Consider the following 71,006-nt stretch of genomic DNA (forward strand, 5'->3'; position numbering starts at 1 on the left):
TACAAATATCGCTCTATTTCTGTGCAAGGCATCGAAATATCTTTAAAAGAAAATAATTAATGGAAACTGCTTTAATGGAATAATTAATGGAAACGAGGTACAGCCCATTTTCTTCGGTTTGGCTTTTCGTGGCTGGGATACTCTTCCCAATTTCTCTGGATTTTGTTTCAAAAGGAAAGGAATTACATTGTTCCCCCCAGCTCTAGATATTTTTCAAATGGATTTTTTTTAAAAAAAGGGGCATTTGCTGAGTTGTGATCATCCTGCAGAAAATAATTTTGCCAAACTGCAGCCGAAATTCTTTGCACTTTTGGAAAAAGAAAAAAAAACCCCGGGGACGAGGTCAGTGACCTTTTCCTAGTATAAATGATTCAAATGCTTCTCTATTAAAATAATAATAAAAAAACAAGGACTTCCCCAACTTAAAAGCAACATTCACACACACAAAAAATATCTCACAAGGAGTGGTAAAAACATTGTTTTAACTTCCTACGCGGTGGAGTTTCCTCATTCGAAAACCAAGTGGCATTTTATTTTATTTTTTTGTGTGTGTGTCTTGCAAACAATTGGCTGCGTTGGCCTCCTTTCAAACAGGATACTTCAGGGGGTCTCCATCTGCAGACACCCACCCACCCCCATCAGTACTCCTGATCTACAATCAGGGCAGCACCAGGAACGTAAAGTAACTAACACCATGACATATTGGGAGTTATAGTTTTACCAACTTGACTGCCACTGTCAAGAGCCAACTCAAGAGAGATCTCTCTCTCTCTCTTTCTCTGGTGGGTTGTTTATTTTTTATTTAAAAAAAAAAACACAGAATCTGCCTTTGCAGAAAAACCGAAGTTTGGAATTCGTGCCCTTGCGCCACCTAGTTGCTTCCGTCCCGCATGACAAAGCTGTGACTTAAGAGCGCATCGGAGCAGAGCTGCTGTTGTCCATAAGTTGGCCACCTGGATCTCAAGAAGAGAAGATTGATGGAAACACCTTTGCTTTGAGAGGCGTGGAGAAAGAGGCACCCTTGAAAAGAACATGGAAAATCAGAAGCTGGCGGGGGACCGTCCTCACCCAGAACTAGAAACTTGAGACTGTCAACCTCCAGATTTGGTCTGTCTTTCTTCCTCCAGCTTTTTTTTTTCCTTTTTCTTTTGCAGGATGTTCTCATTTCAGCTCCATCAGGGAATAGGTCGACTCGTGCCAGCTCCAATAAGGGAGAATGGGAAGGTCGGAGAAAGCCGGGAGGGGAGCAGAGGGCTGGAGAAGCAGCGGCTGCGGGGGAGTTACCCCGCCGGGGATCCACAGGCGGGGAGAGGGCTCGTAGACGCCTAAGGGGACGATCCCCGGCGGGCGGTGGGCGATCGGATGCGAGGGGGGCTGCCCCGCCGCCGGGGGCACCCAGAGGCATCTATCCGGGCAGCAGGATGGCTGGACGGGCGTCTCCACGCGAGGCGGCGGGGAATTCGGTTTGGATCTGCGGGCGCGCCTCCGCCGCAGGTACTTGCCCGGCTCGAACATGCCTCGGCAAGCCGGGTCCAGCGTCCAGTCGCAGCCCTTGCGCGGGGCGCCCGGGCGGGGCAGCTTGACGAAGCACTCGTGGAGGCTCAGGTTGTGGCGCACGCTGTTCTGCCAACTGCGCTGGCCCAGCCGGTAGTAGGGAAAACGGCCGGCGATGTACTGGTAGATGGCGCGCAACGGTAGGCGGCCGCCCGGGCTGGCTTCGATGGCCATGGCGATCAGGGCCACGTAGGAGTAAGGGGGCTTCGGGCCGCTCGCAGCCTCCTCCAGGGCATCCTCCCCGGGCCGTTCCCCCTGGCCCGAGCCGGCCAGCTCCGGGGCGCAGCGCTTGGAGAGCCTCTCCAAAGCGCGCGTTTGGAGAGGCAGCGCGCACGCCCCTCCTTGCCCTCCTCTGGTTTTCGGGGGGTCGGAGGACCCGGCCGGGCAAGGGCGCGGGGAGCCCCCGGAGGATTGAAGGGGATCCAGCTTTGGGGGCGATTTCCTGGGCTCCTCTTTTGGGGGGAGGGGGCGATCGCGGGTGAGCAAGCTGTGCGCCCAGCTCCTCGGCAGCCTGGTGCGCTTCTGCGCCCCGGAGCTGACCTCCCCGGTTCAGAGACGGGTCAGCGGGAGAATGTAACTCTCCGGAGCGATGTAACAAACTGTAGCCACCCTTTTGAGAGGGGGGTAGGTGGGATATTATATATATATTCGAATTCTATTCCTATTCTATTTAATTCTATTTTCTATTCTATTCTTCATTCCATTGCATTCCATATTTTCTATTATATTCTATTTTCTATATTCTATTCTATTCTATTCTATTTTCTATTCTATTCTTCATTCCATTGCATTCCATATTTTCTATTCTATTCTATTCTCTATATTCTATTCTATCCCATCCTACATTCTATTTTCTATTCTATTCTTCATTCCATTGCATTCCATATTTTCTATTCTATTCTATTCTTCATTCCATATTTTCTATTCTATTCTATTTTCTATATTCTATCCTATTTTCTATTCTATTCTTCATTCCATTGCATTCCATATTTTCTATTCTATTCTCTATATTCTATTCTATCCTATCCTACATTCTATTTTCTATATTCTATTTTATCCTATCCTACATTCTATTTTCTATTCTACTCTATTCTTCATTCCATATTTTCTATTCTATTTTCTATTTTATTCTATTCTTCATTCCATTTCATTCCATATTTTCTATTCTATTCTATTCTAATTCCATTCTATTCTATTCTTCCCTCCCCGTGGATTGCAATTTGACTTTTCCTTCCGCTATTCATGGCTAGGGGTTTTTAGAGCTGCATATGCTGTTTTTAATATTTTCAATATTTATGATTGTCTCGAGCCTTGGTGAGATGCCCTATAATATAAACTGGATGAGTAAAATAAAGGACTTTTTCTCCCCCCCCCCTCCAATATCCCGGGCCAGATCCAATTCCTTCCGTTATTCTCTGTTGTTGTTCTTCCTGGCTTCTATATTCCATCTCCTCTTTACTGCTCTGTTCCTCTTCTGGGCCTACTCTTTGTTTACAATTCGTCTCCAAAACTGTGACCGTTTTTTTTTGGAAAGGAAGAGAAATGCCAGCCTGGGACTCTCTTTATGTGTGTAACTTTACAAAGCTCTGCCTGGCGTGTTTTAACAGATTAACAGAGTTGGAAGGGACCTTGTAGGTCATCTAGTCCAACCCCATCCAAGCAGAAGACGACCCTGCTTTCCCCCAAGATTGGAATAATTTCCTTTGCATGTTGCATTGCGGAGCCTCTCCTTCGGCTCCACCAGTATTTCCAATAATTCAGAATAAAGCACCCTGATCTCACACCAGCCGCTGCCAATCTTGGTCACTTCTGTTCCAAGTTACCTTGATTTGCTCAACTTTTGATACTCTTTTAACTGGATGCATTTTGACCAAGATACTTTGCAATTTGTTTAACTGCCTGATAACTCTTAAACGCTACTCCTTCGTGGTCTCCTAACCTCCATTAAACTTCCAGGAAAGGTTATGGGATGGGCAATCCATTGGAGACTTTTCTTGCTTTTTTAAAAAGACTCAATTTTATGATGGGAACGCATTAAAAACACCTATCCATCTGTATTATATTATCTTTAGATTACAGGGGCATCCCGAATTTCTTAAGTTTAGTAATTTTAAGGGGAGGGGAAAGTTGGTTAAAAATAACCCACAATCCAAAACAAGGATTACAAGGGCCTGAGCTTGTCAATTGGCAGTTCGAATCCCACACGCCACGTAACTGAGTGAGTTCCCGTGACTTGTCCCAGCTTCTGCCAACCTAGCAGTTCGAAAGCATGTAAAAAATGCAAGTAGAAAAATAGGGACCACTTTGGTGGGAAGGGAACAGCGTTCCGTGCGCCTTCGGCGTTGAGTCATGCCAGCCACATGACCACGGAGACGTCTCCGGACAGCGCTGGCTCTTCGGCTTTGAAACTGAGATGAGCACCGCCCCCTAGAGTCGGGAACGACTAGCACATGTGCGAGGGGAAACTTTACATTTACAAGGATTAAAGATCACAAATTTAAAATTGCATCTTCAAAATCTGTGGTCAGAAAGCCTGCCCTCTTGTGGATACCTTTGGTCATATCCTTCCCCCAGAAAAAGTTTTTAAAATTGAATTTAATGTCAAAACGGTGTCTTTAGAGGGAGATACGCCCAGAAAAAAATACTTAATATTGCCCACAAAAGACCAGTTGTTACTGGTAACAGACCTCGTCGTTATTGCTTTGCAATATTGTTTGGGAAACACAATTTTAAATTAAATGGAACACAAAACACAAATATGTTGCTTTTCTTTGTGGGCTGCAATGGCACACTCTATCCACCAGAGGGAACCTCCCTAAGGCATTATCTTCAATTCCTTTTTCAATGTTTAATATAGTCCTCGCTTTACAATAGTTCATTTAGTGACCGTTCAAAGTTACAACGGCACTGAGGAGTGACTTATGACCATTTTTCACACTTATGACCGTTGTAGCATCCCCATGGTTATGTGATCAAAATTCAGGTGCTTGGCAATGGATTCATATTTACGACGGTCACGGTGCCACGGGGTCATGCGATCCACTTTTGCGACCGCCTGACAAGCGAAGTCAATGGGGAAGCCAGATTCCCGGGTGACTAATTTAACAACCGCAGTGATTCACTTAACGAACGCGGTAAGAAAAGTCGTAACACGGGGCAAACAAAACTCCCTTAACCAATTTCTCACTTTGCAAGCTACATTTTGGAGCTCGATTGTGGTCGTAAATTGGATCTTATCTGGATTAAAAAAATTTTTTCCCAAGTGTGATTTTGTACATCAGGGCCGAAGCAACTTTGAAAGTTTAAAACTTCCCTCTACTTTTATACAGAAATAAGGACCTGGGAATTCTTAAAGGGACAGTCTTAAGATACTCTTTCATGTAAATTTTGGGTCAGGTTTGCACTGGGATAAAAATGCAGATTTTATTTGGGCTCTTTCCCCTTGGCGACACCTCCCCTGGGGTGGGTGCTACATTTCATCCCACATGTTGGGTTTGGTAGGGGGCACCAGCTTGCAAAAGGTCAATTCTGTTTAGCAAACAATTTGCTTTCTAAACCTCGCTTCCCTCTATGATACAAGAACAAGACCTGGGCTTCCCCAGCAGCGCGAAGCCGAGTCCCCGTCCCGATAAAAACCTTTTATTTAATTTACAGTGAATTTCTCTCCAGCCAAGTCTTTCCTCTCCCGCAGTCTTTCAAGATAGTTCACAACTACCGACCGTTATCAGGCTTGGAGAGTGGCCAGGCCAATATCATTCAGACTCCGCCGCAATACTTTGCAAGAATGCAGGAATGAATGAATGGCCTCCTGCAAACTCCACTCCCCTGTCGCTCCTCTTTTATTCCCTCTGGGAGGGGCCATTCACCGTCCACCTGTGGCCTTACTCCCAAGTTGCCCCTTGTTCCTTAGCTGCCCTTTGTCTGGCAACTCTGTGCATGCAGAGTACAGGCTCCAGCTGTTCTTCTGCCCCACTGATCTCCGACTCTGAAGGCAGCTGATAACTGGCATTCGGCTCTGGTCCCATCTCTGCCTCCGACACAGAGCCTTCCCCAGACTCCAGGACTGGCCCATCTTCCTCCCCAACCTCCTCACTGTCCGAATCTACTGCTGCTGGGGGCCCAAAACAGACTTGAAACTCAAGATGCAATGTCACCTTTATTCTTAACCATTTTATAAAGAAAAATAACCTTTCAAATGCAGAACATAAAACATCTCAAGAGGGGAAACGTAACAGAGGGGACAACGCCCTCTCCTTCGACACGAAATCTGAAACACCCCCCGAAAGGCGGATTCGTCTCCGGCCTCCTTAAGTATAAAATGAAATAAAAGATCCCGTCGTTTCTTCCCATTTGTGGTGAAATTCAAGCCTCGCAGGACACAGTGTATATTCGATCGTTCTTGTGCATTCAGCAAGTAGCTAGTCCTCAGGGAGTTACCACGGCAGTTGTGCGTAACAAAAGATGCAAAGATCTAGGGGGGGAGCGGGACTGCTTCTACAGAAATACGGTGAACTGGAAAACAAACTCCTGGATTTGAAAAATAAACTTTTCCGTTGCCAAACGTTAAGACCTTATTCCCCAGGAGGAAAGGAAAAAAAACCAGAGACGGACATGGGTAAAACCATACGGACATGAAATATACATTTAAAAAACCGTGTGTGTGTGTGTGTGTGTGATTCCCCCCCCCCCTTACCCACCTAAAGTTTAAGAAAAAAAGTTTGAAAAGGGGTAACCCTTAAGACACACTTTAACACTGTGATCAAAGGAACACCAGTGTGACTTTTTAACACACTGTTTCCTAGCACCAAAAATGCACGCCTCTTTTTTTAAGCTATCGTGTCGTCGCTGTGCATATTTTGCTGATTTTCTTTTTAAGCTGCTTTCTTGCAACCCGCATATGGCGAGAACCCCCCTTTGGACAAATTTGCCCTATGAAGTAAAATTAAACGAGACGGATAAGGTCGTTTCAAAAAAAGCCTCTTTTAACACGACATTTGAAATTTCTGGAAAAAAAAAAATACTTTTGAGAAGTTTCATGGCAGCTGGGTTGCTGTGAGGGGGGAAGAGACCCAGGATTGGGAAAAATTGGAAACTTTTTCAACCAGAGGGACAGCTCTGAGAAAGTTAAACTGGCTATCCTGCACCGTCCCTGAGCCCTTTGGCAATAAGACATTAAACGTCCCGCTTTCCAAGCCAGGATCATCGATGGATAAAGTAGTTGGGTCTTAATCTTGGCTAAAAAAATGAATAAATTAGAATTCCTTGGTTGCTAAAGAGGCAGGGGGGAAAAAAGCAGCTTTGAAGAGGTCTCTTTTTGTCATGCCCTTAAAAAAACAAGCAAAACCAGCCTTCTAATAACCCATGTTGCACAGCCGGCTAAGGCAGAAGAAGCATTCTTATCATTTTAGCCAGCCAGCGTGAGCCAAACAAGGAAAGTTGAAACTTGGGTGTTTAATGCAGGAAGTTACTTCCGGAGCCGAGTTTAAATTTTCTAAATTTCTAGCACACCCACCAGCTTCTCTGGCTGGAAAAGGAAAGGAAAAAAAGCCACCTGGTTTCATCTTTCTCCCTGATCTGCTAGTTTTCTACATGCAGGGGATTTTCTCCCGCAGCTGAAGTAAAAAAAACCCATCCAAATGCAAAAGAGAGTCAAAAGCCCAATTGAAGGAACAGGTTTCTGGTTTGGGGAAAAAGCAGGATGTCATTAGGGGCCATTTAAGCATGGGGAAAAAAAGAACAAAAAATTCACTTTAATTTGCACAGGGTTTCTTCTCGAGGCTAATAAAGATGTCTTCGATGCAGCTCACCGACGCATTTTGCCCTGCATGAAACTTCTCAAAAACTGTCTTCCTGGCCTTGAAAATTAATAAATTAAGAACAAACATAGACACAAGTAACAGAGACTTTCTCCAAACGTCCCACATACATTTGACTTAAAAAGCAGTGAAACTGACCGGATCCTGAAAAGTAGTGAAACTGACCGGATCCTGGAAGTCAGCAACACAAAGGGACTGTTGTTTTTTTTTGCCCCCCTCGGCCACAGAGAGATTAGGAAAAGAGAGGCCGGGCCTTGGAAGACCAAAGAGGATGGAGAGAAGGACTCTTCCCAAAGTTCTTAAGTTCTCTCCGTGAGCCAGCATTTAACCACCATTCGAGGTTTGTGGCTGAAGGGCAGAACGCAACCGCCGCGCACTTCCAAACTCCATCTCTTCATCCCACATTCTGTACAAATTGGGGAAAACCAGGGCAACAAAAAAAAAGTCAAGAGCGCTTCTGGATCCACCCAGGCTATTCTGAGATGATGGAGAAGCAAACAAGAAACATCAGGGTAGCCACAGCGATCAGGAGAAACAGACTGGATCCCGCTGCCTGTGCGGGACGCGGCCATGCGACGGAGAAGGTCCTTGTGATGTCCGAGTCTCTTTTCTGTAAGCTCGCGATCTCCAGGATGAAGGGAGATCTTTTTGGGGGGTGGGGTGGGGTGGAGTGGGGGCTGAGGCTCATCGCAACGTTTGGTAGAGGTAAGCCGAGGTGAAGATGGCATTGACCGTCAGGCTGACGGCCAGGAGACCTCGGAGAAGTAACTTCCCAAAGCAGCCTAAGAAAGAAGGGAACCGCGAGAGAGGAAAAGCGTTCGAGTTACCCTTTTAGGTTTTCAAAAAGCAACGTTTTAGGAAATGCTGTCTCTCCTTACAGAATAACAGAGCTGGAAGGGACCTTGGAGGTCATCTAGTCCAACCCTCCCACCCACCCCCCGCCCAAGCAGGAGACCCTACACCATTTCTGACAGATGGCAGTCCCGTCTCTTCTTGAAAGCCTCCAGGGATCAAGCCCCCACAACTTCCGAAGGCAACTTCTGTTCCATGGGTGGATTGTTCTCAATCAGGGACCTTGTAGGTCATCTAGTCTGACCCCCCTGCTCAAGCAGGAGAGCCTATTTCGTTTCTGACAAACGATGGACAATCAGAACAGAATAACAGAGTTGAAAGGGACCCTGGAGGTCTTCTAGTCTGACCCCCCCCCCTACTCAAGCAGGAGAAGATATCTGCTGAATAAAACTCCGCATCGGTGACAGGAAGGGCATCTGGCCAGTAAGAAACAATGCTGGCTCCGTTCAGTTGCTCGGACTCCACCCCGCAAGGGATTTGGGGGGGAGGGTCATTAAAAGAAGATGATGATTGTGGTCTTAAGTTGAGGACTATACCTGTATTCTAATTTCTGATTTGCCATCTTTGCCGTGGGGCGGGAGGGGGAAAAGGGCGGAGCTTAAGATAACGATCAACTCACCCTTCCAGCCCGAAGGTTCTTCTTTTGTTGTGGTGTCAACAACACAATTGGATGAGTGGGACGAACCCTCCGCCTTTTTCCCTGAATCCTCGGTGGAGACGCTGCTGGCCGCGGTCACATCTGTGGGGAAAGTCACAAGCTGAAGTGTCCATGGGCCAAAACTTTTATAGAAAGCTGATGAATATCTTGGAATAAGTAAACCAGAATTTAAATGAAGGCTAGAAGAGGTCCTTGGATTAAGATTTGCTGAATATTTGATAATTATACAGTAAAGATAAAGGTTCCTCTCGCACATGCTACTCGTTCCCGACACTAGGGGGCGCTGCTCATCTCCGTTTCAAAGCCAAAGAGCCAGCGCTGTCCAGAGACCTCTCCGTGGTCATGTGGCCGGCATGACTCAACGCTGAAGGCGCACGGAACGCTGCTCCCTCCCACCAAAGGTGGCGCCTATTTTTCTACTTGCATTTTTTAAAGTGCTTTCGAACTGCTACGTTGGCAGAAGCTGGGATAAGTAACGGGAGCTCACTCCGTTACACAGCGCTAGGGATTCGAACTGCCAAACTGCTGACTTTCCTGATCGACAAGCTCAGTATCTTTTTTTTAAAAAAAATAGTTTTTATTAAACACAACAGAAAAAAGAAAAAACAAGAAATCCATAATATAAAATAATTATACAGTGTCTTAGCCACTGAGCCACCCTTCAAACCAAGTTATCCATCCATAATTTTACCCAAATCTGGTTCGGGGGGGGGGGGGGTGTCAATTGATTTTGAGCGCCCTCCAAAAGACGAGATGTGTTTGAAATGCGACTGCTCCAAGCGCTAACCAGTACGGCCAATAAATGCACCTGCGCCTTACAGAATGACAGAGTTGGAAGGGACCTTGGAGGACTTCTAGTCTGACCCCTGCTCAATCAGGAGACAGAAAGTCTGTAGAGATTCTCGGTCACCCAGATCAGGGTTGTCCCAGAGGTGCTTTTTTAGGAGGCCACTGGACTTTCTTGCTTTTTTTTTTTTTCCTTTCGAAGAAGTTTCGCTTCTCATCCAGGAAACGTCTTCAGTTCTGAAGAGTCGAAATTGAGAAGTGGAATTTTAGCTACACAATTTGGGATGAGGACCCTTGGAACGGTGTGGGAGTAGGAAGGGATTTCCAGAGGGGAAAAAAAATTGCAGCCTACAGGAACCACTTGCACCACTCGGAGTCTCCGAGAGTCACCAACCAATGGCCTCCTGCAAACTCCACTCCCCTTTCGCTCCTCTTTTATTTCCTCTGGGAGGGGCCATTCATCGCCCACCTGTGGCCTTCCTCCCAAGTCGACCCTTGTTCTTTAGCTGCTCCCTTCGTCTGGCAGCTCTGCGCATGCGCACACTGGGAACAGGCTCCAGCTGCTCTTCTGCCTCACTGATGTTTGACTCTGAAGGCAGCTGATAACTGGCATATGGCCCTGGCCCCCTCTCTGCTTCCGACATAGAGCCCTCCTCAGAGCCTTCCCCAGACTCCAGGACTGGCCCATCTTCCTCCCCAACCTCCTCACTGTCCGTATCTGTTGCCAGCTCCCACAACAACTACAGCTTTGCCAGACCCACGGGACTGCCCTTGGAGACTGTCCGGTATCTACATCTGGCTCTTCCCGTGTCTACCTGGTGGACCATGCTCTCCGAAGTGCGTTTTTGGAAAGACGGACCGCTCCGGAGCGAACAGGCTGTTTTCCGAAGAGGCGAAATCTTCCCCATAGTGTTCGCTTTGTCCCCGGAAGAGTCGTAACTGCTGCCCCTTCAGGTTCAGCCGAGCAGGGCTGATCAGAGGCCGGCGGAAACGCAAGGAACTGGAACTGGAGGCCATGGAGCCGGCTATCGAGGGTGCCGGCGAGGGCATGCAGCTTCCGGAAAGGACTGAGAAATATTCTAGAAGGTCGGAAGGAAGCCGAGAAAAACGAGGTTAGAATCAGCCCCATCCCGATTCCGCGCAAAATGGATATTCAATATTTTGACAAATTTGTGGGCTCAGGAGTTTCAGAGGGAGGGGGGAGCAGGGGAGAAGCCCCCCCCCAAATCCAGCTGTGTTCTTGGTCATCACCCCACACCAAAGGGGGGTGGCTCCATTTTGGCTGGTGGAGGGCAGACCTTCCTGGCCTCCATCAGGTGTGGCAAGAGGGGAAAAAAGGGAAGCCCATCCAAACGGGGGAGGTGGAAGAAGGGAGGGGGACCCACGCCTTCCGCTCACCTGATGCTGCCCAGTCCTTGGGGCAGGAGGCCTGCGAGGGCGGCCGACTTCCGCTGAACAGGTAGCCCGAATCTCAACGCAGGAAACAAAAGACAATTTTTAATCGGGATGGGCTGTAGGGGTAGGGTAACTGCGGCAAAGTTATTGTATGCACAAAGGGGGCAAAAAAGACACAAGGAGAGGGGACGATCAAGATGGCGGAATCCAAAGAGGTGGCGCAGTGGTTAGAGTGCGGTACTGCAGGCTCCTTCTGCTGACTGCCGGCTGCCTGCAATTTTGCAGTTCGAATGTTACGAGGCTCCAGGTTGACTCAGCCTTCCGTCCTTCCGCGGTGGGTCAAATGAAGACCCGGATTGTTGGGGGCAAGAGGCTGACTCTGTAAACTGCTTAGAGAGGGGAGTGGTGCAGTGGCCTGGGGGTGGAGCTCTTGCCTCACAATCAGAAGGCTGCATGTTCAATCCTGGGTAGAGGCTGATATTTCTCTCTCTGGGCACAATGAGAAGGTATCTGCTGAACCAAACTCCGCCCTGGTGACAGGAAGGGCATCCGGCCATTAAACACTCTGCTCCATTCGGACTCCACCCCGCAAGGGATGATGGCGTCATTAAAAGAAGATGATGATTGTGGTCTTAACTTGAGGACTATACCTGTAGTTAATTTTTAGTTTCCCATCTTTGTCGTGGGTTGCGGGGGGAGCTTAAGATAACGCTGAACTCACTCGACTATTTAACCAACTTTACACTAGTGAAGTAAATATCGGATTAAAAAAGCAGGAAAGCCGGCTGTTCTGTCTTCAGCGAGGCCAAACACACAAAGGACTAGAAACTTGGAAAAGCCACCATCACCAACAACAAAACTATACCAGCCAAAGTAAGGAAAGAAAACAAGCTTACCGGTCCTGGCCAGGGAAGGAATTGTGCCGAGCGAAAGAGCCCGATTCAGCCGTCCGGGGAGAGAAGAAGAGGACGTCCGACGTGGGGAGCAGAAAAGCCGCTGGTTCAACTGGAGGATACTGGGAGGACTGGGGATGAAAGGGAGGGGAGGAGAGGGGTAGGCGAAGCTGAACTTGGCACTGCTGGGGAAGACGGCCACTTGGTCTCCTGAAGAAAACCTGCCAAGGAGACACACGCACACATACACAACGTCGCAAGGGGGGGGGACGGGGGCTTGCAATCGTGCGCCCCCCCCATACCTTGCACAAAAAGCTATCGATCTTTTCCCCTTTCCCACCTTTGCTCAATAAACCAAAATCAAGCTTGTTTCCAGCAAACGGGGGACTTCGCAGAGGGTTTCTGCTCCAAGGGGTTTTATGGCGTTCCGGAAGCCCTCGTCTCTCTTTTACTATCTCTCTTTTATTTATACAATCTCCGTAACAGTCATTCGCTCTTGTAGCTTGTGGTTCTGCTTACATTTTAATAACGACAACGTTTTTAAAAATAATTTTGTTGTTTTAATTCAGTGCTATATGCCTCCCGGCATCATTTTTTCTGAGACGGGTGTGTGTGTGTTGTATAAGGGGGCTATATACCCTTTGCCGACAGAAATTGGGAAGTTGGGGGAATCCCCTTAAAGGTAAAGGTTCCCCTTGCACATATGTGCTACTCATTCCCGACTCTAGGGGGCGGTGCTCATCTCCGTTTCAAAGCCGAAGAACCAGCGCTGCCCGATGACGTCTCCGTGGTCACGTGGCCGGCATGACTCAACGTCCGAAGGCGCACGGAACGCTGTTCCCTTCCCACCAAAGGTGGCTCCTATTTTTCTACTCGCATTTTTTACGTGCTTTTGAGCTGCTAGGTTGGCAGAATCTGGGACAAGTAACCGGAGCTCACTCCGTTACGCAGCGCTAGGGATTCGAACCGTCGAACTGCCGACCTTTCTGATCGACAAGCTGAGCATCTTAGCCACCGAGTCCCTCTTGAAAATTTGATAAATAAATAAATACAATTGCAAATTAGTCTTCCTCTTTCTGTAAGGTTCTGTAGAATCCTGAAACGATGGAGTAGGAGATGCATTTTGTTTTAGAGGTGCATTTCTCAACCGAACAATTTTAAGGTGTCTGGACTTCAACTCCCAGGATTCCTCAGTGGCTGAGGGAATTCTGGGAATTGAAGTCCACGGATTTTAAAATCGAGAAAAAGGATCTAAAGCATCGAGAACCAGCTACATTCTGCCCAAATCTTACAAGCACCGAATTACAATTAGCTGAATTATTTGATTTATGCCTTCTGCCTGCGAGGAAACGTTCAGTTTCCTTCCCACAAAGAGGTATGAATTTCCAGGCAGTTCATCCATCCGCGGTGAGAAAAATATACCAGAGCATTTATCGGAGTTAGTGCCAGAGAATTTGAATTTGAAAACGACCCTTTTTTGGCTAATCGATACGGATCTTATTCAAAAAGCAGGAATAGAAATGTGTGCATTTTTTGTTCTTGTCCAAATACCACATGCCTTGTTTGGGAATAGGAAAAGAAAAAAGAAAACAGCTGATGTTTCTCCGATAAGAGTATCGCATGAGTGTAAGAACAAAAGACAGACAAAGGTGTGGCTGAAATGGCAATGTGAATTGGGGAAGGGGTTTGGAAGAGAGAGGGAGGGAAAGAGAAAGGGGAAAAAAGAAGAAGGAAAGATTGAGAAAGAGAAAGAAAGAGAGAGAGAGAAAAAGGGAAAATAGGGAGGGAGAGAGAAAGATAAATTAAGAGAAAGGAAAAGAGAAAGGGAAGGATATAGACAGAGGGAAAGAGAGAAAAAAAGGTAGGGAAAGGGAAAGGGAAAGAAAGATTGAGAAAAAGAGAGAGAATGAGAAAGGAGAAAGAGAAAAAAGGGAGGGAGAAAGGAAGGGTGGAAGAGAGAGAGATTGAGAAAGAGAAAGGGAAGGATATAGAGAAAGAGGGAGAGAGAAAAGAAAGGTAGGGAAATAGAAAAGAAAGATTGAAAAAGAAAGAAAAAGAGAAAGAAAGGAGAGAGAGAGAGAAAGAGAAAAGGAAAGAAAGAGAAAGAGAAAAAGAGAGAAAGAGAAAGGCAAGGAGAGGGAGAACGAGAGAAAGAAAGGTAGGGAGAAAGAAAGAGAAAAAGAGAAAAAGGATAGAGAGGAAGAGAGGGAGAGAAAGAAAGGGAGGGAAAGAAAGGTAAAGAGATTGAGAAAGAGAAAGAAAGAAAAGGGAGGAGAGAGGGAGAGAGAGAAAGAGGGAGGAAGAGAGAAAGGGAAAGAAAGAAAAAGAAAGGGAAGAAAGGGAGGGAGAGAAAGGGAGAGAGAGAAAGAGACGGTGAGAGGGAAGGAAAGAGAGAAAGGAAGAGAAGAAAAACTCACAAAAGGTTGTGTCGAACCTGTGCCATTTTGTAAAAAAAAAAAAGCTTTGCAAAAATAAAGGTGCTTTTTTCCGCCTGTATTTTAAATAAGACGCCGAGAGATTTGGTTTAAATGATGCTCCAGTGGATGGGAAGCATTTTTTTTAAAAAAAGGGGGAATGGGGGGGTTGGTTTAAGAAGGTGCCTGAACACAATGGGAAGAAAAACACGCCAGACAAAAACAACACGCAGAGATAACCCCTCCTCCCCTCCGAGACAAAGAAACAGGCTTTAATCTGCATCCAGCATCTCCTTCAAGGAATTAAAAAACGAAATAAACTAGACAAAATCCCCTTTGCCGGCTCTCGCACGAATGGCTTTGTCTCTCCATCCGGGCACTACCCATTGGTCTGAGGGCTGGGCACATTTACATGGCTCCCTGCCATTGGCTAAGCCCAGCCGGTGTTTGGGGAGGGGGCGGTTCACAGCTCCCGCGAGCAAGGGGAGGGGGGAGTTGCCACGGCGGCTCGGGTACCAGCCAATCCCTGGACAGAGGCGGCTGATGTGGGGCATCAATTGAAGCTTGCTGGGTGGCACGCGGGAGGAAGAGGAAGGCAGAAGAGGCTGAGAAAGGAAGGAGCAGGCTGGCACCCTCTATGAACCATCTTAAGGAGGAAGCAACGGGGTGGGAGATCTTGGAGTTTGACCAGCCGTCGGCAAGGAGTATCCATCCTTCCCTTGCCCACCATCCAGTCAGAGCTGAAGAAGCTTCTTGGAGGAGAAGCGAAACGTCTTCAAAGAAAAACTACAAGTCCTGGGGAAAAAAGCACCTTTGGGACAATCATAATCTGGAGGATTTGAGGATCGCTACAGATGTCCGAGCCAAAAGACAATTTCCTGATTTGCACCCCGTGGTTCTGCTTAGCCGCCTTCTCCTCCTTTGAAGCAGGCGCAAGAAGCCATGAGGACTGGGGGCATGATTTTAGTTTTCAGCTGAAAAAGCTATTGTTCGGAGTTCAGGTCTGGTGGGCTGAAGATGCCACAAAAGATGACGCCAAAAGGATCTGACTCATTTTGAAAACTTTAAAAAGTAAAGATTCCCCTCGCACATCTGTGCTAGCCGTTCCCGACTCTAGGGGGCGGTGCTCATCTCCGTTTCAAAGCCAAAGAGCCAGCGCTCTCCGAAGACGTCTCCGTGGTCATGTGGCCGGCATGACTCGATGCCGAAGGCGCACGGAACGCTGTTCCCTTCCCACCAAAGGTGGTTCCTATTTTTCTACTTGCATTTTTTATGTGCTTTCGAACGGCTAGGTTGGCAGAAGCTGGGACAAGTCACGGGAGCTCACGCCGTTATGTGGCGCTAGGGATTCGAACCGCCGACTGTTCTGATCGACAAGCTCAGCGTCTTAGCCACTGAGCCACCACGTCCCTGTCCCTTGAAAACTTTACACATCTCCAAATCTCTTGATTGAATTTCGCATCAAGTATTAATAGTACTTTACAAGGCCTTAGTAAGGCCACACTTGGAATATGACTGCATTCAGTTTTGGTCGCCACGATGTAGAAAAGATGTGGAGACTCTAGAAAGAGTGCAAAGAAGAGCAACAAAGAGGATTAGGGGACTGGAGGCTAAAACATATGAAGAACAGTTGCAGGAACTGGGTAGGTCTAGTTTAATGAAGAGAAGGACTAGGGGAGACATGATAGCAGTCTTCCAATATCTCAGGGGCTGCCCCAAAGAAGAGGGAGTCAAGCTATTTTCCAAAGCACTTGAAGGCAGGACAAGAAGCAATGGGTGGAAACTAATCAAGGAGAGAAGCAACCTAGAACTAAGGAGAAATTTCCTAACGGTGACAATTAATCAGTGGAACAGAAGTTGCCTCCAGAAGTTGTGAATTCTCCAACACTGGAAGTCTTTAAGAAGAGACTGGATAGCTATTTATATGAAATGGTATATAGGCTATCCTGCTTGAGCAGGGGGTCAGACTAGAAGACCTCCAGGGTCCCTGTTATTTTATGTTCTTTGGCTGGGGCCAACACAGTTTTGTACCGACGCACCCAAAATTTTGCAATTTTTGTTTGCGGAGAAAAACCAGTCCTAGTTGAGCCATCCTGGAAAGACCTAGAGGGCTTCTGGACTCCAAACACCATCGATGATCAGGGATGATGGAGACCGGAGTCCAAGAGTTCCAGGAAAAGCAGAGATTCCTCACAGCCCTGGTGGGAATTGACCAAAGTCTTCTGAAGCCTGACATAAAACCATTAAAAGCAAGAGATACCGAAAGGTAAATTTAGCTAAACCTGTAAACCAAGAATGGGGGTGTGTAAAAATTTCTATGCTGTGTTTAACTGCACTGCCCTCATTTACTGATCAACCACAATCCTTCAGCTCCAGAGAAGGTGCTCAATCTATATACCCTTTGCCCACAGAAGTCGTTCCTGACTCTAGGGGGCGCTGCTCATCTCCGTTTCAAAGCCGAAGAGCCAGCGCTGTCCGAAGACGTCTCCGTGGTCATGTGGCCGGCATGACTCAACTCCCAAAGGCGCAAGGAACGCTGTGACCTTCCCACCAAAGGGGGTCCCTATTTTTCTACTTGCATTTTTACGTGCTAGGTTGGGCGAAGCGGGGACAAGTTAACGGGAGCTCACTCCGTTACGCGGCGCTAGGGATTCGAACCGCCGATCTCTCTGATCTACGAGCTCAGCGTCTTAGCCACTGAGCCTTTGGGGATCACCTTAGAAAGTCAGGAAGTGAGGGGAGCCTGATGTCAACCCCTAAAGCGTTTCCATGACTACTATCAACTTGAGAAGGGGGTGAAATGCCCCTTTGGGGATCGCTTTAGAAAGTCTTCCCCCCCCCCCCCTTTACTTTCAGTTACCGAAGAGGGAACGGGGAGTTTATCGGAGCAAACGTTATCCACCGTCACGATGAGAGCAAGTCAAAAAAAAAAAAAAAAAAAGTCAATTGGAAAAGCAGTATGGTCAAAGCGCTTTTTATTTTCAACAATTAGTGTTAACAAAATCCGGCACAAGGATAAAATATTAAAAGTTAAATAAGCATAGTTCAATCATCATCGCGACGCCCGAAACATTTCCTAAAGCTTCACAGGTCTTTAACCCAGTTGGCCAAGACAAAATAATAATAATTAGGATCTTGGACAATCAACTCATATTGCCCTAAGACGGAAACGATCCCGTTGAAAATCGGGGGGGATGGAAAGGAAAATCCGATCAGCTTTAGTTCCATTGCTGAGCTGGTTTCAAATCGGTTTAAAAATAGTTTCTATCCTCGGGCTGTCAAGGCTCTTAAACACAACCACACAATCACTCCATGCGGAAACGTATGACTAGTTTTTTGTTTTTCTTTGCTCCCCCCCCCCCCTAATTTCTTGCACAGGGATTATGCTTTATGCTATTTATATTGTTTGTATTTTTTGTCGTGGATTGCAGCAGCGAGGCGAAAACCAATTTCGTTGTGTTATATGTGATGTACAATGCCATGCGCTCCATGGCACAGGACCTAGTTACCTGCGGGATCGCATCCTGCCCCATACATCCCTACGACCAATCCGCTCGCACAGAGAGGGACTTCTCCGGGTGCCATCCACTAAACAGTGTCGGGGGGCGACACCCAGGAGCAGGGCCTTCTCTGTGATGGGCCCAGCCCTTTGGAATGACCTCCCCCTTGACATCAGGATTACCTCCGATCTCCGCTCCTTCCGTGTAAAGCTCAAGACCCACCTTTTTCAATTATCTGGCCTGGCTCAACCGTAGTTTCATCCTATTCCTCCTGACAGCCTTTTTCTTTAAATTCGTAATTTTTAATTTGGGGTATTTTAATTGCTATTTTATTACTATTATTGTAATAAATATTAAATACATACTATTACTGTATGTATTTAATGACTGTTACCTCCTCCGTATATGTGTATGCGTGTATGTGTATGTTTATATGTATATATGTATGTGCTTTTATTGTACGCCGCCCCGAGTCCCTTGTGGAGAGGGAGCGGCTAACAAATTAAATTTATGATTTATTATTATTTATTTATTAATAAAGTCTCGACTAGGCTGTTCCCGCTGCCCACTACAGGGTGAAATAAAACGGTTGGGCGAAGATGCGCAAGGAAAATAGAAAGAAAACCTGCAAAGATGGTTATTTCATTATTTCTTCGTCTTCAGCTCAGCTCCAAGAAGGGAAATTTAATTTAGATGCTCACATCTAAGACTCCGAGCCCAAGTAATCATCATAGCAGGGTTTGACCCTTTTTCAAGTTAAGTTATTCAGGAATGGGAAAAGAGCCAGAAATTCACATTTTTATAAGGGGTCCAGCTCTCTGAGCTGTTTTCTTGCAGACGTTTCATTGCCCAAAGTAGGTAACGCCATCAGTTGCGAGGGGAGTTTGGATAATGAAACATCTGGAAGTAAACAAGCAAGCCCAGAGGGAAATAATGACTCTTCATGTCAACCCTGAGCTACGAATCTCCTCCTTTTATTAGTATTATTTTTATGTCCCAGGTCCGAGCGGAGGAAATAAAACTCCATTTTGCTGGTGGGACCCGCTCAGAATTTGTCACGTTAAGAAATCAAAGCTTATTAAACTAAGTATAAAGATATCTGCTCCAGTTAAATATAAGTGGGTTATAATATCAGAGAATAAATAATCCTACATCCGCGATTCCCAAGATTTGTTTCGCCTATCTTCTTCGCAAGGACGGTTTTGTTTTCCTCTTTAAACCAAAGCAAAAGATTAAAAATCAACATTGGAGGAAGGATTGGGGAAAAAAAAACAAAAAACCACAAAGAAGAGAGAAAAAAAGCCTCCAGTCCCGGGAAGTTGCACTACAATTCCTATCGACCACTGCACTCCTGTGTGGGCAATTGATGGGAGCTGTAGTCCAACCCTGGGAAAAAGGCGGCGGAGAATTGCAAAACTCTTGAAGAGATGAAAAAGATATTAAAGGTATTAAAATGCACGAACACACAAACAAGGATTAAAAAATACGTCCTCGCTTCTTTAAAAACAAGCCAAGGTGAGTCAGGTTAACAAAAAAATGGATTTTGTTATATTTTCTTATTTTTTTTGCAAAAAACACCAGGTCTTCCCAGAAGTTAGGGAGGTCAGAAAAAGAGGGGAGAAGACCAATTATGCCTGGGCTTTTTTGCAAGCTGTCTTCCCTTGGTAGAAGCCCTTATCCAAGCGAAGTGCCCAAAGGCCACGTGTCAATTTAAGAAGTGGGAAAAAATAAAACACGAAAAAGAAAAAACACCGCATTCTTCAAACCAAAGCCAACCCCAACGACCCCGTGCAAACGTAAACGTACCCCATCTTTAGAACATGCAAAAGAGTGTCAATTCAAACCAGGTCCAATCCACTTTTAACTCCGAAGCCTCCAAGTCCGTTAAAATAATAATAAGCTTTTTTTTGCCCGAATTTCTGGGATGTTCATAGATTCCTCTACCCGTTGTTTGTTTTTATTCATTCATCGCTTCCCTTAAGGCAGGGATGGGGAACGTTTTCGGCACCGAGTGGCCAAACCGGAAAACACATTTCTGGAACTGCGGAAACTTGGAAGACCAGTTGGCCGGTATGCAGGCGAGCGGCACCTGGTCTTCGGGTTTCCAGTGCATGCATACAGGTGCACCTGGATGTTCGCGCATGCCGGAGTGCCAGAAACCCGAACATCAGCTGGCCGGCCTGTATGCATGCACCAGAAACCGGAAAAGCAGCTGGTAAATGGCATGCGTGCCCATAGAGAAGGCTCCTCGTGCCCCTCTCTGGCACCCATGCCATAACTCCGCCATCACAGCCTTAAGGGATTAAATTGCCTTCGACTTGCTTTCTCTACGTCATTTCTTTTTTGCTTTAAGCGAGACACCGCAGCTACCCTGGTCAAAAATCAACCTGGCTCTCAAGACTGAAATGGGATCTTCAAACGGATCTTCAACCATCCGTTTCTCTCCCCCCCCCCCCCCCCCCGTGGAAGTGAAAACAAGCCGGCCCGGATATGGCTCAACGAAGATGCCCCCCCCCTCCCCACTGGTAGCTGCCTAAGAGGAAGTGAGGAAGAGGAGGAGGGAGGAGGAAAAAAAGCGGAGATGGGAAGAGCGAAGATGAAGCCGCGGGGAGAAATTTGAAGGCGTTTCAGGCACTTCAACCCCCCCCACTCCACCCGCCCGCCAAAGTCACTGCCGAGGCTCTGACCTTCGGGGCCGAGGTTTCCACTGATCCCCGGGCTTCCGTGTGGCCACGGCGGCTGCGAATCCCACCAAGCAGCACAGGGAGGTGGTACTGAACTTGGCGGTCTCCACCCAGCTGGGGATGTCCACCTGCAGATACCTCTCTACCAAGTGGAAGCCCATCAGCAGCAGCCACAGGAAAGCAGCGAAGGCGTCGATACGTCGGAGTCTGGAAGGCAGAAAAGAGCGGGTTCAGTTTTCGGGATAACCTGAAGGAAGACACCCTTGCACAGGTGTGTGTGTGTGTGTGTGTTCTGAGCGAGGCTTCCCGAGAGCCTGAAGCAGACTCCTTGTCCCGACAAAAACCCCTTTTATTTCCCCTGGGAGGGGCCATTCATCGTCCACCTGTGGCCTTGCTCCCAAGTCGACCCCTTGTTCCTTAGCTGTTCCTTTCGTCTGGCAGCTCTGTGCATCTGCACACTGGGAACAGGCTCCAGCTGCTCTTCTGCCCCACTGATCTCCGACTCCGAAGGCAGCTGATAACTGTCAGACGGCTCTGGCCCTCTCTCTGCCTCCAACACAGAGCCCTCATCAGAGCCTTCCCCAGACTCCAGGACTGGCCCATGTTCCTCTCCAACCTCCTCACTGTCCGAATCTGTTGCCAGCTTTAAGGCGGGCCACAACACTGTGTCTGTGTGGGTGTTGAGGACAGGCGGAGTTAATCCTCGATTGACAACAATCTGCTTAACAACTGTTCGGAGTTAGGACGGCACTGAAAAAATTATTTGCAGCCAGTCCTCGCATTTACGACTGATGCATTCCAAGAAGAACCCCCAAAATGGAAGAATTCTACCGTTTTACCTTCGGCTAATCCCCCTTCCAAACCTCTAGATCAGGGGTACCAAACTCAAGGTCCTGGTGTCAGGATAGGAAGTCATCTTTTAAATTTGGGACTTCAGGCCTGCCACATTTTCTACTGTGGGGAAATGGGAGGGGGATTATATGGAGTATGGGACATATATAGTCAAAATAACATTCCTTTCTCAGAGAGTCAAGGACATATTGCCCTGCAGCTACGATGAGGTGACTGGGAGGCATCTCCAGTTTTGGACAGCGCCTGATTGGGCCATGGGACGGACTTGTGGGTGCTGGGCAGGGGTCTTGGACTTTCACTTGGGTGGGGAAAACCTGGAAGCTTTCAGATTCGGGTTTTCCCAGATGTGCCAATAGGACATCTCTAATGAAATGGAACTTTGAGGAAACTCAAGCCTCGGAGTCTTCCTTCATTGGGGGTGTCACTTGGAACCCTGGGGTGCTTAGATCTGACCTGCACACCCTGTTTTGGCCGGTGGGGTGCTGCAGGAGGCCTCCGTCTTGTCTCCCCGCTGGCCCATGGACGAGAACTACAGGCCCTTGATGAAATCCAGTTTGACACCCTGCTGTAGAGCTTTAATGAACAACTGTTTTCCTCCCACCCACCCCCTTTCTTTTCTCCTCATCCCTTGCATGCTGTCGTCTCCAGATTATACCTTTCCAAAGAAAAGACTGCCTGTGTTGACCGCTCATTGGCTGGAAGCGTTGTAAATTTAACCTTCTCCGCGGCTCAATTTTTCGCATATCTACACGAGCGTCTAAGGTTCAAGGGTTTTGCCGCGTGCTGCAATTCTGCTTGGGAAACGCCGGTCGGCTCCAGTGGATAGGGCTTTCGGTTAGGACAGGTAGAGGAAAAAGGACGCTGCGCTAGGAGGAGACTCTATGGTGAGGGAACCAGACTTCCGGGCGGCCCCACAATTGATAGGGCTTTCGGTTAGGTAGAGGAAAAAGGATGCCATGCTAGGAGGAGACTCTATGGTGAGGGAATCGGACTTCCGGTCGGCTCCACAATTGATAGGGCTTTCGGTTAGGACAGATAGAGGAAAAAGGACGCTGCGCTAGGAGGAGACTCTATGGTAGGGGAACCGGACTTCTGGTCGGCTCCAGAATTGAACGGGGTGGGAGGATTGGGCTTCCAGTTAGGACCTTTGTCTCCCAGACCCCTGCCCTGGGAGATATAAGCGCCCCTACAACAAGGAGGGTGATCGAGAGTTTGCATCGCAATTGCGGGCCCTTGGCTTCCTCCGTCTCCCAAAGTCCTTCACGCAGACCGCCCCCATCGTACCTGATCCGTCCTGCCAGCAACATAGCCAGGATGCAAGTGAACAGCCCCAGGACGACCACGGCTGTTTGATGGTTCTTCCCGTAGATCCAGGCGGTTTCCAGCATCTCCATGGCTCGCGCTGAGAGAGACTGGATCGCCTCCTGCCAGTCCATCGATTCCAGGAGGGAGCCGTTACGGGGCAGGATCACCGGCGGGGGTGTCCCGGTCTTGTTCCTTGACAGACCTGGGCTTGGCGGAAGCGGCGATGTTGCAGAACCCGAGAAAAGCAGGTCTCCTGACCCGAAGAGCGCCATCACCACAAGAGTGGCGCAACTGAGGAAGGCTAGAATTCTCAGCAGGATCACTCGCAGTGGGGTGGTATTGCTCGCGGAAGCCGAAGCGTAAAAGCTCTACGAGGGAAAAATGAAACTTCAGACAACACAGTTCTGGTGTACATTTTCAGAAATAAAACAACCATTTGACCAGGATGTCTCCTGCCTTGAGCAGGGGCTGGACTAGAAGACATCTGAGGTCCCTTTCAGCCCTAGGAGTCTATGTTCCATCTTGGCGTGACCAATTTCTGGGAAACGTTTAAAGAGAACTGGACAGAAGAAAGGACCTCCCTCTCATCATCATCATCATCATTTAATGACCCCATCATCCCTTGTGGGGTGGACTCTGGGCAACTGAATGAAGATGAGTGTTTTTATGGCCAGATGCCCTTCTTGTTGCCAATGAGGAGTTTTGTTCAGCAGATATATTCTCATTGTGCCCAGAGAGACAAAACTCTGTCTCTACCTAGGATCAAACTTACAGCCTCCTGATTATCAGGAGAGAGCTCTACCTCTAGGCCACCACACCTCCCTCCCTCTTTCTCTCTTTCTCCCTCCCACTCTAAAAAAAGGGGTTCAACCTTTTCTCTGCACCAAATCAAGGGGGACGGGTGCTTTGCGGTCCTGGAAGACGGCGCCGAGATGGGAGGTCACCTCTTCCTACCTGCATGTAAGTCTTGTCGCTTTTCCGGTTGTTGAAATGGTGCCGGAGGAGGAGAGCTCGAAGCTGGCGGTTTTGATACTTGATATAATATTCGACGGCGGCTTGGCAGGGCCGGCAGAGTTTATAGGTCTGCTCCAAGTGGTGTTTATATACTTCGATTTCTTCGTCGTATTTGCCCTGCCCCAAAAGAGAGAAATCAGAATTAAAAATTTGATACGTGTAGTGTCCTGTCGGCCGCCGGGCCCTCCAGCAGCTGAATCGGAGGTCGAAGAGGCGTGGGAGACAGGGTCAGAATCGAGGGAATGGAGAGAGAGAAGGGGGGGAGAGTGAGAGTGAGACGGAGGCGGAGCCTGGGCCGTCCGTCAGCCCTCAGGTGGAGTGTCCACAGCCCCCAGGTCTGGAGGTGACTGATGAGGAAGAGGAGGAACAGCAAGGAATAACAACAAAGGAACAACAAAGAGAGGAGTGGAAATCTATGGGCCGGTCCTTGGGACAGAAGAGCCATCGCTGCTAGTGAAGGCCCACCCTAGCTCTGAGGATAAAAGGCAGGGGCGGAGATGAATAGATGTGGCAGACAACTATTCATCTTCCGGCCAGACGGACTTGTTAGCCTGCCGTGAGAGAGAAACTTTTTGCCAGGGCTGCCGGCGCCTAATAAAGGAATCTTTAAGTTCACTTCAGAGGGTTTGTTGTGTTTGGGGAGCTGGGTCAGAACAGATAGGTTGTCAGGTTTCCGAAAGATGCCCTAATTCATTCATGAGCCTCGAGCCAAGTTTCAAAAGAAATCCAGTGCTTTATGAGGAACGCCATTTCGGCAAATCCCCCACTGCAGTCAAATCTGACCTCATTTAAATTATGGCTGAACTTTGCCCCTGTTTCCTCTCCCCCCCCTTCAGTCTGTGTCATAAATCACATTCTCCAATGAGGTGCACACCTCACAAGCCTGCTGTAGTAATCTGACTCTAGATCCAACTCTAGCCAAAGGTATGCGTGGAGTGCGCTGCCCCCCTTTCTTCACGATGGCAACTTGATAACAGACACGCAAATGCTGAGTTGACACAGGGTCCGTTTAGGAGACCAGTAATGGCTATCATGGCAGGTGGATGAACAACTACAGAGCAAATTCAGTTACACTAAGCCCTCTTTAGTACCTATGTACAGGTAGTCCTCGACTTACAACAGTTCATTTAATGACCGCTCAAAATTACAACTGCATTGGAAAAAAGTGACTTAAGTGACTTCCAAATTTACAACCGTAGCAGCATCCCCATGCCCACGTGATCAAAATTCCAATGCTTGGCAATTGGTTCGTATTTATGACGGCCGCAATGTCCCGGGGTCACGTGACCCGACATGCAAAGTCCATGGGGAAATCCGGATTCACTTAACAACCATGTTACTAATTGAATGGGCAAGGATTCATTGGGCAAGAAGGGATATCGTAAAACGGGGTGAAACCCATTTAACGAGTGTTTCACTTAGCAGCGTAAATTTCGGGCTCAATGATGGTCGTAACACGAGGACTACCTGTGTTGTTTTCTTAGGCACCTGGAACGGGCAACTGTGTAGGGAGACAGCAGGGAAGTCCGTCAAAAAAGTAGCGGTACAGAAAAGGGGCACGAGCCCTGTTTTTATGCTTTTGGAACAGGTCAGGCTAGGAGTGAAGAATGTACCCATTTTACAGACGAGCAAGACTGAGACCGGGGGCAAAACCAGCCAGGGGAAGGGATTTTCGTTCGCTGTCCCACCGGGGGTGGTGGTGAAGGGGGGGCTTACCTCCTCTCGTGGGGTGAAGGACGCCAGTTGCTTGATCTTCACGGTCTGGTGGTTGTTACACTTCTTACAAAGAAGAACTTGGCTGCTGACCCACTGTTGAGGCTTGGTGGGGTCGTAAAAGGCCCCCGCCCCAGAAACGACATGATTTAGATTCTCCATGTACTGAGCTGGGATTGGCTTGTTGTAATCTCCATTCTAAGCGGGACGAAAAAAAGAAAAAAAGAAAGGACGATTCTAACCAATCAGTTTTCATCGCCTTCAAAACCTCCACACCTGTGATGGTGAACCTATGGCCATACGCCTTGCCTGTTTGTTTTCCAGGTTTCTGGCATGCATGCGCGCACGACAATCAGCTGTCCTTCGCGTACGTGACAGAGCCAAAAAATGGTGCGCAAGCGCGCCGGCCAGCTGATCGTCGGCCACGCAGTCGCGCTAGGATCCAGAAGTTCGGCTTTTTTGGAGCGCAGCCCTGGCGAGCGTGCGTCCATGCGCGTGATGTTTCTGTACCTTTTAAGAACAAATGCCAGGGCAGATCATTTTTTTAAAAATGAATTTTAAAAATTTAAATCGGATTTTTAAAAAAACTTAAAATCGGATTTTTAAAAAATCAAATTTATTTCAATAAAATGCTTTTGGAATTTAAAAAAAATCTATCTAAAGATAGTTTTCTATTTAAGATACATTAATAATTTTGTTTACTCGGCGTGGAACGGAGCTTGGTTATATAGCACGAGGCTGGGGATATTCTGCAGTATTTAAATTTTGGGTAAACTCCTTCGATGAATCCAAGCTGTGCCAGCTGAGATAACATGCAATGCGTTGATGCATTCATACAATTTCACAGTAAGAGACAAATCATAAAAGAAAGTTCAGGAATATTGCTTTATCCCGTTATTTTGCAAATCTACGAACACTACAAACTGTATGATTGTTTAAAGAGAAATGCATCTGTATCACCAGGCTCTAAATGTTGAAGTTGATGATAAAAAATTTAGTTAATTTTTGGTGATTAATAAGTAGGAATAGTTGCTTTTACTAGTTAATATTTTCATTTCAATATTATTATGGTAGTTAATTACTGGTTAACGAATAAACATTTAAGAACAATCTAAAACAATCTACAAAATTGTTGTAGATTGTTCTTAAATGTTTATTCGTTAACCAGTAATTAACTACCATAATAATATTGAAATGATAATATTAACTAGTAGAAGCAACTTGGATATAAATTGCAAATTGGGATCTGGGAAAAAGATTTATACATTTTGTTAACAAATTTTTGTTTAGATTTTGTTATAAAGGTGTAATCTTCTTTGGGTTGATGAGAGGAGATGTGACATAAATAGTAAATAATTTTTAGCTAACTACAATAATAACAAGGAAATGTTAATGGATAATGTTTAATGATATCTACGTGTGTTGGTATTGGTAAAAGCAAATTAGATACAAGCTCAAAATAGTGAGTTGGGAAGGGGGGAAAGGGGGGGAAATGCTTAGATATTTTATCAATTGATTTTTTTTTCCAGAATATGTTATAAAGGTATGTTATTGGAGGTTTATTGAAATTGCTAATGAATGCCAGTAGGTGGTTGTGTCTTTAAACACAAATGATTTCAGATAAAAGCACGTTTAAATAATTCGAGTTAAATGAGAATGGTGGTACATTGATAGTAAAATACATAGAGATTTTTGATTTCAAATGTACAATTCAATATGAATGAAGTATAAGTAATGATTGCGGTAGAAACGCACGAAATTTATTTGTAACCAATCGACACGCTTTCTACATGAATGAAGATGTAATGAAAGATGATTCTTTTTTTGTGTTTTTGTTTAATTAAAACAATAAAAAAAATTTCAAAAATAAATACATGCGAGGAGGGAGGGCAAGTAGTAAAAATGAAAGTGAAACCTTCTAAGCAGCTTATAAATATAATATTAAGGAGCACCTGTCATTTCAGATCCATCATGGCAGCGGCTGTTAGCGGGCATCCACTTAGCTGCCGCCTGCCACATCCCTTGTTGTGTCTCTGCCGCATCACCAGCCGCCCATTAAAGCGAAAGGGACGGTCGGTGAGTCAACAGCGGGCAGAGGAGGAGCGGCTGCGGGACAGAGCTGAGAGTTGCTCTTTATAAATTACCATTGAAATCGAGTGGATTTAAATCAAGCCTTTTTATTAGTGATTTAAATTGTGATTTACGTTGACTTGATTTCAATCAAATCCACTGTACAAATTTGCAAGCAAGGACTGCCCTGTTCATCACTGGAACTTTTGTAAAATGTAGCTTCTCCAAGGCTCAATTTTAGCTTCTCTGCACCAATATCTAGGGTTCAAATCTTTGTTGTCGCTAGCTTTGGGAGGCATTGAGGCCAAAATGCACGATTAATTAAACATCCCTAAATACACAGCTATTAGGGACGCTCAGTGGCTAAGACGCTGAGCTTGTCGATCAGAAAGGTTGGCAGTTCGGCGGTTCGAATCCCTAGCGCCACGTAACGGAGTGAGCTCCTGTGACTTGTCCCAGCTTCTGCCAACCTGGCACATTAAAAAATGCAAGTAGAAAAATAGGAACTACCTTTGGTGGGAAGGTAACAGCGTTCCGTGCGACTTCGGCGTTTAGTTATGCCGGCCACATGACCACCGAGACGTCTTCGGACTGCGCTGGCTCTTCAGCTTTGAAAAAGAGATGAACGCCGCCCCCTAGAGTTGGGAACGACTAGCACATACGTGCGAGGGGAACCTTTGCCTTTACCTTGGCAGACATTTGTCCCTGCAAAGGGACGGAAGGTGGAATTTCTCCTGGATAAATAATTCGGAGATCCACAGTTGCAAAAATCTTGAATTTTGTTTTACTTCCAAGAGCAGAGAGACCTTTAAATACACAGCTACGATTTTGCTTGAATTGGGGTCAGGAAGTGTCCCCCGCATTTCATCAAACCTTTTCAACTAATCAGGGTCAATATGAATATGCACGTTTGCTTCAAAGGTATTCATTTTATAGCTAGGGGAGGTTTCATATTAATTAATTGATCTCCTTTCTTTCTATGGCATTTAGGATTCGATCTTATTCACAACAGGGCAAAATTAGTACACGTCTTCTGGCTTTGTCAAATCAAACTAATTTAGATTCATTAAAACTCTTTTTAACGTTGCGAAGGGGCAGAAATGTTGATGGGCGCAGACACCAACCCGCTGGGACCCCCAATGGGGACCGCCCCACCCGGAGCAATGCCAGTCCCACCTCTTCAAATCCGTTGTACTGCTCACAATTCGGACAATCCCAGCAATTGCGATTTCCATACGGTACCACCGTGTCCTGGTTACAAAACCAACAATTGACCGTCGTGTGGGTGGGCTTCGGCCTGTGGGTTGGGGTGGGGGAGCAGGAAGGAGAAATCGAGAGCTATTAAAAAAAAATAAGATAGAGGGACAGTCGGTCCTCAACTCTGAAGTTAGATAATTCTTACCCCGTTTCCCGGAAAATAAGACCTCTCCATATAATAAGCCCAATCGGGCTTTTGAGCGCATGCGCTAAAATAAGCCCTCTCCGAAAATATTGTAACACAGCAGCAGCCAATGAGGTGACCACGTTCGCCGCCTCCTGCGCCTCATAAATAAGAAGACCTCCCCGAAAATAAGGCCAAGCGCTTATTTCGGGGTGTCAAAAGAAAATAAGACCCTGTCACCTCAAAATATAACCCCCCTCAAAAATAAGACCTCCCCGAAAATAAGGCCAAGCGCTTATTTTGGGGTGTCAAAAGAAAATAAGACCCTGTCACCTCAAAATATAATCACCTCAAAATATAACCCACCTCAAAAATAAGAAGACCTCCCCAAAAATAAGGCCAAGCGCTTATTTCGGGGGTCAAAAGAAAATAAGGCCCTGTCACCTCAAAATATAATCACCTCAAAATATAACCCACCTCAAAAATAAGAAGACCTCCCCGAAAATAAGGCCAAGCACTTAATTCAGGGTGTCAAAACAAAATAAGACCCTGTCACCTCAAAATGTAATCACCTCAAATTATAACCCACCTCAAAAATAAGAAGACCTCCCCAAAAATAAGGCCAAGCGCTTATTTCGGGGTGTCAAAAGAAAATAAGACCCTGTCACCTCAAAATGTAATCACCTCAAAATATAACCCACTTCAAAAATAAGAAGACCTCCCTGAAAATAAGGCCAAGTGCTTATTTCGGGGTGTCAAAAGAAAATAAGACCTTGTCATATTTTGGGAGAAATATGGTACTGTATTTTTCGGATTATAAGATGCACCTGACTATAAAACGCACCTAAATTTAGAAGAGGGGGGAAAAAGGGTTTTGGCCTCCATGCACTGCATTTCCAGCCTTTTTTCCAGCTCTTTTCCAGCCTTTCTTCTACCTGTTTTTTGAGGTTTTGGGGGGGCTGTTTTCGAGGCTTTTTTTTGGGCTGTTTTCAAGGCTTTTTTTCAGGCCGTTAAAAAAAAAAAAAGCCCGAAAAAAGCGTCCAAAACGGGCCAAAAAAAGCCTCAAGAAATGGCCCAGAAAATGCCTCAAAAATGGTCTGACTAAAGCCTAGAAAACAGGCCAAAAAAAGCCTGAAAAACAGCCAACAAAAGCCTAGAAAATGGGCCCAAAAGGGCCTGAAAATGGGGCGTGCAGAGGCCAAAAAATGGCCGGCGGGTGGGCCGGGTTTCGGCAATATTTGGTCGATAAGACGCACAGACGTTTTCACCCCCTTTTGGGAGACAAAAAGGTGCGTCTTATAGTCCAAAAATACAGTAGTTGTTTCTCCAGCTTCACATCCATATTTTAAATCACAATTTTTGCACGATCCTTCTGTTGGGGTGGGGGTCTCCCAAGAAGAGCCCAATCCTTATTTTGTTCAAACCCCCCCCCCTTTAAACTGGACTCCACTTTAACCTATGGGACCCATCGCCCACCAAAAGTTGAACTTTTTGCTCCAAAAATGGCACAAAGGCATTTTGGAAGACCCGTTAGGCTGGAGATGATGGAGAGAAGCCATGTGCTGGTTGCCTAGCAACCTTGCCACTTCCTGCCTGCTTCAGAAGAAGCCATGGGTTGTTTTTTTTTACTGGTTGCCTAGTAACCCTACCACTTCCTGCCTGCTTCTTCAGAAGGGGTTTCCGTTGCCTGGCAACGGAAGCATCTTAGAGTCACCTAGCAACGGTGTCACTAGGCTGCTCCAACAGGCAGCACCCCTCCCCACCCAAATATAGAACCCCCTCTTGGATGGGAAGAAGTTTTTCTTCCCACTTTCTGCCCCAAAGCATAAAATAAAATAAAATAAAAATAATAATAACAGGAAGCCATATTCCCCCTTTCTGGATTAGACTGAGGGAGAAGACAAAAAGAGTGATGTCTGGGGAGGGAACAACCCCCCCCCCCAAATAAAAATCTAGTATGAACACTTGTGCATCGCATGTGACCAGCTGCTAGGACTAATTAAATAGAGGGGAGGGGGATGTGGCATCCCAATCCCCCCCCCCCTGAAAATTGCAGAACTGGCATTCAGCTATGGGGAAGCCTATTTCCCTAGAGACCGGGATTGGATGTCAGCACCTGTTGGACGTCTGCCTAACAGGCGGCAGCAAATGGCAGAGAGGAGAGATTCCACAAGCATCTGGACACCTGTTCCCATGTGGCTCTGCCCCAGGGGTGCAGCTGCTGGGGTAAAGACCCCCCCACTTCCCCAGGGGGTGTCTCCTGCTTCCTTGATGATCCCCAACAGGCTTTCATAGTATTTATAAAGCCTCTGTTCTCTAGCTTGGCTGCTTTGTGAAAGCAGGGGACTACAAAACCCTTAGTGCTTGGGGTTGAGAATCAAGGGATTTGCAGAGGAAGGCTACCACAGAAGAGCTACATCCTAAAAAGTGTTTTTTTAAAAATAAAAAACACCCACTTGCTTTAAAAACCAATCTAAACTTTTCATCAACTTTCCATTAAATGGACAAAATCCATGCTAATTTTTTAAAAATTATAAATAGAAAGAGCAACATATTCAATATCCATAAAGACAGTGTGTTGTATGGTTACAGTACCTTGAACAAATACTCCACATCATAATAGTGATATTCTCTAGCACTAATCTTAAAGTAACAGTGCTTTTCCTTAATAATATTAATATATTCATTATTCATACTGGAATTAACTTACAGCTTGCAGTAATCAACCGTGATGATAAAATTAATCTTTCTCTTATAGTTTTAAAAGTTCTAACTTCTGCTTCTCTTATTTAACCAACAATGGAACAAATCCCATATCTCAAAATATTCAGTGTCTTCCTTTTCTTTAATTTCAAGAGTTATTCTAAGATTCTAAAAAATTCTAAAAGATTCTAAAAATCCAAGCTATTTTTCCTTAGGATGTTGCTCATCAGACTTTAAAAGTTTTTTTTTAAAGACCCCTTTTCTTTCTCTTTGGAGAAAAACAAACCAATCCCAGCCAATTCCTATTTTGAAAATAAATTTTATTTTTTTAGCAACAGCGGATTCAGTTAGGGAAACTGTCAAATAATTTCTTTCTTTTTTTATTTTTTAAACATACAAAAATTCCAGTTTCAATTGAAGAGTGTGTTGCTTGGGTAAAAATCACTTTAGGAAATAATAAATCAAAGTGTTTGCAACAATATTCATTACATTAGTATCAATTATATGAATTTTAATAACAGTAGTAATCTAACAATTTATTTAACCAAGTTAACCTATCTTCATTATATCACTGATACTTCAAGTCAAGTAATTTCTTTAAGGGTTAAATGAGCCAGTTGAGGATTATTTCATATTAGGCTGTTAGCTTGTCAGAAATACTTTTTCCCAACCCCATCAATAAAAAAATAACATGTAAATATTAAAATAACTTTAAATGTCTCCTGAGAACACCTTGGCTGCATGTTTGAAATGTACTTCTATTTTCTACATATGGTAAGTGCTTCTTCCCAACTTTTTTAAAAATAAATTTTTATTTTATTTTAATATTAAACAGTGTGCCGTCTGGGTACAAATATTTTGTGCAATAGCAGTTAAAATCTACAATCATATGCGTTATTTAATCTATTCCTAGCTTAACACCAATACTTTAAATGTCTAATACTATAACAATCCTCTTCTTGATTTATTTAACTCTATTTAACTACGTTGACTCTGAATCTATTTTCTATATTTTAAACATCTACTTTTACTTCTAATTCTTATATTTATTCTCTAAACATTGATAAAACGATTCCCCTATCGTATAATAATCAGTTCGTTCTTTTTCTTTAATTGCCAGTGTTAATCTGTTCATTTCGGCACATTCTAATATTTTCCTAATCACATTCTCTGTGTTTCTTCCCAACTTTTAAACTGCAAATACAGAAAATAAAGGATCCTATCAAAGGTCAATGCATTTCCTTTTTATTGGACCCAATAAAACACATGAGAAATAATAGACAGATGAGCTGTCTTTTGAATAAGCATAAACAGCCATAGATGAATTAGTCTTTTTTCCAAGCTAAGCCCTGTCCGTTGATTCCTCGCTTCTCGGTTCTTTAAAAAGTAGAACCAAAATGTTATTAATTCTTTGCAGTACGCTAACGAACTGGGTATTTGATAGACAGGTGTCTCAGAAATAGCCAATTGTTCCTGAAAGAATTTTTGGCAGTATCTCTGTACGACTGCCTGTCCTATCCTGACTAACCAACTGCTAATATAAACTGGAAATCCCTCAACTTCTGCTTGCAAGTATTCCTTGCCTTAACAACCACAACCGAGCTCAAAATTTCCATTGCTGAGCAGGACAGTTGTTAAGTGAGATTTGCCCCATTTTATGGCCTTTCTTGCTTGCTGCGGTTAAGTAAGCAACCAGAACAGAGCTGGAAGGGACCTTAGAGGTCTTCTAGTCCAGCCTGCTGCTCAAGCAGGAGACCCTGCACCATTTCAGGCGGGTGGCTGTCCAGTCCCTTCTTCAAAACCTCCAGTGATGGAAGCACCCACAACTTCTGGTGGCAAGCTGTTCCACAGGTTAATTGTCCTCTCTTGTTAGGAAGCTTCTTCTTAATTCCAGATTTCTTTTCTCCTTGATTATTTCCATCCATTGTTTCTTGTCCTGCCTTCTGATGCTGTGGTAAACAAGTCCATCCTCCTCTTCTTTGTGGCAGCCTCTAAAATACCATGTTACCCCTAGTCCTTCTTTTCTCTAGATTGGGCAAACTCAATTCCTGCAACCGTTCTATGTTTTTGTCTGTCTTCAATCTTCTTAGTCGCTCTTCTCTGCACTTTTTCCAGTCTCCACATTTTTTTTTTTGTCTAATCTGGTGACCAAAACTGGGTGCAGAATTCCAGGTGTGGAATTCTTACTAAGGCTTTATAAAATGGTACCAATACATCCCGTGATTTTGATTCTACGCCTGTTTGTACAGGCAAGGATTGTGTACCACTTTATAAGGCCGCACTTGGAAAAGATGTGGAGACTCTAGGAAGAGTGCAGAGAAGAGCAACAAAGAGGATGAGGGGACTGGAGGCTAAAACATATGAAGAACGGTTGCAGGAACTGGGTAGGTCTAGTTTGATGAAAAGAAGGACTAGGGGAGACATGATAGCAGTCTTCCAATATCTCAGGGGTTGCCACAAAGAAGAGGGAATCAAACTATTCTCCAAGGCACCTGAGGGTAGAACAAGCAGCGATGGGTGGAAACTAATCAAGGAGAGAAGCAACTTAGAACTGAGGAGGAATTTCCTGACAGTGAGAATAATTAATCAGTGGAACAGAAGTTGCCTCCAGAAGTTGTGAATGCTCCAATACTGGAAGTCTTTAAGAAGATGCTGGATAGCCATTTGTCTGACGTGGTGTAGGGTCTCCTGCCTAAGCATGGGGTTGGACTAGAAGACCTCCAAGGTCCCTTCCAACTCTATTCTATTCTGTATGAACATTTTTGGCTGCCGCTGCACATGGCTAGCTCATGTTTAATTGATTCTCCCTCTCACAATTACTGTTGGTGAGCTGTTTTCGCCTTGCAGTTGTTAAATCCATCGCATAGCTGTTCCATGAATAGGTTTGCCAGAAAATTGCAAAGCGCAACCGTCATTAACTACTTGGAAGTTAAATGTGCAGATTTTGATCTCATGACCAAGGGGACGCTACAGCTGTTATGTGTGTGAAAAATGGTCTTAAGTCACTTTTTTTCAGTGTTGTTGTAACCTTTGAATGGACACTAAATGGATACCCCAGGACTACCCCATTTTCTAAAACGGAGGTAGATCCAAACCCGTGTAGCACAAGCACAGTACCCTCGGAGGTTAACCGTTGCACCCCTGTATTTCCAGTTCATGGAGAAATCCATAGCAGTGGTAACCTATGGCCTTAGTGCAAAAGGACGTTTTTATTTTTTTTTAAGGTTCCTATCCAAAACCAATTAAATTTGGTTTTGTATTATTTGTTGTTTTCGGAAGGGTGCAGAAAAAGGACATCTCTCATTTAGAAATTTAATTTGTCTGAAGCAGTGTATTGTTTCCTGCCTAAGCAGGGGGTTGGACTAGAAGACCTCCAAGGTCCCTTCCAACTCTTGTTATTCTGTTGTGGTTAGTGGCAAAGTTGCATCCAACCCATTGCGACCCCGTGGACAACGTTCCTCCAGACCTTCCTGTCCTCTACCATCCTCTGGAGTCCATTTAAGCTCACGCAGACTGCTTTGGTGACTCCATCCAGCCACCTCCTTCTCTGTCGTTCCCTTTTTCTTTTGCCCTCCATCGTTCCCAGCATGAGGCTCTTCTCCAGGGAGTCCTTCTTCCTTCTCATTAGGTGGACAAAGTATCTGAGTTTCCTCTTCAGGATCTGGGCTTCTAAAGAGCAGTCAGGGTTGATCTCCTCTAGGACTGACCGACAGAATTACAGGTGAAACTCGAAAAATTAGAATATCGCGCAAAAGTTCATTTATTTCAGTAATGCAGCTTAAAAGGTGAAACTAATATACAAGATAAGACTCATTACATTACATAATTGGTTCAATGTCCATGGGATTACTGTGCTTGATTGGCCTCTCCATTCTTCCTCCATACTCTGGGTCCTTGGTTTCCAAATGAGATGCAAAACTTTTGCACGATATTCTAATTTTTGGGTTTCACCTGTATACACAATATTTTTCTTCTCCTTCCTAAATAGGCTTGATAGAGGTGCTTGATATTGTGACCAGGGAGTTGGTGGCAAAAGGACCCATAATCCACAGCAGCTCCCTCCTGTTTTGGCTATATCTCCCTTAATTTCCCTGCAGTGGGGCCAGGGTTTTTTCAGGCTGGAAGAAGTGGCCTTCAGCCTAAGGCAGGGGTGTCCAAACTTGGGAACTTTAAGACTTGTGGACTTCAACTCCCAGAATTCCCCAGCCAGGAGTTGAAGTCCACAAGTCTTAAAGTTCCCAAGTTTGGACACCCCTGGCCTAAGGGCTTAGCAGCTGTTGGGTTAAGAAGACAAGCATGTCTGGAAACCAACCAGCTCATGTGGGTCTACATTGGGCTTATTTGTGGATGTTGGTTAGTTCTTCTAAAGAGGAGGGGGCCTATGGTGGAGCAAGGAAGGAGGGGTGAATCTCATGACCCCAATGGATAATTCCTGTCTTCTACTGGAGTCCATTTAAGCTCACACCGGCTGCTTCAGTGACTCCATCCAGCCACTTCATTCTCTGCCGTCCCCTTCTTCTTTTTCCCTCCATTGTCCCTAGCATTGGGCTCTTCTCCAGGGAGTCCTTCTTCCTTCTCATTAGGTGGCCAAAGGATTTGGGTTTCCTCTTCAGGATCTGGCTTTCTAAACAGCAGTCAGGGTTGATCTCCTCTAGGACTGACCAGTTGGATGGCCTTGCAGTCCAAGAGACTCAATGCAGGAGTTTTCTCCAGCACCAGAGTTCAAAGGCCTCCATTCTTTGGCGCTCAGCCTTCCGTATGGTCCAGTTTTCACAGCCATCCGTTGCAACTGGGAAAACCATAGCTTTAACTATATGCATTTTTGTTGGCAGGGGGTTGTCTCTGCTTTTTAGGATGCTGTCTAGATTTGCCATCGCTTTCCTCCCCAGGAGCAAGCGTCTTAATTTCTTGGTTGCAGTCCCCATCAGCGGTGACCTTGGAGCTCAATTCTAATTGCCCAATTTCAGGCTAATGGATAAGAAACAAAAATGCTTCTATAGGGGGAGGGGGGGGGAAACCTTATTTGAAATCCAGCATTTATCACATGCCAAAGAGATAGCGTCAGCCTTGAGTTTGGCTTAACTCTTTCACAAAAATTGCTTCCCTGCCCATCCCCCAAATCTTCTCCCTTCTGAACTGACCATTTTTTTGTTCCTCAAGCTAGAAAAATACTAATATTTTCCCGCAGGCCATATTTTTCCCCGTAAACTCCATCTTTGGTTGTTTTAAGCCACAGATCTTGGCTCTGCTCAATGTTTTAATATTCTCTAGTGAAAATTCAGCACAGGTTCTCTGGTTATGCCAGATTCCAGATTCCAACTAGCTACCACCGGTCGGCCGTACCACCCAGAACACTGCATTGTTCCCAGCCAAGCGGGTTAGGGATGATGGGTCCTCTGATACTTAAGAGGAAGAAATATGTCACGTCTCTGGGTCCTTTTTTAATATATGAAAACTGCTGAATAAATATTCGAAGGACTTTTGGCTGTTCAACCCTCTTGTAAAAATAAATGGAGTTTTCCCCCCTCTTTAAAAACCTCTAATCACTTAAAAAACCCGAATAACATTCAGAGCAAAAACATTAGCATTATTTCAATATTTTAATAATACACCGTATGATTATTTTAAAATATTAGATCTAATACAAGTTCATTTAGTGACCGTTCAAAGTTATAACGGCGCTGAAAAAAAGTGACTTATGACCATTTTTCACCCTTATGAGCGTTGCACATCTCCTCCATTGGTCACGAGATCAAAATTCAGACGCTGGGCAAGTGACTCATATTTATGACGGTTGCAGCGTCCCGGGGTCACGTGACTCCTTTTTGCGACCTTCTGACAAAGCCCATGGGAAAACTGGATTCACTTAACAACCGGGTGATTCACTTAGCAACTGCAGTGATTCACTTAACAGCTGCGGCAAGAAAGTTCGTAAAACAGGGCAAAACTTGGTTAACAAATGTTTCACTTAGCAACAGAAATGTTCGGCTCAATTGCGGTCATAAGTCGAGGAGTACTGCAACTGCTTTTGCGTAACCGGATAAAGCTCGGGTCTGCCTTTAGTGTGTCTTGTTTAGTGTGATATGTCAATCCAATACACTATATATAGTATTTATACTTAACTCAAGTAACTTCATTCAGATTTTTGCCAGCAGATTTTGCCCATCTGTTTACCCTACTGCCCTTGGATTTCCCTGTGGTCTCCTATCCCAAACACCCGACGTGACCTCTAAAGACCCAGCTTCAATAAAACAAAATCTGTAGCAAAGTTGTGTAGCATTGCCTTCCCACATGAACACTCTCACATTAACATCTGCTTCTTCAGGAATCTGGTTTCCGGCAAGTTGTGGCCGTTTGGTTACCCCCAAACCAGACTGGACGGCACAGTTCAAAATTCTGATTTTCCTTACAAATATTACCCCACCCCCCACAAGGCAGGCCACCAATTCGCTAACTTATCCCAAAGGGATTCTTTCTGTAGCTTGGGTGTGTTTGGTGTATGTGATATTCTCTCTCTCTCTCTCTCCCTACCTCTATCTACTGTATCTATCTTATCTACCTACCTACCTACCTCTATCTACCATATCTACCAATCTATCTACCTATTTATCTATCTACCTCTCTTTATCTACCGTATCTATCTTATCCATCTACAGTATCTCTTAACTATCATCTATGTACCTCTAGCTCTATCTACCTCTACCTCTATCTATCTACCTTATCTACCTACCTATCTATCTATATATCTCTATCTACTGTATCTACCTCCTTATCTATCTATCAAATCTATCTATCCTCCTTATCTGTCTGTCTATCTATCTACCTCTACCTATTGTATCTAACTACTGTATCTATCTACTGTACTATCTACCTACCTACCTACCTCTAACTGTATCTACCATATCTATCTATCTATCTATCTATCTATCTATCTATCTATCTATCTATCTATCATCTATCATCTATCTGCAATCTCTCTATCTACCCTACCTACCTACCTACCTCTACCTGTATCTATCATCTATCTATCTATCTATCTATCTATCTATCTATCATCTATCAATCTATCAATCTATCTAATCTCTCTATCTACCCTACCTACCTACCTACCTCTACCTACCTGTATCTACCTGTATCTACCGCATCTATCTATCTATCTATCTATCTATCTATCTATCTATCTACAATATCTCTCTATCTACCCTACCTACCTACCTCTACCCGTATCTACCGTATCTATCTATCTATCTATCTATCTATCTATCTATCTATCTATCTATCTATCTATCTATCTATCATCTACAATATCTCTCTATCTACCCTACCTACCTACCTACCTCTACCCGTATCTATCTATCTATCTATCTATCTATCTATCTATCTATCTATCTATCTATCTATCTATCTATCTATCTATCTATCTATCATCTATCTATCTATCATCTCTCTCTCTCTCTCTCTCTCTCTCTCTCTCTCTCATCTATCTATCCACCTACCTACCTATCTACAATATCTCTCTATCTACCCTAGCTACCTAGGCCATTTCCTTTTCCAAGTTACTTTTAATTCACCATGCACCGCAGCCAGGCACACACACACACACAATTACTCAAATTGTGCAAAGTTGAACCCGGAAGGGCTGCACTCCCATGTTCTCAAGGCACGTGGGCTGGCAGGCTGCATAAAGCTCCCCAGGGCGAATTCTTCCCCCTTTAAAGACACCCCATCGTCCCCGCCTTTGGACTCACGGGAGGGAGGGGGGAGACAACACCTCCGAGTACATCCCAGGGACTCTGCCCCCCGTCTGCGAGACCCCCTCCCCAAAAACTTTTTAAGCGCTTGACAAAGCGCGCGAAGTGGAGGCATGGGGAGGTTTGGGGGGGGGGGGATGAAATCAAACGGGGAGGTTAAGACAGAGCGCCGAGTCTGTCCACCCCAACCCAGCCCACCCAAGTCGTAAGGAGGCAAATCCTCCTCTGGGCCTCGTCGGGGGTCCCACCACCCCTTTTTTTCGCCCCGATCGGGAGGGGAGGAATATTATACAAAGCCCTGGGCTCGGCCTCCTCCTTACCTTCGCGCGATTTTATAAAGCAAGATTCCGCCGGCAGCGGCGGCGCACACGGTTACGCCGAGGCCCCCGGCCAGGCCGCCGGAGTAAGCCGCCACCAAGGCGCCGACGTCTTCCATTGGGGGGCGGGGGAGAGCCGTGGGGTGCAGAGGAATGGAGGGGAGGGGGATTTAAATTTTAAAAAAATAAAGAAAGAGAAACGGAATATCAACCCGTTGCGGGTGGACAAGGGGGGAAAAAAAGGGGGGGAGAAGGGGTCGCCGCCGCCGCCCCTTCCTTCTTCTTCCTCGTGTTGCGAAAAAAATAATAATGAAAAAAAAATCCCCGCGTGTCTCCGAAGCGCCGCACAGATGGAACGTTGAGTTGCCTTTTTAGAACGTTCGGCGCGGCTTTGGAACGTTGAGTCGCGGCTCTCTTCCCTCCCCGCGGGGGGTTAGAACGTCGGGCAGCCAATCGCGTGGCCGCCTGGGGGCGAACGTTCCAAGGGGGAAATCCAGCGGCGGCGGCGGCGGGTTGGGATCAGCGGCGCCTTTTCCTCCTCCTTCCCTCGCGTTGACCTTCCGCGGCTCCGCCTCTTCCACCGAGCCCGGATCCTCCTCCTGGGCATGGGTGGAGGGATCGAAGAAGGGATCCTACAGGGTTACACACGGTCCCCCACCCTCCCACCCACAAACAGCGCGGGATCCGGGGATCTTCCTTGGCGGGGATCGGCTGCTGGCCTCCCCACGGCTTCTTTCTCAAGCCCCGCGACGTTCGCTCGAGATCTTCGCTGCTGCAGCCGGCGCGGTTCTTTTTTATAACGGAAGGCGGGGAGGGGGGAACTGTAAGGTGGGCGGCGGGGGAGGCTGAAGGGCCGCCTCGTGAAAGGGCAGCTTCGTGCCGGGAGTCGAGGGGAAGCGAGTCCACCAACGCGCGAGGATTTTAAAAAAGAAAACCACCACCACCGATGGCGAAGGGTCCACGCGGGGACGGAGGCGTCGTGCTTTCCGCCACGGGGAACGATCACGCTTTATTTAAAGCCGCCACGATAGGTAGGTAGGTAGGTAGGTAGAAAGAAATTAGGAAAATAACGCCCCCCCCCCGCAGATCGCCTTCAGTGCGAGACAGACAGACAGACAAGGTAGGTAGGTAGATATAGATAACGAGAGAGCTATATATAATACAATACAATAGTAGAGTTGGAAGGGACCTTGGAGGTCTTCTAGTCCAACCCCCCGCCTAGGCAGGAAACCCTATACCGTTTCAGACAAATGGCTATCCAACATCTTCTTAAAGACTTCCAGTGTTGGGGCATTCACAACTTCTGGAGGCAACTTCTGTTCCACTGATGAATTGTTCTCACTGTCAGGAAATTTCTCCTCAGTTCTAAGTTGCTTCTCTCCTTGATTAGTTTCCACCCATTGCTTCTTGTTCTGTCCTCAGGTGCCTTGGAGAATAGCTTGACTCCCTCTTCTTTGTGGCAACCCCTGAGATATTGGAACGTAACGTAATATAACGTAAAGAACTATAACATCGATAGAAATTGGAAAATAACAGGGTTCCCCCCCCTAAGATCGCCTTTCAGTGCGGATAGATAGGCAGACAGACAGATAGACAAGTTAGGTATAGATGAGGATAGATAGATGCGGATGGATGGAGATAGACAGACAAGGTAGGTATAGATAACGATAGATACGGTAGGTAGATAGATGTGGATGGATGGAGATAGACAGACAGACAAGGTAGGTATAGATAACGAGATAGAGAGATAGATGTGGACGGATGGATGGAGATAGACAGACAGACAAGGTAGATATAGATAACCATAGATAGATGTGGATGGATGGAGATAGACAGACAGACAAGGTAGGTATAGATAACGAGAGATAGAGAGATAGATGTGGACGGATGGATGGAGATAGACAGACAGACAAGGTAGGTATAGATAACAAGAGATAGAGAGATAGATGTGGACGGATGGATGGAGATAGACAGACAGACAAGGTAGATATAGATAACCATAGATAGATGTGGATGGATGGAGATAGACAGACAGACAAGGTAGGTATAGATAACGAGATAGAGAGATAGATGTGGACGGATGGATGGAGATAGACAGACAGACAAGGTAGATATAGATAACCATAGATAGATGTGGATGGATGGAGATAGACAGACAGACAAGGTAGGTATAGATAACGAGATAGAGAGATAGATGTGGACGGATGGATGGAGATAGACAGACAGACAAGGTAGATATAGATAACCATAGATAGATGTGGATGGATGGAGATAGACAGACAGACAAGGTAGGTATAGATAACGAGAGATAGAGAGATAGATGTGGACGGATGGATGGAGATAGACAGACAGACAAGGTAGATATAGATAACCATAGATAGATGTGGATGGATGGAGATAGACAGACAGACAAGGTAGGTATAGATAACGATAAGATGTGGATGGAGTAGACAGACAGACGGGCATAGATAGATATGGATGGAGATAGATAGATAGACAGACAGACAAGGTAGGTATAGATAACGAGAGATAGATAAGATATAAATAAATTTGGAAAATAACAGGGTTCCCCCCCTAAGATCGCCTTCAATGTGATAGACAGACAGAGAGAGACAAGGTAGGTAGGTAGGTATAGATAACGTAGAAAGGTAGATAGATTTAGAAAGACAGTTTGTCTTGATCCCTGTTCAGTCCCAATCTGGAATTTACACAGGTAGAAAATAGCGTGGTTTGGGAGCCCACCAGGGGAGTAATAGCAAGGTTCCAATATTTGAGGGGCAGCCCCAAAGAGGGCGGGGGGGGGGTGTCAACCTATTTCCCAAAGGCCAGACATAATGGATGGAAACTGATCAAGGAGAGATTCAACCTGGAAATGAGAAACTTTCTGACCGTGAGAACAGAAGTTGCCTTTGGAAGTTGTGCAAACTTCATCCCTGGAGGCTTTTAAGAAGAGATTGGACTGTGATTTTTCAAAAATGGTGTAGGGTCTCCTGCTTGGGCAGGGGGTTGGACTAGATGACCTACAAAGTCCCTTCCAACTCGGTTAATCTGTATCTACCTGCCTCCTCTCTTTCATTAAGCATTCATTCATTCATTTTTATTATTTGTATTCTGCCTTTATTATTTTTTTCACCAATCTTGAAGTTGCAAATATATGCCATGCATCTTCCTCCTTTTCTTTTCCCCAGAACACAGTTTCCCCACTTGGCACCAATATGAAAATAGCCTTTTGATTTCCTGGTAAAGCTTCAAGTCTTGGGGATCACTGCGTGGTCTCCATTCTATTCCCAACACGATTTAACTTTGCTTAGCTTGAGAGCCCAGAGGCTGCTCTCTGAAAAATTGCACAAGTCTCAAATCTGTAGTATGTGTGTGTATATGGCGGTGGGGCGAGAAGGGAATGCCTGTTCCTAAATTTCTCCCTTTGGGCTAGAATTGTTACTAGTCCTCAGCTGTCTGTCTGAGATTCCATTTCAATAGAATACACAACGTAATTGTATACCTATATGTAGTAAGGATAAGGGCACCAATTCATATTTTTACATTGTTGGCTTCTATCATACCACAGGCTGATTATATTTTTTTGAAAGATAAATTCAGTATATATAAATATGTAGGCTGTTCAATGACATTGCAATCTGATCTTCACCAGAAATCTCCTGTAGAAGAGAATAATTAAAAAAGGAAAAATATCCAATACCTTAGAATAACATATCCCAACCAGTTCACGCCCCCGTGAACATTTCACAGCTAATAGCGGGTTTTTTCCCCTCCAAGAAACATCTCCCAATCTGTTATGGCCAGTCAGTGGAACTAGCAGCAGATTCGGACAGTGAGGAGGTTGGGGAGGAAGATGGGCCGGTCCTGGAGTCTGGGGAAGGCTCTGATGAGGGCTCTGTGTCGGAGGCAGAGAGGGGGCCAGGGCCGTATGCCAGTTATCAGCTGCCTTCAGAGTCGGAGATCAGTGAGGCAGAAGAACAGCTGGAGCCTGTTCCTAGTGTGAGTTTCCAGACGAAGGGAACAGCTAAGAAACAGGGGTCAACTTGGGATTAAGGCCACAGGTGGACGATGAATGGCCCCGCCCAGAGGGAATATAAAAGAGGAGCGAAAGGGGAGTGGAGTTTGCAGGAGAGAATTAGTTCGCTTCATTGGTTGGTGACTCTCCGAGGCTCCTGGCCAAGTTTTGCAGAGATCGGCCTGGCGACTCTCCAAGCCAGATAAGGTCTGTGACCGTAAATCCTCCCTCGAAAGACTTTGCTGGATGTGAATGAGGAGAATTCATAGCAAATTAATAAAAGGGTTTTTTGTCGGGACAAGGAGTTTCTTTCATGCTCTTGGGAAGCCTCGCTCAGAACACAATCAAAGAATTGCAACTTTCTACAATAAATGTGTTTGTGTGTGTGTACATACATACATACATACATACATACATATATAAAAGAAGAGGCTGTGCCAACACCATCCACAGAAATTAAATAGCATAATTTAATTCAGTTATTCTTTTAATTTCTGAACCTTGCCTCATTTAAGTTAAAAAAACAAACAAACTGTTATTAACATACCTACCTTAAAAAAAACAAAGATTCTGGAAAGGAGGGGTAGAGAGGAGAAATGCCCCCTCCTCAAAACAGCATCCAGCAAGCAGACTGTCCGTTTCAAAGTTTGTTTTTTCCCCCCTAGTGTGTTGTGAACTGTCCCACAATCGTGAGATGGCTGCCTTCGGTTTGCGCTTCGGAGAGCTCTACTTCCCTTGCTCTTCTAAAAGATACACGATCAATTCGTAGGTGGACAGGACGATGGCCGTGTTTGGAATTTGCCGCATCAGCTGGGCAAAAAGTCCGCGGTAAAAAGCAAAATACCCTTCTTCCTGGAATATTAGCCGGGCCGTCTGGAGGAAAGACTGGTACTTGGTGCCTTCCTCCCGTAGCCTTGTCCGGATGACCTCTGGGGGGGTGGGGGGGTAGAAGGAGAAGCAAAATGTCAGCACAACAGCCCGCATTTAAATTCAGCACTGATTGGGGGGGGGGGCATAAAAATCTATAGATAAAGGTAAAGATTCTCCTCGCACATTTGCGCTAGTCGTTCCTGACTCTAGGGGGCTGTGCTCATCCCCGTTTCAAAGCCGAAGAGCCAGCGCTGTCCGAAGACGTCTCCGTGGTCACGTGGCCGGCATGACTCAACGCCCGAAGACGCACGGAACGCTGTTCCCTCCCCACCAAAGGTGGTTCCTATTTTTCTACTTGCATTTTTTAATGTGCTTTCGAACTGCTAGATTGGCAGAAGCTGGGACAAGTTAAGGGAGCTCCCTCCGTTACGCGGCGCTCGGGATTCGAACTGCTGACTTTTCTGATCGACAAGCTCAGCGTCTTAACCACTGAGCCACTGGGTCCCTATAAAATCTCTAAAAGGACTCTCATTCTGCAGGCTAGTGAAAGTCTCCACCATTGTTAAGGAAAAAAAGTTCCAAATTCAGAAAACATCTAAACATTAAGCATCTCAGATTAAGCACCAATTATCAACAAAATTCACTGATCTTCTATTGCACAGAGAATGCCAAATTTGGCCACACTTAAGTGTTAAAAGACACCTGCATCCTGCTTGATTTAAATCCCCCATAATTTCTGTGAAAAAGTATGCAGTTGTTTTCTCACAAAAGAACGCTGCTGGGGAGTGGGGTACGTTCCAGAGCAAGGAACAATAAGGACTAGAAACCTGATTTTCACAACAAGAAGAGGCAAACCCTTGGAGTGGTGCGGTGGCCTAGAGGTGAAGTCTCGCCTCACAATCAGGAGGCTGTTGAGTTCGATCCATATTTTTCTCTCTGGGCATACTGAGAATATATCTACTGAATAAAACTCCGTATCGGCAACAGGAATGGCATCTGGCCAGTAAAACACTCTGCTAGCTCCATTCAATTGCTGAGACTCCACCCGGCAAGGGATTATGGAGTCGTTAAAAAGAGAAGAAGAGGCAAATTGCTTGGTTAAATAAAAGGTTTTGCTAGTCCAGGGGAGGTTTAGAGATGTGGGTGAAAACAGGAAAAACCTACCGTGTGGATAAGCGATGCAAGACGCGCATCCTTTTGAAATGGCAGCAGCAACCGTGATTCCGAAGAAATTGGTGGAATTCTTCTCCGGGTTTCCAGTGAAAGGAGACCAGGTGGGATCTTTTAAAAGTTGCTTCAATCTCTCGTAAATAGCAAAACAGATGATGGTCTCGGAGATGCCCGCGTAAGAGGCGGTGAGGCCTCGGTAAAAACCCCGGATGCCTTCGGAGCGGTAAACGTACCTGGCGCACTGGAGGGTGTTCATTTGCTTCGAGCCGCAGACTCTAACGGGCGGAGAACGATCAGCAAATGAGTGGTGGGTTTAACTAGACTTTAAATACCGTATTTTTCGGAGTATAAGATGCACTTCCGCCCCCTAAGAGAGGGTGAAAATTTGGGTGCGTCTTTTACACGGAATGTAGCTCCACCCACCCTTTGGCCTCTGCCTCCCAGCAACTTGCCTCCTTGCAGCAAACAGCAAACAGCTTGTTTCAGCTTCAACACAGCCTGATTAGCACAAGCAGCTGATTGTCGGTTGGATCAGCCTCCCGACCATCAGCTGTTTCAGGCTGCAGAGATTGCCATTGCCTATTGCCGCCTCTGCGCACCCCATTTTCTGCTTCCACATCCCATTTTTGGCCTCTGCGCACCATATTTTCCGCCCATTCCGATCCCCGCTGCCCAGAACGGGTGGAAAATGGGGTGCACGGAGACCAAAAACAGGATGCGGAGGCCAAAAATGGGGCACGCGGAGGCAGCAATAGGCTACGGCTATCCCTTTGGGAGGGCAGATTGTGCTGTTTGCTGCAAGGAGGCAAATTATTGGGAGGCAGAGGCAGATTTTTTTTTCTTGTTTTCCTCCCCAAAAGCTAGATGCGTCTTATACTTCGGAGTGTCTTATACTATGAAAAATACGGTAGCTCCCCAGGGCCTATCCTATTGTTCACCACTAGTTGGTAAACCGGGAGTGCACTCCTCAGTTCTTTTTACTTTTTTAAAAATATTTTTAAATTTTTTTAAATACAAACAATACATAGTACCCTATAAATCTAAATACAAAAAAGGGGAAAAATGCAAATATTACAGTGTACACGCACAAACCCGTGCCGAGACTATTTTTTCCCCTTATATTTCTTCCACTAATACTACTAAAAGATAGACAATACATTTCATTTGTACCCTTATCCCCTCCAAAACAACATATATTCTTGAGGTTTATTCCCTTTGCCTTCCACCAATAATTGTTTTTATAAAATCCTCCCATATTTCATTATAATTGTTTGCTTTAATCATCCCTTTTTAAAATTTAATTTCTGTTGTTAATTTATCATTTGTTGCCATAATTCATTATACCACTCATTTCTTTGAATCTCCCAATTTCGTCCCCAGTGCTTAGCCATCACTAATTTAACTGCCATTATCAAATTTACAATCAATTCCTTTTTTTGTTTCACTTATATCCTGCTTTTCCAAGACCAACAGTAATGCTGGTGAAATATCTACATTTACATTCAAAAGGGCTCCACTTTCTCTAAACACCATGTCCCGTATTTTTTGTGCACTATTGCAATCCCACCACATGTGTTTATATGTTCCAACCTCTTCCTTGCAACCCCAACAAATATATTTACCATCTATTTGATTTAATTTACATGGCATTAGATACCACCTTCATATCTCTTTTGTATCCATGTTCCTTAACTCTAACTTATGTATTCTTATGTTCTATTCCAAATATTTTTGCAATCATTATTTATTTCTCCTAAATCTGATTCCCAAATTAATTTTAAACCTTTTGCCCGCTCTTCTAATTCAGTTAATATTTTACATGTTTTCCCAATTCTCGTTCATTGCCAGTTCTATCACCCTCGAAACAGAAATATATCCCCTTCATCTCTAAGACGTAAAAGTCTAGCGCAGCATTTCTTGAGCTCACAACTTTTAAGATGGATGGACTTCAACTCCCAGAATTTCCCCACCCAGCTGTGCCCCTCCCCCTTACCTTCTTTCTAGTTGCATTCTGGTTTTCACCATCCAGATGGGATTCATCAGGGAATTAGTCACAAAAGCTGGGGAAGAGCCAAAAGAAAAGATGGAATCAGTCCTTGAAGGAACTTCAATTCCCAGAATCCCCCAGCCAGCACGCTCTGGAGTGCAGGAGTGAGAATCTGGATTGTGTGAAACTCTATCATCTATCTATCTATCTATCTATCTATCTATCTATCTATCTATCTATCTATCTATCTATCTACCTACCTACTATCTATCTATCTATCTACTATCTATCTATTTAATATCTCTCTATCTACCCTACCTACCTACCTCTACCTACCTCTACCTCTATCTATCCTCTATCTATCATCTATCTATCTATCTATCATCTATCTATCTATCTATCTATCTATCTATCTATCTATCTATCATCTATCTATCTCTCTCTCTCTCTCTCTACCCTACCTACCTACCTACCTCTACCTGTATCGAACTGTATCTATCATCTATCTATCTATCTATCTATCTATCTATCTATCTATCTATCTATCTATCTATCTATCTATCTATCTATCATCTATCTATCTATCTATCTAATATCTCTCTATCTACCCTACCTACCTACCTCTACCTGTATCTACCTGTATCTATCTATCTACTATCTATCTATCTATCTATCTATCATCTATCTATCTATCTATCTATCTATCTATCTATCTATCTATCATCTCTCTCTCTCTACCCTACCTACCTACCTCTACCTGTATCTATCTATCTATCTATCTATCTATCTATCTATCTATCTATCTATCTATCTATCTATCATCTATCTATCTACTATCTATCTACCCTACCTACCTACCTCTACCTACCTCTACCTGTATCTCTCTATCTACTATCTATCTATCTCTCTATCTACTATCTCTCTCTCTCTCTCTCTATCTACCCTACCTACCTACCTACCTACCTCTACCTACTTCTACCTGTATCTACCTGTATCTACCTGTATCTATCTATCATCTATCTATCTATCTATCTATCTATCTATCTATCTATCTATCTATCTATCTATCTATCTATCTATCTATCATCATCTATCATCTATCTATCATCTGTCTGTCTGTCTGTCTGTCTGTCTGTCTGTCTGTCTGTCTGTCTATCTATCTATCTATCTATCTATCTATCTATCTATCTATCTATCTATCTATCTATCTATCTATCTATCTATCTATCTATCTATCTATCTGTGTTCCAGCATAACTCTGGAACGCCTCCAGCAATTTCAACCAAACTTGACACACAGATGGCTTACTCTTTAGAAACAAATACCGTGGGGGTAAGACACCCCTAACACCCCTCTGTGTCTGTATATGTGTCTGTGTGCGCGCGTTCCAGCCTAACTCTGGAACGCCTGGGCTGCTAAAATGAAAAGGAATGAATTATATCTATAGTGTCAAATCGCAGTACTTTTGACAGCGATAGTATGCATTTTGGATTCAGGTTCTGTTAAGGCACAGCCTGTTGTGCCTTAAAATGGCTTCTACTGTACAGCACAGTGGAGTTGCTTCTCAGTTCTCCACAAGGGGGCTCCCTCTAATACAGGAATGGGATAAATACGTACATACCAGGGCTACACCAGGTTATCAGCTAGTGGAAAATAAAATGAGATGGGTCCAGCCCGGTGAATGCAGACCCCTTGCTTAATGAGCTTGAAATATAATTTTTACCCTCAAAGGGGCATCTTGCTCGGTCCAACCGGACAAGGGTGAGCAAAGCAAGACATGGCACCTGGGACAGGTTAACCCACCTGCGGAAGCCGCCGAAGAGATATGGACCATATTGCTGTTGGGTACGAAGACGTGGTTGAATTGCTCCTTCGCTCGGGAATAACACGCAAAATAAACAGCCCTGCAGAGGCAAAACAAACACAGGTTGAGTCCTCGGCTTACGACCACAGCGGAGGCCAAAACCTCTGTTGTTAAGCGAGGCATCAGATTGCTTTGTGGTGAGACTCCCATGGGGCCATGCAGGGGCAACACTGTAGGCTGTCCTGAGTCCCAAGCTTGGTTGACTCTTGCTGGGTGATGAGGTAATCAGCTCAAATTTAAAAGCCCAGGGACGGTCTAAAACTTTCAGCGTCTTTCGCCAGAAGTGGGCTCCTACCAGTTCGGCCGAATAGATAGTAACTCAGCTGGACACATGACCATACCGGTAATATCCTGGGTGACGCCATTTTTATTTTCTGTTAGGCACACGCGCAGAATAATTTTCATTGAAAAAATGATTTTACCCCAACACTGGAAGTCTTTAAGAAGATGTTGGATAGCCATTTGTCTGAAACGGTATAGGGTTTCCTGCCTAGGCAGGCGGTTGGACTAGAAGACCTCCAAGGCCCCTTCCGACTCTGCTTTTGTATTGTATTATTTATTTTTTTCATTTCGGTGGGCATGGCTCGGTGATGAGGTCATGTGACTGAGTGTGCGTGAGTGATGTCAGGTTGGCCACGCCCACTCAGCCACATGCCCCCATCTAGCCACACCCACCAAACCGGCGGTAAAAATTTTTTGAAACCCACCCCTGATTTCCGCCCTTCACCCAACCTCTTCAAGGCATGTGATCCTGTCCACCATGAAAACAATCAACCTCCATTGTTTCCAGGGTCTTTTCCCCCCCACTCGAAACTCAATCCAGAAGGACGTTTTCTTCCAACATCCTCTTGAAAAGAAAAAAAAAAAAAGGGGGGGGGGACTGCCTTCAAATTTTTACCTGGATGGCGCGACTCCAACCAGATTGGGGCCCAGCCCACGGAAAAGTGACTTTGGGCCCTCTTTTTCCAAAATGGACCTGGGGGGAAAAACACACACACACACACACAAAAAGAAAAGAGGTAGGGAGAGAAAAGGAGAAATTTCAGAAGATCTACTCGAAGCAATTAAACAAAGGCGTGAAATACGAGGGATAGAAAGCCACACGGTAGTAAATTTTATCCCGGCTGCAAAAAAAAAAATTGCAGCTGGATTTTTCTCCTGGTCGAATTCTCTTCCTTTTGCTTTTATTTTTCCAACCGGGCAAACACTGGCCAGATTTCACGCCGTATTTAAGCAAAGACGCCAAAGTTGCGGTGCGTCAAACCCAACCCCCCCCCCCCCAAAAATCGGACCTCTTAAGAATTCAGGTTCCGTTTTAATCTGCGTTTCCAAGACACCCCGCCTGCTGGAAAGGGGAATAATTGTGGTTTTTGGAGCCGCCGTAGGAAAAACACACAAACCCCGCGTTGTCTTTACAAGTTCTTTACAAGACTTTTTAAGTCCCCTTTTCCGTGGGAAAGGAGAGATTTAAAAGGGGGAGCGGGCCAGGAGGCTGCGTCAGCTTGGCCTCTGCTGTTAAATTGGCAACGGTGGCTTTTTTAAAACAAAAACAAAACTTGCTTTTATTCAGATTTATTTACCCACGGCTAGCCCCATCCACCACCAACCTCCCTCTCTCTCCAGCCCCCCCTCTGCGCTTACATAATCCCTGCGGACTCAGCAGAGATCACTGCCAAGGTGTATGTGTAAGGGGGGTATTTTTAAAACGCCAAGCAAGCTTTTTTTTCTCCCCTGGCATGGATATGTGCCTTTTCCTGAGCATGTTCCCTCTCTTTAAAAAAATTGCACTGACGATCTTCAGCCTTCAAAGCTATGAGCTTCGGCCAGCGTGTCTTAAAAAAAAACCTCTCCAAGTCCCTAGATTTAAAACCAGAAATATTTCTGTTGGGTATTATACCAGAAAAATGTCATAAAGGGACTAGGCATCTAATAAGGTAAAGTTTCCCCTCGCATGTATGTGCTAGTCGTTCCCGACTCTAGGGGGCGGTGCTCATCTCCGTTTCAAAGCCAAAGAGCCAGCGCTGTCCGAAGACGTCTCCGTGGTCATGTAGCTGGCATGACTCAACGCCGAAGGCGCACGGAACGCTGTTCCCTTCCCACCAAAGGTGGTTCCTATTTTTCTACTTGCATTTCTGACGTGCTTTCGAACTGCTAGGTTGGCAGAAGCTGGGACAAGTCACGGGAGCTCACTCCGTTACGCGGCGCTCGGGATTCGAACCGCCAAACTGCCGACCTTTCTGATCGACACGCTCAGCGTCTCAGCCCCCGAGCCCGATAAAATCTTTTAGATATCTGCAAAGACACTCACTTCAGCACCTGGACGACACCTGGGGGCAGAGAGGTAGGCCGCACCACGCCTTCGCCGCTGAGCGTACCCAGATGAACCTGTGGGTAATAGACAGCCCGGAAGGCCAACCTTGAGGACTGCAATCTTGTCTTGATCACTTCCAAAGGGCAGGTGAAGACGGCCCCTACCGTCCCTCCGCACCTGCAACATTCAAAGTACCGAAAAAAAGGGGGGGGGGGAAATATTCCAACGTTAAGAAAAAGAAGAAGAAAAATTCATATATATATATATAGAAAACCTCTAATTAAGGAGACTAAGCTACAAGTCAAGCTCACTTTATGTGGTGCAGAGAATCCTGAAAGCTTGACATGAAAAAAAGACAAAGTGTTAGGTGAGATCAGACCCGCCTAATGGCAGCAGACTTTCCTCAACTTTTTATGGGTTAATTCATTCATCTTGTTTGTTTGTTTGCTTTATTGGATTTATATATATATATCTTCTTCTATCTTGTATGCATGTATGTTCCAGCATAACTCCGGAACGCCTCCAGCAATTTCAACCCAACCTGGTACACAGATGACTTACCTTCAAGAAACAAATACTGGAAGGGTGTGTGTGTGTGTGTGTGTGTTCCAGAATAACTCTGGAATGCCTGGACCGTTAAGGAGACCGAATACAGCGTCCTAGAGCGGCAATTGCTTATGATATCAGTTCCTTCGCAGCTTCCTCTGAAAAGTCATGATGTTCACCCTCCAATGGACCAATAGGGAAGCGCTATGGATGGATTGGGGGCAAAGTGCCAGGATCGTAGACAGGGCGGGAAAGAGGAGCGGCAGAGAAAAGAAGGACTAGGGATGACACGACAGCAGTATTCCAGTATTTGAGGGGCTGCCACAGAGAGGAGGAGGAGGTCAACTTATTTCCCAAAGCACCAGAAGGCAGGACAAGAAACGATGGATGGAAACTAATCAAGGAGAGAAGCAACCTGGAACTAAGGAGAAACTTCCGGACAGTGAGGGCAATTCACCAATGGAACAGAAGCTGTGGGTGCTCCCATCACTGGAGGTTTTTAAGAAGAGACCGGACAGTGTGAAATGGTAGAGGGCCTCCTGCTTGAGCAGGGGGTTGGACTAGAAGACCTCCAAGGTCCCTTCCAGCTCTGTTCTGATAGATTGATTTGAAACTTCAGGCTGCACAGATGAACAGCTTCAAAAGAAATGCCCATTTCCCCGGGGGGGTGGGCGGGAGGGAGAAAATATTCCTGCTGTTTTTAGCACCCCCAGAGGGGCCACTGGGGGGGGGGTCATGTGAAAATCAGGCAGGAGAAACAAAGGGAGCTGTGGTTTTCCAGAAAAAAACAACAAAAAACTCTTCACTTTTTGCTGCACTGTATTTTTGGGCTGTTTGCAAGTCCATTCTCTGCAAAGCTGCAGGGGTTCCCTGAGGCCATTCAAGAAATGGAGTGAGAGTGGGAAAGGACCAACTTCGCCTGGGTTTGGTAAAACAGCTGCTCCCAGCCCTCAGTTTCCCCCTCCGCCAAATAGTTAGCGGGAGACCCCAAAAATGTTCTCGCCAAATTTGCAACCGGCAGCCTTGGCCAGTGGCTGGACAAGGTTAACATCTTCTTTCTTCTGTACGTTATATAAAAATGGCTGTGTATGTATGTATGTCCCAGCATAACTCTGGAACGCCTCGAGCAATTTCAACCAAACTTGGTACACAAATGACTTACTCTCTGGAGAAAAATACAGTGGGGGGTAAGACACCCGTAACACCCCTTGGGGTGTGTCTTCCGTTAAGATACAGCCTGTTGTGCCTTAAAATGGCTTCTACTGTACAGCGTAGTGGAGTTGCCGCAGTAACGGCTTCCACAGTACTCCACCAGGGGGCTCCCTCTGCTAAGGGGGAAAATCCAACATTAGAAATTACATTTGGTCCGGACATTTCCCCCCTATAAATAAATATCCGGGCAACGCCAGGTTATCGGCGAGTTATGGGCTAAAAAGAGGTCTCCCATCATTTTAGCCTCTCTGCTACAGCAGCATTTACCGTGCGTTAAAGGTAGCTTGCGCCTCTCCGGGGATGCTCCGCGAAAATTGGTACCGTTTGCGGCCAACCTTCCGTGGATTTGTTCATTTCACAAATCGGGCCACGAATCCATTTCCCCTTTCTGCGAAATTGGGGGGGGGGGGAGGGAAACGTCTCAAACCAAAGACAAGTGAAGTTTAATTGTTTTAAAAGAAAATAAAATTCAGGGCTGTTGGAAAAGAAGAGTCTCGAGGTGGCCATCCTAAAAAAATAATGCTAAAGGTTAACCAGGCGCTCTCGGGCGTAGTACTCAGGGCAAATATTTTCATTGGCACAGCTCTGCCTTGCACGGCGTTGCAAGTCCAATCGCTGGTCTCTTTTCGCGGAGTTAAAAGTATCAGCAAACCATGTGCAAAATCAAAAGTGGGCCTTCAGGGTACCGGTTCTCCCTGAGGTGGGTGCAAAGAGGCCTGCCGCTTTGGCCAGGACTACAATGCCCCTCATCCCCAACCACAGGGCCCTGCTTCGTTGCTCAGTTGAGGGACTGCCGCAAAGAAGAGAGGGACGCGGTGGCTCAGTGGCTAAGACGCTGAGCTTGTCGATCAGAGAGATCGGCAGTTCGAATCCCTAAGCACCACATAACGGAGGGAGCTCCCGTGACTTGTCCCAGCTTCTGCAGTTCGAAAGCAGGTAAAAAATGCAAGTAGAAAAATAGGGACCACCTTTGGTGGGAAGGGAACAGCGTAACTTCCAAACAGGGAGGACAATTAACCGGTGGAACAGCTTGCCACCAGAAGTTGTGGGGGCCCCATCACGGGATGTTTTCAAGAAAAGATTGGACAGCAACCTGTGTTGAAATGGGGCCTCCTGCTTGAGCAGGGAGATGGACTAGAAGACCTTTGAGGTCCCTTCCAGCTCTAGGATTCTACGTTTCTATGGCTGGAACGTCTCCGTGGTCGTGTGGCCAGCGTGACTCAACGCCAAAGGCGCACGGAATTCTGTTCCCTTCCCACCAAAGGTGGTCTCTATTTTTCTACTTGCTTTCGAACTGCTAGGTTGGCAGAAGCTGGGAAAAGTCACGGGAGCTCACTCCGTTACGCAGCGCTGGGGATTCAAACCGCCAAACTGCCGGCCTTTCTGATCGACAAGCTCAGCGTCTTTGCCCCTGAGTCCCTTAAACTAAATCATCAATGTATCTTAAATATTTTTCTCTTTAGGTACTCCAAAAGCATTTTATTAAAAAACACTTGATTTTAAAAAATCCGATTTAAATCTGTTAAAAAAATCCAATTTCAAATTTAAGGATCCGATCTTTTTTTATTTTTACATTGATTTTTATCCACCCTGCATCCAACGGGAACAGCATAATCTAGTGACTCCCCTGCCCTCCTGCAACCTTTCGTTTTTCGGACCCGCTGCCCTTCTCAGCATGTGCGGCCATGCGCTACGTCATAAATAGCTGCCTGCTGGGGCAAGATCAACTGCCAGATGGCCAGACGGATCAAGAAATCACTTCGCAGCCGTCCCAGGCCTTTGATTTTCCTCCTCCTGCTCCAGAGAGATTTATCCTGCTGCGTCGACCGCTTTTCGCACTTGCCTCCCTCCCCTGCCTGCGGAATTGAGATGCTGCGGCGCGGAAAGGGGCATTTTTCCAGACGTTCAGCTGACAGCATGCAACTTTTTTTTTTTTGTGGCGCGCAAAATTCGGGATGCTTCTCATCGCAAAACAAGGATTAGAGAACGTTGTACGTTTGTGTGTGTGTGTGTGTGGGGGGGAATGGCCTTCTCTTGCACCTCCGGATCAAATCCGCACATCCACAACACACTGCTTTATTTCTCGGGATTCGGTCGATCGGCTGCAAATTGGAAACCAAGATTTTTTGCATTTTCAGCTTTTCGGAAACGGCTCGCACGGGTCCTGGCACGAGAGTTAAGATTCTGGGGAAACAGCTCACACGGGTGTGCTCAACGCAGAAGAGCTTCCAACTAGGGTGGATTTGATTTAAATCAAGTGGGGTAACCCAAGGTTCTGTTTTAGGCCCAGTACTCTTCAACATCTTCATCTATGATTTGGATGAGGGAATAAATGGGGAACTCATCAAATTTGCAGATGACACCAAGATGGCAGGAATAGCCAACACTCCGGAAGGCAGGCTTAAGGTACAGAAGGATCTTGACAAACTTGAACATTGGGTACTATCAATAAAATGAAATTAAATGGTGAGAAGAGTAAGGTTCTACATTTAGGCAAGAAAAACGAAATGCACAGGTACAGTATAGGTGGTACCTTGCTCAACAGTAGTAACTGTGAAAGGGATCTTGGAGTCCTGGTGGACAACCGTTTAAATAGGAGCCAGCCGTGTGCAGCAGCTGCCAAAAAAGCCAACACAGTTCTAGGCTGCATCAACAGAGGGATAGAATCAAGATCCCGTGAAGTGTTAATACCACTTTATAATTCCTTGGTAAGGCCACACTTGGAATACGGCATCCTGTTGTGGTCGCCACGATGTAGAAAAGATGTGGAGACTCTAGAAAGAGTGCAGAGAAGAGCAACAAAGAGGATTAGGGGATTGGAGACTAAAACATATGAAGAACGGTTGCAGGAACTGGGGATGTCTAGTTGAATGAAAAGAAGGACTAGGGGAGATATGATAGCAGTGTTCCAATATCTCAGGGGTTGCCACAAAGAAAAGGGAGTCAAACTATTCTCCAAAGCACCTGCCAGCAGGACAAGAAGCAATGGGTGGAAACTAATCAAGGAGAAAAGCAACTTAGAACTGAGGAGAAATTTCCTGACAGTGAGGACAATTAATCAGTGGAACAGAAGTTGCCTCCAGAAGTTGTGAATGCCCCAACACTGGAAGTCTAAGAAGATGTTGGATAGCCATTTGTCTGGAACAGTATAGGGTTTCCTGCCTAGGCAGAGGGTTGGACTAGAAGACCTCCAAGGTCCCTTTCCAACTCTGCTATTGTATTGTATTGTATTGTCGGTTGAAATCACAATTGAAATAACTAATAAAAAGGCTTGATTTAAACCAACTTGATTTAAATCGTAATTTTTAAAAAGCCACTGTCATCTCTCTCCTGCAGTGGCTCCTCCTCCTCACCGATAGTCCCAATATTGCAGAATATACAGCCTCATATGCTACATAACTCCGTTTCATGCTGAATAAACTAAATTACTAGGTAAAGGTTCCCCTTGCACCTTATGAGCTAGCCAGTCCTGACTCTAGGGGGCGGTGCTCATCTCCGTTTCAAAGCCGAAGAGCCAGCGCTCTCCCAAAGACGCCTCGATGGTCATGTGGCCGGCATGACTCAACACCGAAGGCGCACGGAACGCTGTTCCCTTCCCACCAAAGGTGGTTCCTATTTTTCTACTTGCATTTTTACGTGCTTTCGAACTGCTAGGTTGGCAGAAGCTGGGAAAAGTCATGGGAGCTCACTCCGTTACGTGGCGCTAGGGATTCGAACCGCCGACCTTTCTGATCGACAAGCTCAGGGTCTTAGCCACTGAGCCACCGCGTCCCTTAAACTAAATCATCAATGTATCTTAAATAGAAAACTCTCTTTAGATAGATTTTTACTCCAAAAGCATTTTATTAAAAAACACTTGATTTTTAAAAATCCGATTTAAATTTTTTAAAAAATCCAATTTTAAATTTAAAAATCCGATCTTTTTTATTTTTACATTGATTTTTATCCACCCTGCATCCAACTGACCTTCGTTTCCCCATCCCTGGATTTTGCACTGCTGGGGCTTTTCACTGAAGCTTTAAAGTCCGTTTGAAATCTCAACACGTTGGATAAAAGCATTTTTCTTTGATCAGCCTGGCTATTCTTGCTAAAAAATGTTTTGTTTTTTTAAAAAAAAGAGCACGATTGGCAGAAAGCTGTTCACTCAGATTGCTCCATCGAGCTTCCACATTCAGAGGCAGCCTACCTGTGAATCACTGCTGGGAGAAGCTTTGGCAAGTGGGATGCTCGCAGTCCCCTGGCACAGGTAGTCCTCGACTTAAAACAGTTCCCTTAGCGACCGCTAAAAGTTACAACGGCACTGGAAAAAGTGACTTATGATTGTTTTTTACACTTACGACCGTTCGTCAGGTGATCAAAATTCAGACGCTTGGAAACTGACTTGTATCTATGACTGTTGCAGCGTCCCTGGGTCATGTGATTATGGTCGTAAAATGGAAGCAAAACTCACTGAACGCATGTCTCACTTAGCCACAGAAATCTTTAGGCTCCATGGCGGTCGTAAGTCGAGGACTACCTGAAAAGAATTAATTGCAAAGCTCCCTTGTGTATCAAAATGATGGACAGAATCTCTTAAAACGGGCCCTTTTATGAGCTGTGGACTTCAACTCCCAGAATTCCCCAGTCATGGCTCTCTCAGGAATTCTGGGAGTTGAAGTCCAGAGGCCGTTAAAGGGCCCAGAGTTGGTACAACCTTTGTTTTCAAATATTTTGCAAATGAACCCGCAATTTCAAAAATAAGATGCAACCCTTCCCCCTGGAGTGAATTAATGTTTAAGCCATACCAAGCAAACCCTGCTCTGAAGCAAGATTTGTGTTTCAGCTGACCTGTGCCAACTGGGGGGAAAAAACAACAACCTGACTTTTCTAAAGAAAAACCAGAAGTTATATTCCCTCTAATTATGCCTCATTATAAAATCATTCCTGCCCAAAGTAATTATTTTTTCAAATCCAGTCATGAGCTGAGACGCTGCAGGTCCAATCTGACAATTGCAAGCTTGCCGGATCGCAGCGGAAGCGTGTCGGGGTTGACCAACACTGCAGAGGTGTTGGGATTACACGTCCCATCATCCCCTGCCCTGCTGGCGATGAAACAGCTGCAGCGAGAAAAAAATAGTTCTGCTTGCGTGCGACGGATTGCCTGGAGCACGGAAGAAAGTTGAGCTTTTGTTAGCTCCACTGCTCAAAACAACCATCATTTTAATTTAGATTAACAGAGTTGGAAGGGACCTTGGAGGTCATCTAGTCCAACCCCCCCCCCCCCGCCTAAGCAGTAGACCCTACACCATTTCTGACCGATGGCAGTCCCGTCTCTTCTTGAAAGCCTCCAGGGATGAAGCTCCCACAACTTTTGGCTAATAGAAGAACAACAGAATGGTAAGAGTTGGAAGGGACCTTGTAGGTCATCTAGTCCAACCCCTCGCCCCAGCAGGAGACACTGTTACCATTTCTGACCGATGGCAGTACCGTCTCTTCTTGAAAGCCTCCAGGGATGAAGCTCCCACAACTTCCGGAGGCAACTTCTGTTCCATGGGTGGATTGTTCTCCCACCGAAATGCAGTTGGTGGATCACGGTTTTCTACAAAATCACAAACTTGCACTTCCCACAAAGTGTGAAGGATGCGTAGGGCATCCTTTACTGATAATTCTGCGTTTACGTCAACCAGAAAATGTTTTGCTCTGGAGCGCCGATTTTCCACGCTGTATCGCTGGAAAAATCCCATGTGTTTTATTACAGATACCTTTAAAAAAAAGAGGAGCTGCTGTCTGTTACTAAAGAGATTTAATTTCCATCGTGCCATCGGCTTTCTAAGAAAGTAAAAAACCGCACTACAAAGAAGGCCTTATTTTACGAAGTTTGCACACCATTAATCCCAGCAACGTTTTTGCAAAGAGACAAAATAGAAACGGACCCTTTCCGCATAATCTGTTGCGGCCTGCTGCCAGGAGAGTCGGACAGTGAGGAGGTTGGGGAGGAACATGGGCCAGTCCTGGGGGCTGAGGGAAGCTCAGACAAGGGCTCTGCATCGGAGGCAGAGAGGGAGCTAGACAGCAGTGAGGCAGAGGAACAGCTGGAGCCTGTTCCCAGTGTGCGCATGCGCAGAGCTGCCAGACAAGACAAGAACAACTAAGAAAGCAGGGTCGACTTGGGAGTAAAGCCACACCTTGGACGTGATTGGTCCCTCCCATAGGAGAGAAAAGAAGAGCGAATTGGGGAGGGGGCTTTTGCAGGAAACAATTCATTTCAAGTGGAAAGTCCTGTGTGTGACTATAAGAGACTCTGTGCCACGTTTTGCCTTGCCCTGTGCTTGGAGACTAGTTATCTGGCAGCTCGCCAAGCGAGATAAGGTTCGTGTTGATAAACATTCCTCTGAAAGCTGCAACTGGGTGCTTTAAAAGTGTCACGTTATCAAGCCCGGTTGCAAATCTATCGAGCCTGATCACGTATTTTCGTCGAGGGAGGACACGGGTAACCCAGCTCGTTGCAACCTATCTGTAAATCTGAGAAGCTGAAAGAATATTAATATGTATATTTCATTAATACTATCATTGTCACCAAGATTCTGTAAATTGACCCAGACAACGTACTGCTCACTAAAGTATGTATCCTGTTTCCCCGAAAATAAGACCTCCCCAGGTAATAAGCCCAACTGGGCTTTTGAGTGCATGCGCTAAAATAAACCCTCCCCTGAAAGTAAGCCCTCCCCGAAAATATTGCAACACAGCAGCAGTCTAGGGTGACCACGCTCGCCGCCTCTTGCACCTCAAAAATAATAAGACCTCCCCGAAAATAAGGCCAAGCGCTTGTTTTGGGGGGTCAAAAGAAAATAAGACCCTGTCTTATTTTCGGGGAAACATTTTTGGTAGAAGGAATATATATATTGTGAGCTCAATAGTGAGCTCCCCCCCCCCCCATATTTGGGCATACCAGGGGTTGTAACACAAATGCATACCTATTTCCCTGGCTCAGCTGATAAGGAGGAGAGCCTGTGGCTTAGTGGCTAATACATCTGCCTAACTTGTAATACAGCCCAGGTTCGAATCCCAGTAAGGATATGGCTAGCTGATGAGAGCTAAATAGCTTGAAATAGATCTATACTACCGTGTTTCCCCGAAAATACGCCAGGGGCTTATATTTTTTTGACCCACGAAATATGGCCTTGGGCTTATTAAAGGGGAGGGCTTATTATTTTTGGGTTGCCGGGCGGCTGCTCCCTTGTGACTGGGTTCCCGAAGAGCCGGGCACAGCCTCAGGGTCGAATGGCTGTGTTGCGCTGTCGCAGCAGCAACGCAGCAGCCATGAGGTGACCAAGCTTATGAGCAGCCGCCCGGCAACCCCCCTTTCCAGCCGGGTACAGCGCCGCTGACCGACCTAGCAGTACCCGGAAGGCACCAAGCAACGCGAGCGCCTGTTTGCCGCCCTCCGCCTCCCGTGGCTCGGTGCCTTCGGAATGCCCCTAGGTGAGTGAATGGGGCTCTGCATGGCTGGAGGGGAGTTTCGCAGCGGCTTTTCCTCTCCCCGCTCGCGCGAAGGGCATCTGCGCTGCTGGCGCCGTCCGCCGCTTGGTTTTTTTTTTCAAAGCACGGAGGATGGATGCCGCTCTATGGTTGTGGGCTGCAGATTGTAGAACCATAGAGCGTACTTCCAGAGCAGCATCCATCCTCCGTGCTTTGAAAAAAAAAACCAAGCGGCGGACGGCGCCAGCAGCGCAGATGCCCTTCGCGCGAGCGGGGAGAGGAAAAGCCGCTGCGAACTCCCCTCCAGCCATGCAGAGCCCCATTCACTCACCTAGGGGCATTCCGAAGGCACCGAGCCACGGGAGGCGGAGGGCGGCGAACAGGCGCTCGCGTTGCTTGGTGCCTTCCGGGTACTGCTAGGTCGGTCAGCGGCGCTGTACCCGGCTGGAAAGGAGGGTTGCCGGGCGGCTGCTCATAAGCTTGGTCACCTCATGGCTGCTGCGTTGCTGCTGCGACAGCGCAACACAGCCATTCGACCCTGAGGCTGTGCCCGGCTCTTCGGGAGCCCGCTCGCAAGAGAGCAGCTGCCCAGCAACCCCCCCTTCTTCAGCTGGGCACAGCGCCGCTGACTGACCTAGCGGTACCCCGAAAGCACCAAGCAACGCAAGCGCCTTTGCCCCCACCTCATTCCCGTGGCTTGGTGCCTTCGGGATACCGCTAGGTCGGCGAGCGATGCTCTGCCTGGTCGGAGGGGGGGGATTGTCCAGAGGGTTTATTTTCGAGGGTGGGCTTATATTTTTGCGCACGCGAAAAATGTCGCAAGGGTTTAGTTTCAGGACATGGTGTATTTTCGGGGAAACACGGTAGTCTCCCTTTATTTATTTATCAGCACAAATACAACACACACACACACACACACACACACATATATGTATTTGTTTTACAACCCCTGGTATGCCCAAATATGGGAAGGAGCTCACTACTCCCCCTTTCTGTCATTCGGCTCATTACAGAAGACCATCCAGGCAGAAAACCATATTTTTATTTTTAATGTTGCCTTTTTTATATTTGTGTTGTATTTGTGCTGATAAATAAATAAAGGGAGACTAGTATAGATCTATTTCAAGCTATTTAGCTCTCATCAGCTAGCCATACCCTTACTGGGATTCAAACCAGGGCTGTATTACATATTAGCATATATACATACATACATACATACATACATACATACATACATACATACATACATACATACATACACAAACTATCCTAGCTGGACTTGAAAATGTCAAGCCCTTAAGTTCACCTCCAGCTGAAGCCGCTTTGCTGCTTCTAAAGTCAAGCATTTGGAAAAAGATTTATCCCGCGTTGATCTTGCTTGATTAAAAGATCTAACTTGTCGATTAGAGGTTTCGCTCGGAACACCCTGCCATCTTTCCCTTTCCTTCCCCCCTCCCTTCTCCGTCCCCGTTACGCTTTCAAAACACACAATTGCTCAAGCCAATTTGGAGATGACCTTAACGAGTCTGTTTTACGCAGCAGCAGCCGCGTGGGACAAAACACAGCAGGGACCCAACCCATTTTAGGACATTGTGTTTCTGAAGGAGGGAGGAGAAATGCAATAATCAGGAGTTGGTGTGACTGTGGGGGTGTGGAAGCACTGCTAGCGGAGCAGGAAAAAAAACGTCAAGACACAATATTAGAAGGCCAAGGAACGGTGTGTGACACAATCCGAGGGACTTGTGCTTCCAAGTTTGCTATTTACAAAGGGCCAAAGGGCGAATTTGGGCCTTTGCCAACAGAGCGAGGGATTTGCAAAACATAATAATAATAATAGGCTAGACACTCGTAAAGTTTCTTGCTTCATCTATTAGATCAGGAAGGACAGCTGGCTCTGAAAATCAGATTATTATTACTATTTATACTTTATTCATTAAACATGAAACTCAGCCAACTGAACATTCAAAAACGCATCCCAAATACCAGTGACTGGTGCTAATGGTTGATACGGTTTGCTGCCAGCGTCCTAGGGATCAACCAAGGACCTTCTTAAAATATAGGATGTTTTGAATAGCGCAGTTTTTTGCAGTTCCGCTGGTGTTATTGCAGGAAGCTGCAATTTGTGGATGTATCTTGTAAAATTCTTAAACACAGTGCCAAATGCCCCGATGACAATGGGTATCACTGTTACATCATCATCATTATATTATTATTATTATTATTATTATTATTATTATTATTATTATTATTATTATTATTATTATTATTATTATTATTATTATTATTATGTTAATCTTTGGCGAGATTCACAGCCTTTGAGGCTGGTTGGTAGCTCAACAGCTCGAGTCCTAAACAAGGACCTAGGAACTGTTAAGGTAACGTCGGAGGATATAAGTTGTTCCAAGTAGGGTGGATTTTTGAGAGTCTGAATGTTCAAGTCAGGTAAATTTAGAATTTTCAAATAGCGAGGTAGCCCCTTAAGTATTGCTCCAAGGGCTCCAATTACAATCGGGACAACACATGATTTCTTTTTCCACAATTGCTCAACTTCAATGTGCAAGTCCCGGTATTTTGTGATTTTTTCTTGCTGCTTATCTTCAATTCGTGCATCACCAGGTATTGCAATGTCAATGAACCATACTTTTTTCTTTTCAATTATTGTTACGTAAAGTGTGTTGTAGGCCAAGTGCCTGTCAGTCTGGATTCTGAAGTCCTGCAAGATTTTGCCTTTCTCATTCTCTAAAACCTTCTCAACCTGATGGTTGAGAACATTATTATTAGTATTATTATTATTTGGTTAATCTTTGGTGAAATTCACAGCATTTGGGGTGTTAATAATAATAATAATAATAATAATAATAATAATAATAATAATAATAATAATAATAATAATAATAATAATAATAATAATAATGCCATTAAGGCCAAAATCGAAAAATCCTCTGATGATGCCAAATGCAGACTCTGCAAAGAAGTTGATGAAACTGTTGACCACATACTCAGCTGCTGTAAAAAAATCGTGCAGACTGATTATAAATTGCGGCACAATTCAGTAGCACAAATGATCCACTGGAATTTGTGCCAAAATTATATTATTAAAACAACAACAAACTGGTGGGAACATAAGCCTGAAAAAGTCACCGAAAATCAGATGGTCAAAATCCTGTGGGATTTTCGTATACAAACAGACAAAATACTGGCGCATAACACACCAGACATCACACTGATTGAGAAAAATAAGGTTACAATAATAGACATCGCAATACCAGGTGATAGCAGGGTTGAGGAGAAGGAACATGAAAAAATCGCGAAATGCCAGGACTTAAAAATTGAAATCCAATGATTATGGCACAAACCAGCAGTGGTAATTCCAGTGGTAATCGGCACACTGGGTGCTATTCCAAAAACACTGGAATTACATTTAAAACAGTTAAAAATTGACAAAATCACCATCAGTCAAATGCAAAAAGCTGCACTGCTTGGATCTGCACGTATATTACGAAAATACGTTACGACGTCCTAGGCCCCTGGGTGGGGCCCGACTAGTAATCAATGCCAAATCCGGCGAAACAACTGGCCGCTGTGATACAATTCTGTTGATGCAATAATAATAATAATAATAATAGTTGTTGTTCATCTTCAATTCGATTTACAGTCTGGTAAAAACTTTAGGAGTTCAAGTAAGAGCTGTTAAGGTAACATCTGAATATATCAGCAGTTCTGAGTAAGGTGATTTTCTAGCAAAGTCAGGATATTCAGGTATAATAAGTTCAAAATTTCCAGGTATCTAGGCAGCCCTTTGGGTATTGCTCCAAGGGCTCCTATTACTATTGATACAACCACTGGTTTCTTACCAAACAATTGCTCAACTTCAATTTGCAAATCCCAATATATTGTTATTTTTCTAGCTGTTTCTCCCCAATTCCTACATCACCCGGTATTACAATATCCACAAACCACACTTTCTTTCTTTCCCACAATAGTGATGTCAGGAGTGTTGTGGGCCAGATTTCTGTCTGTTTGGATTCAGAAGTCCTACAGGATCTTCACCTGTTCATTTTCAAAAACTTTGTCTGTTTGATGTTCCTATTATTATTATTATTATTGTGGTGGTGGTTGGTTGTTTGGTTGTTATTGATTTAATCTTCAATTTGATTCAAAGTCTGGGACTGGTAAAAAGTTCAAGTCCTAATTAAAGGTAAAGCTTCCCCTCGCACATATGTACTAGTCGTTCCCGACTCTAGGGGGCAGTGCTCATCTCCGTTTCAAAACCAAAGAGCCAGCGCCGTCCGGAGACGTCTCCGTGGTCATGTGGCCGGCATGACTCAACGCCGAAGGCGCACGGAACGCTGTTCCCTTCCCACCAAAGGTGGTTCCTATTTTTCTACTTGTATTTTTTACGTGCTTTCGAACTCCTAGGTTGCCAGAAGCTGGGACAAGTCATGGGAGCTCACTCCGTTACGCGGCGCTAGGGATTTGAACCGCCGAACTGCCGGCCTCTCTGATCAACAAGCTCAAGGTCTTAGCCACTGCGTCCCTTAAACTAAATCACCGATGTATCTTAAATAGAAAACTCTCCTTAAATTCTTACTCCAAAAGCATTTATTAAGATACATTTGATTTAAAAAATCCCATTTTAAATTTCAAAAAAATCCCATTTTAAATTTGAAAATCCGATCTTTTTTTATGTTTAAATTGATTTTTATCCACCCTGCATCCAACTGACTTTCTTTTCCCTATCCCTGGATTTTGCACTGCTGGGGCTTTTCACTGAAGCTTTAAAGTCTGTTTGAAATCTCAACACGTTGGATAAAAGCATTTTTCTTTGATCAGCCTGGCTATTCTTGCTAAAAAATGTTTTTTGTTTTTTTTCAATCTCAACACATTGGATAAAAGCATGGACTAACTCACTCTGTTACGTGGTGCTGGGGATTCGAACCGCCGAACTGCCAACCTTTCGGATCGACAAGCTCAGCCTCTTAGCCACTGAGCCACCCTAAGTTCAACTCCTAACCAAGGACTAAAGAGCTGTTAAGGTAATGTCTGAGTATATATATAGGCATTATTATTATTATATACTTTATTCATTAAACATGCAACTCAAGTCAACTGAACATTTAAAAAATGTACCATAAATATCATTGACTGGTGCTAATAGTTGATACAGGTTGCTGCTAGCGTCCTAGGTATCATCATCACTATTATTAATACTACTACTAGTAGTACAGTAGTTCATGAGATGGTTTTCTTGGCATATCAGGACTCCGCAGAGACATTCAGGGAAAAGTTTAGAAAAACCAGATTCCAGATGAGAAAAAAAATCCTTGCCAAAGCTCCCCTTTTCTCTCATCCCCCCCCCCCAACCAGGAGTATTTTAACAACAGGGAGGGCGAGAAAGTAATAAACACCAGCTATATCCAGGGATTAAACCACGAGTCTGCACTGGTGCCCAGGGACGCATGCCGATAACCAAGATAGCAACGTACTCCAGAAATACACACTAATCTTTTAAGAAGCCTTTTTTCCTACCTCTGTGGGTTTCATAACCTTATCACAGTAATTTCATAATGATTTCCTATTTAAGGAAGTGTCTGTGAATCGGATGTGACCCGCGCATGCTGAATTTTATTCTCACCGTCCATTCGCCATGGCTTTTTAAAGGCCCCTGGGCTAAAAATGTCTGATTTTGACAAGAGGAAGCTGAATTCCCTGCCCAGGAACATGCATAAACACTACATATAAACACTACACACAAACTGGCAGAGAATCCCATGCCTCTAATTATAACTTAGAAAGACTGAGCGCCAAAGAATGGAGGCCTTTGAACTCGGGTGCTGGAGAAAACTCTTGCATTGAGTCCCTTGGACTGCAAGGCCATCCAACCGGTCAGTCCTAGAGGAGATCAACCCTGACTGCTCTTTAGAAGGCCAGATCCTGAAGAGGAAACTCAAAGACTTTGGCCACCTAATGAGAAGGAAGAAGGACTCCCTGGAGAAGAGCCTCATGCTGGGAACGATGGAGGGCAAGAGAAGAAGGGGACGACAGAGAATGAGGTGGCTGGATGGAGTCACCCAAGCAGACTTCAGAGGATGCTGGAGGACAGGAAGGCCTGGAGGAACGTTGTCCATGGGGTCGCGATGGGTCGGACACGACTTCACAACTAACAACAACAATTATAACTTGTTTCCTGAATCAGTTACTTCACCCCACACACAAAACCGGTGCGATCATTTCTCATTTCGTCAAACTGTCTACCTTTTTGCACAACTTCCTGAATTTAAAAAGTTTTTTCTTCTTCTTCTCTTTCATTTGTTGTTTCAAGGTGGGGCCTGCTCAGTGGATGTGCTGTCTTATGCAAAGCGGAGAAATCTTTCTCGGAACACAAAGAAGGGATGCCACGGGGCAATCTATTGGCTTGTGACACCACGGGCACCTAGGGGGATCTGATGCAATGGTGATCTACTGGGTTAGAACAATTACCGTAATCAATGGAACAATTTGCCTACGGAAGTTGTAAATGCCCCCCAACACTGGAAGTCTTTAAGATGTTGGATAACCCTTTGTCTGAAGCGGTGTAGGGTTTCCTGCCTAAGCACGGGGTTGGGCTAGAAGATCTCCAAGGTCCCTTCCAACTCTGTTGTTCTATTCTAGGTCGGAGGCAACCTGGAGAGATGAACACGTTGGAGAGTAGGGGGGGCGGGGGGGGCGAGTGCAGGGATGGGTCCCCGAACACCCCCCTCCCCAGGGCTTCTTCTGATAGCTAAAGGTAGACTGCTCCTGTCCATGGGAGATCGGTGTATAAAGTGTGTGTGTAGGAAGGGGGGAACAGATGAGAAAGAAGAGCCTCGGGGGAGGGGGGAGAAATCAGAAAATCGGGGAGGGAGAAATATAATTTAACCCGAAAAGGATCAAGAAGGGTGGACATTTTCAATGAAAGGGGGAAACGGAGGGGGAGGGGAATGAAGGAAGGGGAAAAAGGGAGAGAAACAAGAGAGAGAAATCTTAGGATTCTCGATGAATGTATTTTATTCTCCTTATGTACGATGAGAGCTTATGCACCAAAGACAAATTCCTTGTGCGTCCAATCACACTTGACCAATAAAAGAATTCAATTCAATTCTATCTTATTCTATTCTGCTCTGTTCTAATTCCATTCTATTCTAAATGGGGGAGAGAAGGGATGAATGGGAAAAGGGGGGGGGGGAGAAAGGATGAATGGGGGCGTGGGAACCGAGGGGAGAAATATGAATGGGAGCGTGGGAAAGGGAAGGAAAGCATGAATGGGGCAGAGGAGGGGGGCGCGGCGCAAGACTTACCCCCCGGCGAACAGATGAAGCAGCGTGCTCTTCTCCGCCGAGACCCCGGCCATGCCCGCCTGCCCTCCCCCCTCAAGCGTGGCCTCGGTCCTTCCCGGCGCTGCGCTGCGCTACGAACTGCCGAAACTCCCGAATGCCCAGCCAAGCAGCGCCTGCTCGCTTACTGCGCCTGCGCTGTACTGTCACGCGATGCCGGCGCCGGGCTCCACGTGCGGAGCGGGCCAACCAAGAGGCCGGCGAGGGGCGCGAGGGGGGAGGAGAGCGATGACGCGGATTGGCCGGCCGGGGAAGGCGGGGTGAGGCGAGGACGAGGGGGCGGGGAGGTGTGATGCAACAGAGCCCGGTCGGCGTCACAAAGGAAAGGGGCGGGGCTCCGCGGAAGGGCGGGCTGGTTTGTTTTTACTTATGAATGGGATGCCGTGGGAAGTGGGGACGCGCGGCCTGGTGGGTATTCCCGAGTTGAATAAATATTCGCCCCCCCCAAACCAAAAGTGGGAATCGCAGCTCACTAGAATAGAATAGAATAGAATAGAATAGAATAGAATAGAATAGAATAGAATAGAATGACAAGAGTTGGAAGGGACCTTAGAGGTCTTCTAGTCCAACCCCCTGCCTAGGCAGGAAACCCTAAACCAGGGGTGTCCAAACTTGGGAATTTTAAGACTTGTAGACTTCAACTCCCAGAATTCCCCAGTCAGCCATGCTGGCTGGGGAATTCTGGGAGTTGAAGTCCACAAGTCTTAAAGTTCCCAAGTTTGGACACCCCTGCCCTAAACCGTTTCAGATAAATGGCTATGCAAACTCTTCTTAAAAACTTCCAGTGTTGGAGCATTCACAACTTCTAGAGGCAAGTTGTTCCACTGGTTAAGTGTCCTCACTGTCAGGAAGTTTCTCCTTAGTTCTAAGTTGCTTCTCTCCTTCCCTGATTAGTTTCCACCCATTGCTTCTTGTCCTGCCCTCAGGTGCTTTGGAGAATAGTTTGACTCCCTCTTCTTTGTGGCAACCCCTGAGATATTGGAAGACTGCCATCATGTCTCCCCTAGTCCTTCTTTTCATTCAACTAGACCTACCCAATTCCTGCAACCGTTCTTCATATGTTGTAGTTCCAGTCCCCTAATCCTCTTTCTTGCTCTTCTCTGCACTCTTTCTATTTTCTTTCTATTCTATTTAATGCCGTGGACTATAAGTCAAATATGTGGCTGGGGATAAGGGGGTGGGTGGATGGAGTCTCTACCACTAACTTTCTCTCTCTCTCTCTCTCTGTCTCCTTCCTTTCTTTCTCTGTCTCTCTCCTTTCTCTTTCTCTCTCTCTCTCTCTCTCTCTCTCTCTCTCTTTCTCTCTCTCTCACACACCCACATCTTTAGTCCCACACCAGATTGCCATGCTCCATTTAAGCTAGTTTTAAGGTCAAACAAAGAAGAAACGAGAATCTAAGCCATGGTTTGCCACAGCCCATTTTAGCTTAAGCCACTATTTGTCAACCTGGCCAACTTTAAAAAGGGTGGACTTCAATTCCCAGAATTCCCCAGCCAGCATGGCTGGCTGGGGAATTCTGGGAGTTTGAAGTCCACAGGTCTTGAAATTGCCCAGGTTGAGAATCACTGCCTTAGGTGTTCGTTCTGGTCCCTTCCAACTCTATCATTCCTGGCTGGCTGGGGAATTCTGGGAGTTGAAGTCCACAGCTCTTGAAACAGCCCAGGTTGAGAATCACTGCCTTAAGTGTTTGTTCTGATCCCTTCCAACTCTATCATTCCTGGCTAGCTGGGGAATTCTGGGAGTTGAAGTCCACAACTCTTGAAACTGCCCAGGTTGAGAAACACTAGCTTAGGTGTTTGTTCTGGCCCCTTCCAACTCTATCTGCCCTGAGTCCCTTTTTGGGAGAGGGGGCGGTTTAGAAATCCAAAGAAATAAATAATAAATAAATATCATTCCTGGCTGGCTGGGGAATTCTGGGAGTCGAAGTCCACCCTTCTTAAAAGTTTGCCCGAGTGGGACAAACACTGGCTTAGAAGCTGACTCAGCCAGAGTTAATAGTCCCCAATGCTACACTCCCTCTTTTAAACATTTAAAAAGAAGAAAAAGAAAAAGACAGAACAGTGCATTGTGGGAATCTGTCTTTGCAACACACACACCCTTTTGCCTAGAGCTGAATTTCCTGGCAAAAGAAGAACACGCGAACTCGGTGTCACATTGCAACTGAATCTGGAGAGTCACTGGCGGCCAACTTTGGCCATGACGTTGGTCTGGCTCAAGACGCTGATAGGCAAAGGAGAAGTGTGTTTGTGTGTGTTTGTGACCCACACACCCTCCCTGCGTTTGGAGAAGAAGTGGCAGCTGTTTGTCACAGGATCCCCTGTAAGGAAGGTCAACTTGGAAAGAGAGAGGAAAGATTAGCGAACTGCTGGCTTCTTCATCAACAAATCAGTAAAATGCATTAAAAAAAATCAAAATTTCATCATAAAAAAAACACCACAAGCAACCCGCAACCAAGTTATTTATCCAGCCACTGCTGAGGTTGGATAATCTGTTATTTCCCTGGTTATTTTAATGCCAGCCTTCCCATCTGTTCATAAGGATATTAAAAAGATTTGATGGTTT

The 71,006-nt window shown here is 45.6% G+C and overlaps 2 protein-coding genes and 1 long non-coding RNA gene across 4 annotated transcripts; 1 reads left to right on the plus strand and 2 right to left on the minus strand.

Moving 5' to 3' along the window:
* Positions 1 to 5,691: 5,691 nt before the first annotated feature.
* On the minus strand, positions 5,692 to 40,373 carry TMEM201 (transmembrane protein 201). Of its 2 annotated transcripts, XM_081955508.1 has the most exons (11): positions 39,662 to 40,373; positions 28,683 to 28,803; positions 25,440 to 25,634; positions 23,664 to 23,840; positions 22,689 to 23,077; positions 20,556 to 20,759; positions 11,958 to 12,175; positions 11,065 to 11,136; positions 10,482 to 10,745; positions 8,842 to 8,961; positions 5,692 to 8,152 (listed from the first exon to the last, which is right to left on the minus strand). In XM_081955508.1, the coding sequence occupies exons 1-11, from the start codon at positions 39,775 to 39,777 to the stop codon at positions 8,055 to 8,057; spliced, it is 1,974 nt and encodes a 657-aa protein (XP_081811634.1). In that variant the 5' UTR covers positions 39,778 to 40,373; the 3' UTR covers positions 5,692 to 8,054. The 2 variants fall into 2 exon arrangements, with proteins under 2 accessions (XP_081811634.1, XP_081811635.1); XM_081955509.1 differs by lacking the exon at positions 20,556 to 20,759.
* Positions 16,151 to 19,601, plus strand: LOC309393381. The gene is made up of 2 exons (XR_014175580.1): positions 16,151 to 19,449; positions 19,520 to 19,601. It is a non-coding gene; the product is annotated as an uncharacterized lncRNA (long non-coding RNA).
* Positions 40,374 to 44,121: 3,748 nt separating the features above from the next.
* On the minus strand, positions 44,122 to 68,533 carry SLC25A33 (solute carrier family 25 member 33). Its single transcript, XM_081955516.1, has 7 exons — positions 68,408 to 68,533; positions 51,873 to 52,052; positions 50,463 to 50,540; positions 49,504 to 49,604; positions 47,707 to 47,773; positions 45,708 to 45,988; positions 44,122 to 44,602 (listed from the first exon to the last, which is right to left on the minus strand). The coding sequence occupies exons 1-7, from the start codon at positions 68,458 to 68,460 to the stop codon at positions 44,400 to 44,402; spliced, it is 963 nt and encodes a 320-aa protein (XP_081811642.1). The 5' UTR covers positions 68,461 to 68,533; the 3' UTR covers positions 44,122 to 44,399.
* Positions 68,534 to 71,006: the final 2,473 nt, after the last annotated feature.

This window comes from Natrix helvetica, assembly GCF_964273705.1.
Source record: "Natrix helvetica genome assembly, chromosome: 5".
In the NCBI taxonomy this organism is placed as follows: domain Eukaryota; kingdom Metazoa; phylum Chordata; class Lepidosauria; order Squamata; family Natricidae; genus Natrix; species Natrix helvetica.

What these genes read in the sequence shown, in the direction of transcription:
- TMEM201 (XM_081955508.1), bottom strand. Translation starts at nt 39,777, where the DNA reads ATGGAAGACGTCGGCGCCTTGGTGGCGGCTTACTCCGGCGGCCTGGCC. An exon ending in CTTTATAAAATCGCGCGAAG is followed by an intron (nt 28,804 to 39,661) that starts GTAAGGAGGAGG and finishes CCCAACCCACAG; the next exon opens with GCCGAAGCCCACCCACACGA. An exon ending in CCTTCACCCCACGAGAGGAG is followed by an intron (nt 23,841 to 25,439) that starts GTAAGCCCCCCC and finishes CTTTTGGGGCAG; the next exon opens with GGCAAATACGACGAAGAAAT.
- SLC25A33 (XM_081955516.1), bottom strand. Translation starts at nt 68,460, where the DNA reads ATGGCCGGGGTCTCGGCGGAGAAGAGCACGCTGCTTCATCTGTTCGCC. An exon ending in CTTCATCTGTTCGCCGGGGG is followed by an intron (nt 52,053 to 68,407) that starts GTAAGTCTTGCG and finishes TGAATGTTGCAG; the next exon opens with GTGCGGAGGGACGGTAGGGG. An exon ending in GTTGGAGTCGCGCCATCCAG is followed by an intron (nt 49,605 to 50,462) that starts GTAAAAATTTGA and finishes TTGCCTCTGCAG; the next exon opens with GGCTGTTTATTTTGCGTGTT.